This window comes from Phocoena sinus, chromosome 1 (genome assembly GCF_008692025.1).
Source record: "Phocoena sinus isolate mPhoSin1 chromosome 1, mPhoSin1.pri, whole genome shotgun sequence".
NCBI classification, from domain to species: Eukaryota; Metazoa; Chordata; class Mammalia; order Artiodactyla; family Phocoenidae; genus Phocoena; species Phocoena sinus.
Genome location: NC_045763.1, coordinates 127,702,386 through 127,774,474, shown reverse-complemented (window position 1 = coordinate 127,774,474; position 72,089 = coordinate 127,702,386).

Genomic DNA, 72,089 nt, shown 5'->3' with positions numbered 1-72,089 from the left:
TTTAGCAGACCTAAGTCTGAAAGCCATTTTTCTGTCACTCTTCAAACTTTAAATGAACAAGAGTTTTTATGAAGTGTAATTTTCAATAACAAGGAAATATTAGAAGCCCCTCTTGGAGTTCTTGTACCATTCCTGCCTGTGATTTTTCTGATTTTCTTTTTTTTTTTTTTTTTCTTGGTTCCCTACCAATGCTGTCTATGGTTGTCATAGCTTCTGATATATGGTAATAAGGATCCAGTGGAGGGTCAGAAAAATCTCCTCTTCCTTACTTACCCAATACCAAGAAATACAACATAGACAATGGCACAGCAGGCCATGAATATAAGTAATGAACTAGTGACTTAGCTTAATTTGGGGTTTTGAGAGATTTGAAGGTTCCACGAGGCATTAGACTAGTTTTCCAGGAAAAGATGGCAGTTTTCCTTTGATATTAGTCTCCTTTATACTTGAATCTAAAGTGAATAACTTCTAATCAATCTCCCCTAAGAGCAAAAGAACATGTACTTTCTAATCAATCAGGTTGGATTAAAATGATCATTCCTCCATTTGGGGCAGTGCGATTTGAAGGTCTTTATAGAGCTTCTAGAAAATGGGTACAATAAAAGTACCATAGAAAGAATATATGGTGAAGTATGCGAAAGGGGCTAACATAATTTATACAATAAATGCTCAGTAAGTGTTACCTCCCTTTCCTTCCCCCTCCTTGCCTTTTCTTTCCTTTCCTCCTCTCTCCTCCATTTCCATCACTCGTATTAGAACTAAATTAGTTTCTAGAACAAGAATTTTTTTGTAGTATCTGTGGCAGAGAAATTTTCTTGCCTTCCCAACTGCCGTCACCACCACCCATTTCCCTATGCACCCCCTTCTTTTGCTTGCTAAGGGAAACTGACCCCTATAACAGCCTCAGGCAGTGAATCATGATTGATCTAAGCCAATAATAGTAATTCCATGATCTTGGAAGGCGACTGGATTTAGGCGTAGACATGTGACTTAATACTAGTCAATAGTATATATGTGGAGAAACTTACTGGAGACATTGGCAGGGGGAGATTTTCTCACTAATAAAAAAGAGACTTATGGAGGACATCCCCCCCTCCTTTTTTTTTTTTTTTTTGCGGTACGCGGGCCTCTCACTGTTGTGGCCTCTCCCGTTGCAGAGCACAGGCTCCAGACGCGCAGGCTCAGCGGCCATGGCTCACGGGCCCAGCCGCTCTGCGGCATGTGGGATCTTCCCGGACTGGGGCACGAACCCGTGTCGCCTGCATCGGCAGGCGGACTCTCAACCACTGCACCACCAGGGGAGACCCCCCCCTCCTCTTTTTAAACAAATGTGGTCATGTCTTCATGGGATGCCTAAACTGCTACATACTGTTCATGCTCTTAGACATGAGATAGCACCAACACATACAGCAGAGTAGAAAGATAGAAACTTCAGTCCTTGAAGACATCACTGTACTGCTGAACAGTCTGCCCTCCAGATCCCCTGCTATGTTGAACAACATATGCCTTAGGATTTAAGGGGTCAGTATTTTTCATCTGCAACAGAAATCAGCTAAACTGCTGAAGTGTTCCACAGATCTAAGTTAAAGTCCCAGCTTTCTTTTTGCGTGAACTTGGGCACATTATCTAAACCCACTAGCTTCCACCTCCTCTTCTGTATAATGGAGACTAATTTTATTCACCCCATAGACTGATATGTGGATTTAATGAATGCACATAGAATAATGCTTGATGTGAAGTCCTCAGTAAATGATAGTTAAAATGATTTTAACAATTCCCCCAATTCACGTAGAGAAAAATCCTGATTATATCTCTTGTTGCAGACACAGCTTATGGTGAAGGATCTGTATAAAAACAGCACTGATCTGGGATTGACATGTACACACTGCTATATTTAAAATAAAATGTATTTTCATGAAAAAACAAACAAAAAAACCCCAGCACTGAACTCTAATGTTAAATTATGCTACTTTGAGCAGTTAGATAGTTATTCTCTTCCCTGTCCATTGTCTGTGTGTCTGTCCCTGAAGCTATGGGCTCAGAGAGAGGTTGGACGCCCCACCTTGCACACACATCAAAGAAAATACGAAAGGATTTAGTGTTCATGTGACCCAGTTAGGAATCTGATCTTGCTGGAAAATGTGAGGCCCAACAGCCTTTTAGTTTTGTGGAGGAGGGGGGAGGGGAACTGGAACTCTTAATTTCCTTTTAGAATAATGCTTTCTGACACAGTACCCCAAAAGTCTCTTCCTTTGGCCCCCTCTAAGCTCTTCCTGTAATTAGCCTGGTTGTTTCTATTTTGATCTGTAAATCAGGATCTCCCATATTATTAGATATTGATTCTCTGTTTCTTTTCTTATTCACAAACTATATAAAACTAGTCTTGTTTTCTTAATTCTCATTAGGATCTTTTCCTAGACTTAATATTTGTGTTTATGTTTCCTTGTTTTCCTCATTTTGCCTTATGCTTGAACTTTTCCTTGATTCTTTCATGGCAACTAGAATCCCAGCCCCCTTCTCCTCTTTGTGCTTGTTCTGTATCATCTCAGTTCCCAGAAGCCTACAAAGAAATACCCAACACTTGAAACCTGAATCTTTCCTTTCTGCACTTATGCCAGTAGGTTGGCTTGGAAACCAGGTGCAACCAAGCAGAACAGATAAAGCCAGCATCACCATTTCCTAGATTTAAAGTGTATTTATTGTTTTGGATAAAACCACAGCATTGTCAAGAAGAAGCAGGCACTGTTTAGATTCTGCTTTGGTGCCCCAGACTGAGGGCCATGGTAGCATACTAAACAGGCTGTGTTTCTGGACATTCAACTTCCCTTCTCAGACCTTGCCCTCCAGCCATCCCACTAATCTGAGAGCTACCAGATGACCTTCCAATCATTTCCTTTTGGCTTAAATAAGTCAATCTCCATTTCTGTTGTTTGTAACCCAAAACCCCAGAGTGACACATTTTCCTTCTCTTATTTCATTATGTTATGGAAATGACAGGGTCTTTATGGTGAGAGGAACATGGGATTAATTCTCCCATTTACTTGCTGTCAACCTTAAGTTAACATCTCTGAGCCTCAGCCTTCACATCTGAAACAAGAGAAAAATAATATTGGGACTTCCCTGGTGGCACAGTGGTTAAGAATCCACCTGCCAATGCAGGGGACACGGGTTCGAGCCCCAGTCCAGGAAGATCCCACATGCTGCAGAGCAACTAAGCCCGTGCGCCACGACAACTGAGCCTGTGCTCTAGAGCCCGCGAGCCACAACTACTGAGCCCATGTGCCACAACTACTGAAGCCCACACGCCTGGAGCCCACATTCCACAACAAGAGAAGCCACCGCAATGAGAAGCCTGTGCACTGCAATGAAGAGTAGCCCCCACTCACCACAACTAGAGAAAACCCGCACAGCAACGAAGACCCAACACAGCCAAAAATAAATAATATAAATAAAATAAATAAATTTTTAAAAATGTAACTAAAAAAAAGAAAAATAATATCAAACTCGGAATTATTGAAGGAATTAAATAAAATTTTATGTAGAATACTCTTAGCCTTTTTTGATAAAAACTTGGTTTCGCCTTCCAGGAACTTATAATTTAGCTTAGAAACTATGGCATGCACATATATTAGTAATAGGTAACATTTATTTTGGGTGCTTAGCAATAGTGATGCACTGTTCTAAAGAAATGAACGGTTGCATTTATGAGCTCGCTTAACCTTTGCAATAATAACCCTGTAAAGTAGGTATTATTACTCATATTTTATAGATGTTGAAACTGAAGTCTCTAAAGAGGATAATAAGTAGTGAAATATCACATAGTCAGAATTCAAACCCAGAGCAAACTTAGGGACTCTTATCCCAGAGCCTGTGATCCTAAGTGGATCACCCATATGAAAAGTTATTCTGCTTTCTGGTAGCATAGAAGTGCCAAAAATAGACGCAGGCAACACATTCTGCTGCATTCACAGGACAGAAGATCCTGTGTTTCAGAGAAGCAAGGGAAGGCTTCACAGGAGAATGAAGTCATGTTTCTGAGATGTCAGGTTACAATGGTACCAGAATCCTAGGACTGTTGGACCTAATGTTGTCACGTTTTTCTTCTGTCAATCCATTCCCATCATTCTTGGCCTATTTAACTCTTACTTATTCTGAAAACTCAGACAAGAGTCATTCCCTCCAGGAAACCATCTCTGACTTCCAGTGACTTGGTCAGGCACCTCTTCTATGTGCATCCATAACTTACATTTCCTTACACATAGGTCCTGCAAATACTGGCTCATTTGTCTGCTTACAGTCACTAGACTGTAGACCCCATGAACGCAGTGGCCATGTCTGTTTTATTCATCACTTTACTGACAACATCTAACATTGTACCTGGCACATGGTAAGTTGTCAATCAGTGTGTATTGAATGAATGTGGAATGGGCAACTCCAGCAGAGAAAACCACACAGAGACAAGTCTGGCTGAAGATAGAATGTTTGGAGTAAAAATATTTTACAACTTCACCAATGTCAAAATATTCTGGCCCCTTTCAGCACTTGATTGCAAAAACATAGCTGATCAAAATAATTAAATTACAAGAGAGGCCAAAGCAAACGTGCTGGAAGTTGTGTAAAAGAGATATGAAAATGAAATTTTATGAGTGTGTTCAATCTAAAAAAGAATTTAAAAACTATCACCCCACCTCGCTATGACCACAACCAGTCATTTTGAATGGATAATGATAATTGCATTCTTCATGTAGATGAGTGTGTGTGTGCACATGTATGCATGATTGGTTATGGTATGTATATTCTTCAATGAAATTTTGTAATTAATCATTTTGTAGACAATCAGAATTAGGTATTTTGTCCTAAGCTATCCTCCCAAAAGTCTCACACTCATAGGGTTAATATTGGCTCTTTTTTCAACATAACGTTTTGATTACTGTGGCTCCAGCAAGTCTGAGGTTTATCCTCTATCTCCATGCTTTTTGAAGAAAAAGACTTTTGGTTATGACAGATCAATATATGCACCTGAGACATTTTTTGAATAATACAAGTGTTAGAATATGTGCCAAGAAGAAGGATACAGAAAGAGTTATAGGAGTCAAGACATGACATGGCAGAGTGAGCCAGAATTATTAAGGAAGTCCATGTGGGCAGAGGAATAGGGATTTTGAGTGCCTTTAGGGAGCAGTTTTAGTGAGACAGAGAACAGTATGCTGAATATTATGGAGTAGGTAGAAGAAGTGGATATGGATCACTTTTTCCTGAGTGTATGTGCATTTTTATTTAGCTAGATATTGCCATATTTCAATACAGCAGTGTATAAGAGGACATATTTTCCCATACTCTCCCCAACCGAGTATTATCAAATTTTTTATAATTTTCTTTTTTTTTAGGCAATAATTTTTTTATTGAAGTATAGTTGATTTACAGTGTTGTGCCAATCTCTGCTGTACAGCAAAGTGACTCAGCTATACACATATAGACATGATTTTTTTAATATTCTTTTCCATTATGGTTTATCACAGGATATAGAATACAGGTCCCTTTGCGACACAGTAGGACCTTGTTGTTTATCCATTCTAAATGTAATAGTTTGCATCTACCAACCCCAAACTCCCAGGCCATCTCTCTCCCTCCTCCCCTCCCCCTCAGCAACCACAAGTCTGTTCTCTGTGTCTGTGAGTCAGTTTCTCTTTTGTGGATAGGTACATTTGTGCTATATTTTAGATTGGCGTAGATCACTTTTGAAAAGGATGGTAATGTGGCAACAGAATGCAAGAACAAGGACAGCATTTGGTGACACAGAGAGCTTGGGAAGGTGCTGCCCCTAATGATTCTTTTTCTTATTAACATATGGTAAAATTGACTTTTTAGGTACAGTTCTGTAAACTTTAACATGTGTAGAGATTCATTTAGCCACCACCACAGTCAGGATACAGAACTGTTCCCTCATCCTAAATAACTGCTGATGATGCCCCTCTGTAGCTACTCCACTTCCCATCCCTAGCTCCCGGCATCCACTGATCTGTTTGTCACTGTAAGTTTGTCTTTTCAAGAATACCGTATTCCTAGAATCATACAGTATATAACATTTTAAGACTGGCTTCTTTCAGTCAGCATAAAATCTTTGAGACATCCAATTAACATATCAATAGTTCACTCCTTTTCATTGCTGAGTAGTATGCCATTGTGTGGATGGATCTCAGTTTGTTTATCCATTCACCTGTTAAAGGACAGTTGGACTATTTCCAGTTTGGAGTGATTATGAATAGAGCTGCTATAAACAATCATGCTCAGTTTTTTTGTGTGAATATATGTTTTCATTTCACTAAAGTAAATACCTAAGAGTGGAATTGTTGGGTCATATGTTAAGTGTATATTTAACTTTATAACAACTGCTAAACTGTTTTCCAGAGTGGCTATACCATTTTGCATTACCAACAGCAATGAATGAGAGTTTCAGTTGTTCTGTTTCTTTGCCAGGTATCTAGTGTTATCTCATCATAGTTTTAATTTGCATTAGCCCAATGGCTAAAGATGTGAGTCTTTTTTTCATGTGTTTATTTGATATCACTGTGTCCTCTTTGATGAAGTATCTGCTCAAATCATTTGCCATTTCTGAACAAGGTTGTTTGTGTTTTGACGCTTGAGTTTTGAGACTTTTTCATATATTCTGGATACAAGTACTTTGTCAAATATGTGATTTGCAAGTATTTTCTTCCAGACTTTAGTTTGTCTTTTCATTCTCTTAACATTCTTTCACAGACAAATGTTTTGAATTTTGATGAAATCCATTAATTTTTTTTTCTCATAGGAATGATCAGTGGTTTTATTTTTACTTATTTATTTAATTCATTTTATTTTTGTCTGCATTGTGTCTTCATTGCTGCACGGGCTTTCTCTAGTTGTGGCAAACGGGGGCTACTCTTCATTGCAGTGCATGGGCTTCTCATTGCGGTGGTTTCTCTTGTTGTGGAGCACAGGCTCTAGGCATGCGGGCTTCAGTAGTTGTGGCACTCGGTCTGAGTAGTTGTGGCAAGCAGGTTCAGTAGTTGTGGCTCAGGGGCTTAGTTGCTCCATGGCATGTGGGATCCTCCCAGACCAGGGATCAAACCTGTGTCCCCTGCATTGGCAGGTGATTCTTTTTCTTTTTTGTATTCCACATAAAACTACTTATAATTTTTTTTTATACAGCAGGTTCTTATCAGTCATCAATTTTATACACATCAGTGTATACATGTCAATCCCAATTGCCCAATTCATCACACCACCACCAGCACCCCCTTGCGGCTTTCCCCCTTTGGTGTCCATATGTTTGTTCTCTACATCTGTGTCTCAGTTTCTGCCCTGCAAACTGGTTCATTTGTACCATTTTTCTAGGTTCCACATATATGCATTAATATACGATATTTGTTTTTCTCTTTCTGACTTACTTCACTCTGTATAACAGTCTCTAGATCCATTCACATCTCAACAAATGACTCAATTTCATTCCTTTTTATGGCTGAGTAATATTCCATTGTATATATATACCACATCTTCTTTATCCATTCGTCTGTTGATGGGCATTTAGGTTGCTTCCATGACCTGGCTACTGTAAATAGTGCTGCAGTGAATATTGGGGTGCATGTCTCTTTTTGAATTATGGTTTTCTCTGGGTATATGTCCAGTAGTGGGATTGCTGGATCATATGGTAATTCTATTTTTAGTTTTTTAAGGAACCTCCATACTGTTCTCCATAGTGGCTGTATCCATTTACATTACCCCCAAAACTGCAAGAGGGTTCCCTTTTCTCCACATCCTCTCCAGCACTTGTTGTTTGTAGATTTTCTGATTATAACTGGTGTGAGGTGATACCTCATTGTAGTTTTGATTTGCATTTCTCTAATAATTAGTGATGTTGAGCAGCTTTGCATGTGCCTCTTGGCCATCTGTACGTCTTCTTTGGAGAAATGTCTGTTTAGGTCTTCTGCCCATTTTTTGATTGTGTTGCTTGTTTTTTTTTTTAATATTGAGCTGTTTATATATTTTGGAGATTAATCCTTTGTCCATTGATTCATTTGCAAATATTTTCTCCCATTCTGAGGGTTGTCCTTTCATCTTGTTTATGGTCTCCTTTGCTGTGCAAAAGCTTTGAAGTTTCATTAGGTCCCATTTGTTTATTTTTGTTTTTATTTCCATTACTCTAGGATGTGGATCAAAAAAGATCTTGCTGTGATTTATTTCAAAGAGTGTTCTTCCTATGTTTTCCTCTAAGAGTTTTATAGTATTGGGCCTCACATTTAGGTCTCTAATCTATTTTGAGTTTATTTTTGTGTATGGTGTTAGGGAGTTTTCTAATTTTATTCTTTTACATGTACCTATCCAGTTTTCCCAGCACCACTTATTGAAGAGACTGCCTTTTCTCCATTGTATATCTTTGCCTCTTTTTTCATAGGTTAGTTGACCATAGGTGCCTGGGTTTATCTCTGGGCTTTCTATCTTGTTCCATTGATCTATGTTTCTGTTTTTGTGCCAGTACCATATTGTCCTAATTACTGTCGCTTTATAGTATAGTCTGAAGTCATGGAGTCTGATTCCTCAAGCTCCATTTTTTTCCCTCAAGGTGGCCTGGCTATTCGGGGTCTTTTCTGTCTCCATACAAATTTTAAGATTTTTTGTTCTAGTTACGTAAAATATGCCATTGGTAATTTCATAGGGATTGCATAAAAAATGTAGATTGCTTTGGGCAGTATAGTCATTTTCACAATATTGATTCTTCCAATCCAAGAACATGGTATATCTCTCCATCTGTTGGTATCATCTTTAATTTCTTTCATCAGTGTCTTATAGTTTTCTGCTTACAGGTCTTTTGTCTCTCTAGGTAGGTTTATTCCTAGGTATTTTATTCTTTTTGTTGCAATGGTAAATGGGAGTGTTTCCTTAATTTCTCTTTCATATTTTTCATCATTAGTGTATAGGAATGCAAGAGATTTCTGTGCATTAATTTTGTATCCTGCAACTTTACCAAATTCATTGATTAGCTCGAGTAGTCTCTGGTGGCATCTTTAGGATTCTCTATGTATAGTATCATGTCATCTGCAAACAGTGACAGGTTTACTTCTTCTTTTCCAATTTGTATTCCTATTATTTCTTTTTCTTCTCTGATTGCCAAGGCTAGAACTTCCAAAACTATGTTGAATACTAGTGGTGAGAGTGGACATCCTTGTCTTGTTCCTGATCTTAGAGGAAATGCTTTCAGTTTTTCACCATTGAGAATGATATTTACTGTGGGTTTGTTGTATATGACCTTATTATGTTGAGGTAGTTTCCCTCTATGCCCACTTTCTGGAGAGTTTTTATCATAAATCAGTGTTGAATTTTGTCAAAAGCTTTCTCTGCATCTATTGAGATGGTCATATGGATTTTATTCTTCAACTTGTTAATATGGTGTATCCCATTGATTGATTTGCATATATTGAAGAATCCTTGCATCCCTGGGATAAATCCCACTTGATCATGGTGCATGATCCTTTTAATGTGTTGCTGCATTCTGTTTGCTAGTATTTTGTGGAGGATTTTTGCATCGTATTCATCAGTGATATTGGTCTGTAATTTTCTTTTTTTGTAGTATCTTTGTCTGGTTTTGGTATCAGGGTGATGGTGGCCTCATAAAATGAGTTTGGGAGTGTTCCTTCTTCTGCAATTTTCTGGAAGAGTTTGAGAAGGATAGGTGTTAGCTCTTCTCTAAATGTTTGATAGAATTCACCTGTGAAGCCATCTGGTCCTAGACTTTTGTTTATTGGAAGATTTTTAATCACAGTTTCAATTTCATTACTTGTGATTGCTCTGTTCATATTTTCTATCTCTCCTGGTTTAGTCTTGGAAGGCTATACCTTCCTAAGAATTTGTCCATTTCTTCCAGGTTATCTATTTTATTGGCATAGAGTTGCTTTTAATAGTCTCTCAGGATGCTTTGTATTTCTGCGGTGTCTGTTGTAACTTCTCCTTTCTTGTTTCTAATATTATTGATTTGAGTCCTTTCCCTCTTTTCTTGATGAGTCTGGCTAATGGTTTATCAATATTATCTTCTCAAAGAACCAGCTTTTAGTTTTATTGATCTTTGCTATTGTTTTCTTTGTTTCTGTTTCATTTATTTCTGCTCTGATCTTTATGATTTCTTTCCTTCTGCTAATTTTGTGTTTTGTTTGTTCTTCTTTCTCTAGTTCCTTTAGGTGTAAGGTTAGATTGTTTATTTGAGGTTTTTCTTGTTTCTTGAGATAGTCTTCTATAGCTATAAACTTCCCTCTTAGAACTGCTTTTGCTGCATCCCATAGGTTTTGGATCATCATGTTTTCTTGTCATTTGTCTCTAGGTTTTTTTTGATTTCCTCTTTGATTTCTTCAGTGATCTCTTGGTTATTTAGTAATGTATTGTTTAGCCCCCATGTATTTGTGTTTTCTACGTTTTTTTCCCTGTAATTCATTTCTAATCTCATAGCCTGGTGGTCAGAAAGGATGCTTGATATGATTTCAATTTTCTTAAATTTACTGAGGTTTGATTTGTGACCCAAGATATGATCTATCCTGGAGAATGTTCCGTGCGCATCTGAGAAGAAAGTATAATCTGCTGTTTTTGGATGAATATCCTATAAATATCAATTAAATCTATCTGGTCTGTTGTGTCATTTAAAGCTTTTGTTTCCTTATTTTCATTTTGGATGATCTGCCCTTTGGTATAAGTGAGGTGTTAAAGTCCCACACTATTTTTGTTTTACTGTCAATTTCCTCTTTTAGAGCTGTTAGCAGTGGCTTTATGTATTGGGTGCTCCTATGTTGGGTGCCTATATATTTATAATTCTTATATCTTCTTCTTGGATTGATCCCTTGATCATTATGTAGTGTCCTTCCTTGTGTCTTGTAACATTCTTTAAAGTCTATTTTATCTGATATGAGTATTGCTACTCCAGCTTTCTTTTGATTTCCCTTTGCATGGAATATCTTTTTCCATCCCCTCACTTTCAGTCTGTATGTGTCCCTAGGTCTGAAATGGGTCTCTTGTAGACAGCATATATATAGTTCTTCTTTTTGTATCCATTCTGCAAGCCTGTGTCTTTTGGGTGGAGCATTGAATCCATTCACGTTTAAGGTTATTATCAATATATATGTTCCTATGACTATTTTCTTAATTGTTTTGGGTTTGTTTTTGTAGGTCCTTTTCTTCTCTTGTGTTTCCCACTTAGAGAAATTCCTTTAGCATTTGTTGTAGAGCTGGTTTGGTGGTGCTGAATTCTCTTAGCTTTTGCTTGTCTGTAAAGCTTTTGATTTCTCCATCAAATCTGAATCAGATCCTTGCTGGGTAGAGTAATCTTAGTTTTAGTTTCTTCCATTTCATCACTTTAAGTATATCATGCCACTCCGTTCTGGCTTGTAGAGTTTCTGCTGAGAAATCGGCTGTTAACCTTATGAGAGTTCCCTTGTATGTTATTGGTTGTTTTTCCCTGGCTGCTTTCAATAATTTTTCTTTGTGTTTAATTTTTGCCATTTTGATTACTGTGTGTCTTGGAGTGTTTCTCCTTGGATTTATCCTGTATGGGACTCTCTGCCCTTCCTGGACTTGCGTGGCTATATCCTTTTCCATGTTAGGGAAGTTTATGACTATAATCTCTTCAAATATTTTCTCGGGTCCTTTCTCTTTCTCTTCTCCTTCTGGTACACCTATAATGCAAATGTTGTTGCATGTAATGTTGTCCCAGAGGTCTCTTAGGCTGTCTTCATTTCTTTTCATTCTTTTTTCTTTATTCTGTTCCTCAACAGTGAATTCCACCATTCTGTCTTCTAGGTCATTTCTCTGTTCTTCTGCCTCAGTTATTCTGCTATTGATTCCTTCTAGTGTATTTTCCATTTCAGTTATTGTATTGTTCATCTCTGTTTGTTTGTTCTTTAATTCTTCTAGGTCTTTGTTAAACATTTCTTGCATCTTCTCAGTCTTTGCCTCCATTCTTTTTCCGAGGTCCTTGATCATCTTCACCATCATTATTCTGAATTCTTTTTCTGGAAGGTTGCCTAACTCTACTTCATTTAGTTGTTTTTCTAGGGTTTTGTCTCGTTCCTTCATCTGGTACAGAGCCCTCTGCCTTTTCATCTTGTCTATCTTTCTGTAAATGTGGTTTTTGTTCCACAGGCTGCAGGTTGTAGTTCTTCTTGCTTCTGCTGTCTGCCCTCTGGTGGATGACCATTAATCATTTTTTAAATGGATCATACATTTGGTATAATGTCTAAGAATTATTTGCCTATTTCCAGGTCATGAAGATTTTCTTCTACATTTTCTTTTGAAAGTTTTAAAGCTTTACCCTTTACATTTAGATCTATGAACCAATTTGAGTTCATTTTTGTAAGAGTTATGAGGCTGAAGTCGAAGTTTATTATTTTTTGCCTGTGGATGTCCAGTTGTACCATTTATTGAAAAGACTGCTCTTTCCTCCATTCAATTGCCATTGCACTTATGTCAAAAATCCTAAGAATCAGGAATGCCAATATCTGAGGGCAGGAGAAGATGGATATCTCAGCTCAACCAGACAGATGGCAAATTCACACATCCTCCACTTTTTTGCTGTATTTGGGTCCTCATGAGATTGTATGATGCCCACCTATATTGGGGCAGGCCATCTGCTCTATTCTGTTTACCAATTCAAATGCTAATCTCTTCTGGAGACACTCTCACAGATCCACCCAGAAATACTTTCACCAGTGATCTGGCATCCCTTAGCCCAACCAAGGTGACACATAAATTTCATTTACTTCTGGTGCCGCCAGTGCTGCCTATGCTTTTGACAAAATTTTCTAAAAGTTCCAAGTGTCCAAACTTTTGAGATGGTCTGTTGCAAAGTAAGAGAGATGTTTTTCCTATGTTTCCCTCTGTCAGAGGAATCCCAAAGCAATTTTTCTTGTTCTACATAGTGCTATAAATAATTTAGTAAACAGTTCTTTCCATTTTTATGCTCTACTTGGCTTTTGGTCTAAAGTTCAATGGAGACTATGTTGGGAGACAATTTTTACTGATGGACACCAAACTCTATTTAGAATTCTTCCTCCTTTACAGTATTAAGATTTTATAATTTGATAAAGTTTATCACTCCTGGATCCTTCTTCCCTAAGGATGAATTTTCTTCCTGAAGGCTCCTCATTTTCCTGTAAAAGGACGTATGTTGAGGTCATCCCACTGTTTCCCCAGACATGCCAGAAAATTCCCAAGTACCCTGAGAGTAGGTTTCTGGAAGGTAAATCCCTCCATCAGTTTGCCAATTATTTTGAATTTCCTGTTAAACGCAAGCTTAGATATTCCCATCCTCAATATAATTTCATGTAACATAATACCTGAAACATCTCTGGGGAAAAATATTAATAATATTAACTCTACAGGCAAGAAGGCTAAGGCTCAAGCTCATTAAGTAACTTGCCCAAGAGATTCCTAGATTTAGGATTTAAATGCAAGTTTTGTGACTCCAAATACTATTACTCTTTCCATCAAACCATAAACAAAGGCTTAGCAAGCATCCCCAGTGATCAGCTGCCAAACTGCCTACCAATGCCAGTGTACTCCATCAATTATTCAAGCTCCCCTTGCATGGTGATATGTAGTAAAGGCACAGCAGATTCTGAATACAATTTGGCTTGACCACAATATCAGTGAATTTTTACATAGCAAAGAAATTAAGGCCAGAGACATTGTAGCCATAAAGAACCCTATTTGAGTTCTACTTCATCCACTTAGTTACATTTCTTTCTCTGTATAAAATAGGGGTAATGAGAACTACCTCATAGAATTGTTACGACTAAGTCAGCACGTAAAGTTTTTAATCCTGTCCCTAGAATGTAACACTTCCTCAATAAATGCCGATTGTTATTGATTTATTATTATATTTTGAATATATTATGTAATACAGTAAATATATATTTGAGCATATTAGATAAATTGTAGTCAATATATCTTATTCTTTATGAGTAACAACAAATTATCATGGGTAATGTTTCCACAGTTCAAGCAATCTCCAACATTTGCAATTAGATCAATTTGCAAACAGCACTTGGGATAACATCAAACTGGAATGCAGAGTAGGGTTCAGGAAATGAGACATAAGGAAGAAAACTTCCTCAAAGAAATGAATTAAAACCTGGTTAGGATTTATGCTATTCAGAGGGTATTGAAAATAGTAGAGGATTAAATTTCAGCCATCTTTACTCCAAAGAAATATATAAAGCAAAAGTTAATTTGAGCTACATTTTCATTTCAAGGTATTATTTTTAAAATTTCATTATTAACATCCTCACTCTGTTGCTGGGAAGTAAAATAAAACCATCAGCCTTGTCCCTTGTATCAGTTGCTGATTCTATTTTGGTAAATGCTATAAGTGAAGGTTTATCCCAAGCACATTTTCTTTTTCTTTTCTATGTTTTGGAAAGAAAACAGATTAGGGAAAAAAATACTCCTTGTCCCAATAGTCATATTTAGAGGCACTAATCATCAGAAGAAGATAATGTTGAAACATCAACCTAAAAAGAAATTATTAAGTACACTTATGTTGAATGGTAATGTGAATGTAGATAAATATATAAATAACACAGAGCATTGATTGTCTAGTTAAGACAGAACTGATAGATAGCCTCAGCCACCAGAGGGAAGACAGCAGAAGCAAGGAGAGCTATAATCCTACAGCCTGTGGAATGAAAACCACATTCACAGAAAGACAAAATAAAAAGGCAAAGGAGACCTTCAGTATGGCAGAGGAGTAAGATGTGGAGATCACCTTCCTCCCCACAAATACATCAGAAATACATCTACATGTGGGACAACTCCTACAGAGCACCTACTGAACGCTGGCAGAAGACCTCAGACTTCCCAAAAGGCAAGAAACTCCCCAAGTACCTGGGTAGGGCAAAAGAAAAAAGGAAAAACAGAGACAGAAGAATAGGGACAGGCCTACACCTCAGTGAGGGAGCTGTGAAGGAGGAAAAGTTTCCACACACTAGAAGCCCCTTCAATGGCAGAGAGGGGTGGTGGTGGAGGGGAAGCTTCGGAGCCACGGAGGAGAGTGCAGCAACAGGGGTGCGGAGGGCAAAGCAGAGAGATTCCTGCACAGAGGATCAGTGCTGACCAGCACTAACCAGCCTGAGAGGCTTGTCTGCTCACCCACCAGGGCAGGTGGGGGTTGAGAGCTGAGGCTTCAGCTTTGACGTTCAGATCCCAGGGAGAGGACTGGGGTTGGCTGCGTGAACACAGCTTGAAGGGGGCTAGTGCACCACAGCTAGCTGGGAAGGAGTCCGGGAAAAAGTCTGGAACTGCCTAAGAGGCAAGAGACCATTGTTTCGGGGTGCGCGAGGAGAGGGGATTCAGAACACCTAAACAGATTAGGGAAAAAATAAATTAGGAAAAGCCTAAACAAGCTCCAGAGATGGGCGCGAGCCACGGCTATCAGCAGGGACACCAGAGACGGGCATGAAACATTAAGGCTGCTGCTGCAGCCACCAAGAAACCTGTGTGAAAGCGCAGGTTACTATCCACACCTCCCCTCTAGGGAGCCTGTGCAGCCCTCCACTGCTAGGGTCCCATGATCCAGGGACAACTTCTCCAGAAGAACACACAGCACGCCTCAGTCTGTTGCAACATCACACTGGCCTCTGCCGCTGCAGGTTCACCCCGTATTCTGTAACCCTCCTTCCCCCTGACCTGAGTGATCCAGAGCCCCCTAATCAGCTGCTCCTTTAACCCTGTCCTCTCTGGGCACGGAACAGATGTCTTCAGGGAACCTACATGAAAAGACAGGGCCAATTCCAAAGTTGAACCCCAGGAGCTGTGCAAAAAAAGAAAAAACAGGGGAATTTCTCCCAGCAGCCTCAGGAACAGCAAATTAAATCTCCACCTTCAAATTAATGTACACTGCATCTGTGGAATACCTGAATAGACAACGAATCATCCCAATATTGAGGCAGTGCACTTTCAGAGCAAATATAGACTTGGGGTTTGCTTTCTGCATTTAATCTGTTTCTGGTTTTATGTTTACCTTAGTTTAGTATTTAGACTTTATTATCATTGGTAGATTTGTTTATTGATTTGGTTGCTCTGTTTTTAGATAGATATTTTTTTCTTTTGCTCTTTTTGTGAGTGTGTATGTGTATGCTTCTTTGTGTGATATTGTCTGTATAGCTTTGCTTTCACCATGGGTCCTAGGGTTGTGTCAGTCTTTTATTTTTTGGTAGCATTCTAAGCACTTGTTATCATTGGTGGATTAGTTCTTTGGTTTGGTTGCTCTATTCCTTCTTTCTTTCTTTTGTTCTTCAATTCTTTTTATTTTATTTTTCATTTTTAATACTTTTTTATTTTAATAACTTTTTAATCTTATTTTTTGTTTTTTTATTTTATTTTTCCTTTTGTTCTTTCTTTTTTTCTCCCTTTTCTCCTGAAAGTGTGGCTAGGGGGTCTTGGTGCTCTGGCCAGGTGTCAGGCCTGTGCCTCTGAGGTGGGAGAGCCGAGTACAGGATATTGGTCCATTAGAGACCTCCCGGCTCCATGTAATATAAAACAGCAAAAGGTCTCCCAGAGATCTCCATCTCAATGCTAAGACACAGCTCCACTCAAGGACCAGCAAGCTACAGTGCTTGACAGCATATGCCAAACAAAAAGCAAGACAGGAATACAATCCCACCCATTAGCACAGAGGCAGCCTAAAATCATAATAAGGTCACAGACACACCAAAACACTCCACCAGATGTGGTCCTGCCCATCAGAAAGACAAGATCCAGCCTAATACACCAGAACACAGGCACCAGTCCCCTCCACCAGGAAGCCTACACAACACACTGAACCAAACTTAGCCACTGGGAGCAGACACCAAAAATAACGGGAACTGTGAACCCGCAGCCTGCAAAAAGGAGACCCAAAACACAGTAAGCTAAGCAAAATGAGAAAACAGGGAAACACACAGCAGATGAAGGAACAAGGTAAAAACCCACCAGACAAAACAAGTGAAGAGAAAATAGGCGATCTAACCGAAAAAGAATTCAGAGTAATGATAGTAAAGATGACCCCAAATTTTGGAGATACAATGGAGAAAATACAAGAAAATTTTAACAAGGACCTAGAAGGACTAAAGAGCAAACAAACAGTGATGAACAACACAATAAATGAAATTTAAAATTCTCTAGAAGGAATTAATAGCTGAATAACTGAGGCAGAAGAACAGATAAGTGACTGGGAAGATAAAATAGTGGAAATAAATGCCAAAGAGCAGAATAAAGAAAAAAGAATGAAAAGAATTCAGGACAGTCTCAGAGACATCTAGGACAATATTAAAGGCACGAACATTCGAATTACAGGGGTCCCAGAAAAGAGGAAAAAAAAGGGACTGAGAAAATATTTGAGGAGATTATAGTTGAAAACTTCCGAAATAGGAAAGGAAATAATCAAGCCCAGGAAGTGCAGAGAGTCCCATACGGGATAAATCCAAGGAGAAACACGTCAAGACACATATTAATCAAACTATGAAAAATTAAAAAAAAAGAAAAAATATTAAAAGCAGCACGGGAAAACCAACAAATAACATACAAGGGAATTCCCATAAGGTTAACAGCTGATCTTTCAGCAGAAACTCTGCAAGTCAGAAGGGACTGACAAAAGCAAAGTGATGAAAGGGAGAACCCCACAACCAAGATTACTCTACCCAGCAACGATCTTATTCAGATTTGACAGAGAAATTAAAACCTTCTCAGACAAACAAAAGCCGAGAATTCAGCACCACAAAATCAGCTTTACAACAGATGCTAAAGGAACTTCTCTAGGCAGGAAACACAAGAAAAGGGAAAGACCTACAAAAACAAACCCAAAACAACTAAGAAACTGGTAATAGGAACATACATATAGCTAAATACCTTAAATGTAAATGGATTAAATGCTCCAACCAAAAGACATAGACTGGATGAATGGATATAAAAATGAGACCCATATATATGCAGTCTACAAGAGACCCACTTCAGACCTAGGGACACATACAGACTGAAGGTGAGGGAATGGAAAAAGATATTCCATGCAAATGGAAATCAAAAGAAAGTTAGAGTAGCAATTCTCATATCAGACAAAACAGACTTTAACATAAAGACGCTTATAAGAGACAAAGAAGGACACTACATAATGATCAAGGGATCAATCCAAGAAGATATAACAATTGTAAATATTTATACAGCCAATATAGCAACTCAATACATAAGGCAAATGCTAACAACGATAAAAAGGGAAATCGACAGTAACACAATCATAGTAGGGAATTTTAGTACCCACTTTCACCAATGGACAGTTCATCCAAAATGAAAATAAATAAGGAAATAAAGCTTTAAATGATATATTAAGCAAGATGGCTTAATTGATATTTATAGGACATTCCATCCAAAAACAACAGAATGCACTTTCTTCTCCAGTGCTCATGGAATATTCTCCAGGATACATCATATCTTGGGTCACAAATCAAGCCTTTATAAATTTAAGAAAATTGAAATCATATCAAGTATCTTTTCCAAGCACAATGCTAAGAGACTAGATACCAATTACAGGAAAGAATCTGTAAAAAATACAAGCACATGGACGCTAAACAGTACACCACTAAATAACCAAGAGATCACTAAAGAAATTAAAGAGGGAATAAAAAAATACCTAGAAACAACTGACAATGAAAACATGATGATCCAAAACCTATGAGATGCAGCAAAAGCAGTTCAAAGAGGGAAGTTTATAGCAATGCAATCCTACCTCAATAAACAAGAAATATCTCAAATAAACAACCTAACTTTACACCTATAGCAATTAGAGAAAGAAGAACAAAAACCACCCCAAAGTTAACAGAAGGAAAGAAATCATAAACATCAGAACAGAAATAAATGAAAAAGAAATGAAGGAAACAATAGCAAAGATCAATGAAACTAAAAACTGGTTCTTTGAAAAGATAAACAAAATTGATAAATCATTAGCTGGACTCATCAAGAAATAAAGGGAGAAGACTCAATAGAATTAGAATTGAAAAATGAGAAGTAACAACTAACACTGGAGAAATACAAAGGATCATGAGCGATTACTACAAGCAACTATATGTCAATAAAAAGGACAACCTGGAAGAAATGGACAAATTCTTAGAAACACAACCTTCAGAGAATGAATCAGGAAGAAATAGAAAATATGAACAGACCAGTCACAAGCACTGTAATTGAGACTATGATTAAAAATCTTCCCAAAAAAAGCCCAGGACCACAAGGCTTCACAGGCAAAGTCTATTAAACATTTAGAGAAGAACTAACACCTGTCCTTCTCAAACTCTTCCAAAATATGACAGAGGGAGGAACACTCCCTAATTCATTCTATGAGGCCACCATCACCCAGATATCAAAACCAGACAAAGATGTCACAAAGAAAGAAAACTACAGGCCAGTATCACTGATGAACATATGTGCAAATATCCTCAACAAAATAGTAGCACATAGAATCCAACAACACATTAAAAGGATCATACACCATGATCAAGTGGGGTTTATCACAGGAATGCAAGGATTCTTCAGTATACGCAAATCAATCAATGTAATAAGCCATATTAACAAATTGAAGGAGAAAAAACATATGATCATCTCAATAGATGCAGAAAAAGCTTTCAAAAAATTTGAAACCTATTATGATAAAACCCCCCAGAAAATAGGCAGAGAGGGAACTTATCTCAACATAATAAAGGCCATATATGACAAAGCCAACATTGTTTTCAATGGTGAAAAACAGAACATTTCCTCTAAGATTAGGTACAAAACAAAGTTACGCACTCTCACCACTATTATTCAATATACTTTTAGAAGTTTTAGCCACAGCAATCAGAGAAGAAAAAAATCCAAATCGGAAAAGAAGAAGTAAAACTGTCACTGTTGCAGATGACATGATACTATAGATAGAGAATCCTAAAGATGCTACCCGAAAACTACTAGAGCTAATCAATGAATTTGGTAAAGTATAAATACACAAAATTAATGCATAGAAATCTCTTGCATTCCTTTACACTAATGGTAAAAATCTGAACGAGAAATGAAGGAAACAATCCCATTTACCAATGCAAAAAAAGAATAATATACCTAGGAATAAACCTACCTAGGGAGACAAAAGACCTGTATGCAGAAAACTATAAGGCACTGATGAAAGAGATTAAAGATGATACAAACAGCTGGAGAAATATACCATGTTCTTGGATTGGAAGAATCAACATTGTGAAAATGACTGTACTACCCACAGCAATCTACAGATGCAATGCAAACCCTATCAAACTACCAATGGCATTTTTCACAGAACTAGAACAAAAAATTCCACAATTTGGGGAATTCCCTGGTGCACAGTGGTTAACGACCCGCCTGCCAATGCAGGGGACATGGATTCGAACCCTGATCCGGGAAGATCCAACATGCGGAAGAGCAACTAAGCCCATGCACCACAACTACTGAACCTGTGCTCTACAGCCCACAAGCCACAAATACTGAAGCCTACATGCCTAGAGCCCATGCTGTGCAACAAGAGAAGCCACTGCAATGAGAAGTCCGCACACTGAAACGAAGAGTAGCCCCCGCTCACCGCAACCTGTGAAATCCCATGCACAGCAACAAAGACAAAGCACAGAAGCAAAAATAAATAAATTTTATTTTCACAATTTTTATGGAAACACAAAAGACCCGGAATAGCCAAAGCAAACCTGAGAAAAAGAAATGGAGCTGGAGGAATCAGGCTCCCTGACTTCAGACTATACTACAATGCTACACTAATCAAGACAATATGGTTTTGGCACAAAAATAGAAATATAGATCAATGGAACATGATAGAAACCCCAGAGATAAACCCACACACGTATGGTCACCTTATTTTTGATAAAGGAGATAAGAATATACAATGGAGAAAAGACAGCCTCTTCAATAAGTGGTACTGGGAAAACTGGACAGCTACATGTAAAAGAATGAAATTAGAACACTCCCTAACACCATACACAAAAATGAACTCAAAATGGATTAAACATCTAAATGTAAGGCCAGACCATATAAAATTCTTAGGAAAAAACATAGGCAGACACTCTATGACATAAATCACAGCAAGATCCTTTTTGACTCACCTCCTAGAGAAATGGAAATAATAACAAAAATAAACAAATGAGACCTAATGAAACTTAAAAGCTTCTGCACAGCAAAAGAAGCCATACACTAGATGGAAAGATAACCCTCAGAATGGGAGAAACTATTTGCAAATGAAGGAACTGACAAAGGGTTAATCTCCACAATTAACAAGCAGCTCATGCAGCTCAATATCAAAAACATAAACAACCCCATCCAAAAATGGGCAGAAACCTAAATAGACATTTCTCCAAAGAAGATATACAGAGAGCCAACAAACACATGAAAGAATGCTCAACATCACTAATCATTAGAAAAATGCAAATCAAAACTACAGTGAGGTATCACCTCACACTGGTCAGAATGGCCATCATCACAAAATCTGCAAACAATAAATTCTGGAGTGGGTGTGGAGAAAAGGGAACCCTCTTACACTGTCAGTGGGAATGTAAATTGATACAGCCCCTCTGGTGAACAGTACGGAGTCCCTTAAAAAACTAAAAATAAAACCACAATACGATGCAGCAATCCCACTACTGGGCATATTCTCTGAGGAAACCATAATTCAAAAAAGTCATGTACCACAATGTTCACTGCAGCTCTATTTACAATAGCCAGGACATGGAATCAACTTAAGTGTCCATCGACAGATGTATTGAAAAAGAAAATGTGGCACATATATAAATGGAATATTACTCAGCCATATAAAGAAATGAAATTGAATTATTTTTAATGAGGTTGGATGGACCTAGAGTCTGTCATACAGAGTGAAGTAAGTCAGAAAGAGAAAAACAAATACCGTATGCTAACACATATATATGGAATCTAAAAAAACAGAAACAAAAAAAACCCTGTTCTGAAGAACCTAGGGGCAGGACAGGAATAAAAATGCAGATGTAGAGAACTAACTTGAGGTCATGGGGAGGGGGAAGGATAAGCTCAGATGAAGTGAGAGAGTGACAGGTACATATATACACTACCAAAAATAGCTAGTGGGAAGCAGCCGCATAGCACAGGGAGATTAGCTTGGTGTTTCGTTACCACCTAGAGGGGTTGGATAGGAAGGATTGGAAGGAAATGCAAAAGGCAGGAGATACAGGGATATATGTATATGTATAGCTGATTCACTTTGTTATAAAGCAGAAAATAACACACCATTGTAAACAATTATACTCCAATAAAGATGTTAAAAAGAAAAGAAAAGGCAGAGGACTATGTACCAGATGAAGGAACAAGATAAAACCCCAGGAAAACAACTAAATGAAATGAAGATAATCAACTTTCCAGAAAAAGAACTCAGAATAATGATAGTTAAGATGAAGCAGGACCTTGGAAAAGAATGGAGGCAAAGATGCAAGAAATGTTTAACAAAGTCCTAGAAGAATTAAAGAACAATCACCTAGAAGAATTAAAGAACAAACAAACAGAGATGAACAATACAATAACTGAAATGAAAAATACACTAGAAGGAATCAATAGCAGAGTAATGGAGGGAAGAACGGATAAGTGACCTGGAAGATAGAATGGTGGAATTCACTGCTGCAGAACAAAATAAAGAAAAAAGAATGAAAAGAAATGAAGACAGCTTAAGAGACTTCTGGGAAAACATTAAGCACACCAACATTTGCATTATACGGGTCCGAGAAGGAGAAGAGAGAGAGAAGACACCTGAGAAAATATTTCAAGAGATTATAGTCAAAAACTTCCCTAACATGGGAAAGGAAATAGCCACCCAAATCCAGGAAGCACAGAGAGTCCCAGGCAGGATAAATCCAAGGAGAAACATGATGAGACACATAGTAATCAAATTGACAAAAATTAAAGAGAAAAATTATTAGAAGCAACAAGGGGAAAACAACCAATAACATACAACCAATAACATCCGATAAGGTTAACAGCTAATTTCTCAGAAGAAATTCTATAAGTAAGAAGGGAGTGATGAAAGTGAAGAACCTACAACCAAGATTACTCTACCCAGCAAGGATCTCATTCAGATTCATTGGAGAAATCAGAAGCTTTACAGACAAGCAAAAGCTAAGAGAATTCAGCACTACCATATCAGCTCTACAGCAAATGGTAAAGGAACTTCTCTAATTGGGAAACACTAGAGAAGAAAAGGACCTACAAATACAAACCCAAAACAATATAAAAAATTGTAATAGGAACATACATATGGATAATTACCTTAAAGGTGACTGGATTAAATGCTCCAACCAAAAGACACAGGCTCATTGAATGGATACAAAAACAAGACCCATATATATGCTGTCTACAAGAGACCCACTTCAGACCTAGGGACACATACAGACTGAAAGTGAGGGAATAGAAAAAGATATTCCATGCAAATGGAAATCTAAAGAAAGCTGGAGTAACAATACTCATATCAGATAAAATAGACTTTAAAATGAAGAATGTTACAAGAGACAAAGACGGACACTATATAATGATCAAGGGATCAATCCAAGAAGAAGATATAACAATTATAAATATATAGGCACTGAACATAGGAGCACCTCAATACATAAGGCAAGTGTTAACAGCTATAAAAGAGGAAATCAACAGTAACACAATAATACTGGGGGACATTAACACCTCACTTACACCAATGGACAGATCATCCTGACAGAAAATTAATAAGGAAACAGTAGCTTTTAATGACACAATAGACCTCATAGAATTAATTGATATTTATAGGACATTCCACCCAAAAACAGCACATTACACTTTTTTTTCAAGTGCACACACAGAACATTCTCCAGGATGGCTCACATCTTGGGTCACAAATCAAGCCTTGATAAATATAAGAAAAATGAAATCATATCAAGCATCTTTTCTGACCACAACGCTAATAGATTAGAAATCAATTACAGGAAAAAATATATAAAAAACAAAAGCATATGGATGTTAAACAACAAGTTACTAAATAACCAAGATATCACTGAAGAAATAAAAGAGGAAATCAAAAAATACCTAGAGACAAATGACAACAAAAACATGATGATCCAAAACCTATGGGATACAACAAAAGCAGTTCTAAGAGAGAAGTTTCCAGCAATACAATCCTACCTCAAGAAACAAGAAAAATCTCAAATAAATAATCTAACCTTACACCTAAAGGAACTAGAGAAAGAACCAAAAAAAAACCCCAAATTTAGTAGAAGGAAAGAAATTATAAAGATCAGAGCAGAAATAAATGAAATAGAAACAAAGAAAAAAATAGCAAAGATCAATAAAACTAAAAGCTGGTTCTTTGAGAAGATAAACAAAATTGATAAACCTTTAGCCAGACTCATCAAGAGAAAGAGGGTGAGCACTCAAATCAATAGAATTAGAAATGAAAAAGGAGAAGTTACAACAGACACCGCAAGAATACCAAGCATCCTAAGAGGCTACTACAAGCAACTCTATGCCAATAAAATGGCAACCTGGAAGAAATGGACAAATTCCTAGAAAGGTATAATCTTCTAAGACTGAAACAGGAAGAAATAAAAAATAAGAACGGACAAATCACAATGAAATTGAAACTGTGATTTAAAATGTTTCAACAAACAAAAGTTCAGGACCAGAGGGCTTCACAGGTGAATTCTATCAAATATTTAGAGAAGAGCTAACACCCATCCTTCTCAAACTCTTCCAAAAAACTGCAGAGGAAGGAACACTCCTAAACTCATTCTATGAGGCCACCATCACCCTGATACCAAAACCAGACAAAGATACTACAGAAAAAGGAAATTACATACCAGTATCACTGATGAATACGATGCAAAAATCCTCAACAAAATACTAGCAAAAAGAATCCAACAGCACATTAAAAGTATCATACATAATAGTGGGAGTTATCCCAGGCATGCAAGGATGTTTCAGTATACGCAAATCAATGTGATACACCATATTAACAAATTAAAGAATAAAACCCACATGATCATCTCAATAGATGCAGAAAAAGCTTTCAACAAAATTCAACATCCATTTGATAAAAACTCTCCAGAAAATTGGCATAGAGTGAAGCTACCTCAACATAATAAAGGCCATATATTACAAACCCACAGCAAACATCATTTTAAATGGTGAAAAACTGAAAGCATTTTCTCTAAGATCAGGAACCAGACAGGGATGTCCACTCTCACCACTTTTATTCAACATAGATTTGGAAGTCCTAGCCACAGCAATCAGAGAAGAAAAAGAAATAAAAAGAATACAAATTGGAAAAGAAGAAGCAAGTTGTCACTGTTTGCAGATGACATGATACTAAACATAGAAAATCCTAAATATGTCACCAGAAAACTACTAGACCTAATCAATAAATTTGTCAAGGTTGCAGGATATAAAATTAATGCACAGAAATCTCTTACATTCCTATACACTAACAACAAAAGATTAGAAAGAGAAGTTAAGGGAACAATCCCACTTACCATCACAAGAAAAAGAATAAGATACCTAGGAATGAACCAACCTAAGGAGGTAAAAACCTGTACTCAGAAAATTATAAGACACTGATGAAAGAAAACAAATATGACACAAACAGGGGGCAGAGTCAAGATGGCAGTGTGGGAAGACACCGAGTTAGCATCTCCCCACAGCTAGGGCACCTGGCGGATGCTGGGGTGGGACCCTGATGCCCAAGGAGAAGGTAGGAACACCCAAGTGAACTGGTAGGATGTGGGGAGACGGAGAAGGAGAAGTGGAGGCCAGAAAAGATTGGTGTCCCTCAGGCTGGGGAGATTAGGAGAGGCAGGCAGGAGGGACCATCCAGGAGGAGAGGGAGAGAATCGGAGGGCATTTGCCCTGCCTGCTAAGGCCCAGGGAGCCTGCTGAACTCCCAGGCCAGTCCCCTGCCCTCCAAGGGCCCCCCTCTCTCCCCACCACATTGGTCCTGGGGGCATAAGAGGCAGACCAGGGAGATCAGTAGAGGCAGGTGGGAGGGGCCCTCCAAGACCAGAGGAGCAGGAGAGGAGAGGAGGTTGTTTGCCCTGGCCATTAGAGCCCAGTAAGCCTGCTGGGCTCCCAGATGAGGTTCCCCACCCTCTGAGACCAGGGGTGGGGGACATGCCTGGGCCCCTTCTGTTCCTTGAGCCTAAGCTGCCCCCCACAGCCCCCAGGGCCTTTTCCAGCCCTCTGGGTCCTAAGCATAGGCCCAGCCCACTGCCCAAACCTCACCTTTGCTTATGCAGTGCCCTCCACAGCCAAGACCTTTCCCACCCTTTATTTCTTTTGTTTTTTTTTTGGCTTTCTTTCTTTTTTTTTTTTGGCCCTCCTCCTCTTTTTTACTCTTGTGGTACTCTTGTACCTTCTGATTGTTGATTCATCTATATTTTTATTTTTATATTCTTTCTAACATATCTGTTAGTTTCCTAGTCTAATTTTATTTTTGATTTTCTTATTCTCTCTTTTTTGTTTGTTTTATGCCACTCCATGTGGCTTGCAGGATCTTGGTTTGCAAGCTGGGATTGGGTCAAAGCTCCTGCAGTAGGAGCTCCATGTCACAAACACTTGACTAACAGAGAAGCTCAGACCCCAGGGAATATTCATCAGAGTGAGGTCTCATGGAGGTCCTCATCTCCACACCAAAACCCAGCTCTACCCAATAGCCTACAAATTCCAGTGTTGGAAGCCTCAGGCCAAACAACCAGTAAGACATGTACAGAATCCCACTCATTAAAATATATATATATAAAATAAAATGAGACAGCAAAAAAAAAAGTGTCACAGATGAAGGAGCAAGGTAAAAATCTACAAGACCAAATAAATGAAGAGGAAATAGGCAATCTACCTAAAAAAATAATTCAGGGTAATGATAGTAAAGATGATCCAGAGTCTCAGAAATAGAATGGAGGCACGAAAAAATACAAGAACTGTTTTAAAAAGATCTAGAAGAACTAAAGAACAAACACAGGTGCACAACACCATAACTGAAGTGAAAAATACACTAGAAGGAATCAATGACAGAATAACTGAGGCAGAAAAATGAATAAGTGAGCTGAAAGACAAAATGGTGGAAATAACTGCCAGGGAGAAGAAGAAAGCCTGAAAGAATTGAAGACAATCTCAGAGACCTCTGGGACAACACTAAATGCACCAATATTCTAATTATTGGGGTCCCAGAAGAAGAAGAGAAAAAGAAAGGGACTGAAAAAATATTAGACGAGATTATAGTTGAAAACTTCCCTAACATGGGGAAGGAAATAGTCACCCATGTCCAGCAAGCACAAAGAGTCCCATACAGGATAACCCTAGGAAAAACGCACCAAGACACACATTAATCAAACTAACAAAAATTAAATTCAAAGAAAAAAAATTAAAAGCAACAAGGGAAAAACAAAAAATAGCATACAAAGGAATCCCCATAAGGTTATCAGCTGATTTTTCAGCAGAAACTCTGCAAGCCAGGAGAGAGTGTCATGATATACTTAAAGTGATGAAAGAGAAAAACCTACAGCCAAGATTACTCTACCCAGCAAGGATCTTATTCAGATTCAACGGAGAAAAGCTTTTCAGACAAGCAAAAGCTAAGAGAATTCAGCACCACTAAACCAGCTTTACAAAAATGCTAAAGAAACTTCACTAGGCAGGAAACACAAGAGAAGAAAAAGACCCACAAAAACAAAAACAATTAAGAAAATGGTAATAGGATCATACATATTGATAATAACCTTGAATGTAAATGGATTAAATGTCCCAACCAAAAGACACAGATTGGCTGAATGGATACAAAAACAAGACCCATATATATGCAGTCTACAAGAGACCCACTTCAGATCGAGGGACACGTACAGACTGAAAGGGAGGGGATGGATAAAAGATATTCCATGCAAACGGAAATCAAAAGAAAGCTGGAGTAACAATACTCATATTAGGGAAAAAAATAGACTTTAAAATAAAGACTGTTACAAGAGATAAGGAGGGACACTACATAATGATCAAAGAATTAATCCAAGAAGAAGATATAACAATTATAAATGTTTATGCACCCAACATAGGAGCACCTCAATAAATCAGATAAATGCTAACAACCATGAAAGGAGAAATCAACAGTAACACAATAATTTTAGGGATCTTTAACATACCACTTATACCAATTGACAGATCATCCAAACAGAAAATAAATAAGAAAACACAAGCTTAAATTATACAATAGACCATATAGATCTAATTGATATTTATAGAACATTCCACCCAAAAGTTGCAGAATAAACTTTCTTCTCAAGTGCACAGGGAACATTCTTCAGAATAGATCACATCTTGGGTCACAAAATCAAGCCTCAGAAAATTTAAGAAAATTGAAATTGTATCAAGCATCTTTTCTGACAAAAATTCTATGAGGTTGGAAACCAATTACTACTGAAGCCCGTGTGCCTTGAGCCCATGCTCCACAACTAGAGAAGCCACCACAATGAGAAGCCCGCGCACCACAACGAAGAGTAGCCCCCACTCGCTGCAACTAGAGAAAGCCTGTGCATAGCAATGAAGATCGAATGCAGCCCCCCCTCCAAAAAAAAATCTAGAAACAATAAATTCTGGAATGGATGTGGTGAAAAGGGAACACTCCTGCACTGTTGATGGGAATGTAAATTGATACAACCACTATGGAAAACAGTATGGAGGTTCCTTAAGAAACAAAAATAGAACTAGCATATGACCAAGCAATCTCATTGCTGGGCACATACCCTGAGAAAACCATAATTCAAAAAGAGACATGTACCACAATGTTCATTGCAGCACTATTTACAATAGCCAGGACATGAAACAAACCTAAATGTCCATTGAAACATGAATGGATAAAGAAGATGTGGTACATATATACAATGGAATATTATTCAACCATAAAAAGAAATGAAATTGAGTTATTTGTAGTGAGGTGGATGGACCTAGAGTCTGTCATACAGAGTGAAGTAAGTCAGAAAGAGAAAAACAAATACCGTATTCTAAAGCATATATAAGGAATCTAAAAAAGTAAATAAAAAGGTACTGATGAACCTACTTGCAGGGCAGGAATGAAGATGTAGGCATAGAGAATGGACTTGAGGACACAGGATGGGAGGGAGAAGCTGGGACGAAATGAGAGTAGCATCAACATATATACACTACCGAATGTAAAGCAGTTAGCTAGTGGGAAGAAGCCACATAGCACAGGGAGATAAGCTGGGTGCTTTGCAATGACCTAGAGGGGTGGGATAGGGAGGATGGGAAGGAGGCTCAAGAGGGAGGGGATATGGGGATATGTGTATGCATATGGCTGATTGACTTTGGTTTACAACAGAAAGTAACACAGTATTGTGAAGCAATTATAATTCAATAAAAATCTATTTTAAAAAAAAGACACAGGGCTTCCCTGGTGGCGCAGTGGTTGAGGGTCCGCCTGCCGATGCGGGGGACGCGGGTTCGTGCCCCGGTGTGGGAGGATCCCGCGTGCCGCGGAGCGGCTGGGTCCGTGGGCCATGGCCGCTGGGCCTGCGCATCCGGAGCCTGTTGCTCCGCGGCGGGAGAGGCCACGGCGGTGAGGGGCCTGCGTACCGCAAAAAAAAAAAAAAAAAAAAAAAAAACACAGATGGAGAGATATACGATGTTCTTGGATTGGAAGAATTAATATTGTGAAAATGACTCTACTATCCAAAATGATCTACAGATTCAGTGCAATCCCTATCAAACTACCAACGGCATTTTTTACAGAACTGGAACAAATAGTCTTAAAACTTATGTGGAGACACAAAAGACTCCGAATAGCCAAAGCAATCTTCAGGGAAATAAATGGAGCTGGAGGAATTAGACTCCCTGATTTCAGAGCTACAGTAATCAAGACAATATGGTACCGGCACAAAAACAGAAATATAGATCAATAGAACAGGATAGGAAGCCCAGAGATAAACCCACGCACCTATGGAAAGGAGGCAAGAATATACAATGGAGAAAAGACAGTCTCTTCAATAAGTGGTGCTGGGAAAACTGGACAGCTATATGGAAAATAATGCAATTAGAACACTCCCTAACACCATACACAAAAACAAACTTAAAATGGATTTGGGACCTAAATGTAAGGCCAGACACTATAAAACTCTTAGAGGAAAACGTAGAAAGAAAACTTTTTGACATAAATCATAGCAAGATCTTTTTTGACCCACCTACTAGAGTAATGGGAATGAAAACAATAATTAAAAAATGAGACCTAATGAAACTTAAAAGCTTTCGCACAGCAAAGGAAAGTATAAACAAGACGAAAAGACAATCCACAGAATGGGAGAAAATATTTGCAAATGAATCAACGGACAAAGGGTTAATCTCCAAAATATATAAACTGCTCATGCAGCTCAATATTAAAAAACAAGCAACCCAATCAAAAATGGACAGAAGACCTAAATAGACATTTCTCCAAAGAATACATACAGGTGGCCAAGAGGCACATTAAAAGCTGCTCAACATCACTAAGTATTAGAGAAATGCAAACCAAAACTACCATGAGGTATCACCTCACACTAGTTAGAATGGGCATCATCAGAAAATCCACAAACAACAAATGCTGGAGAGGGTGTGGAGAAAAGGGAACCCTCTTACAGTGTTGGGGGTAATGTAAGTGGATACAGCCACTATGGAGAACAGTATGGAGGTTCCTTTAAAAACTAAAAATAGAGTTACCGTATGACCCAGCAATCCCACTCCTGGGCATATACCCAGAGGAAACCATTTCAAAAAGATACATGTACCCCCAATTTCATTGTAGCACTATTTACAGTAAGCAGGTCATGGAAGCAACCTAAATGCCCATCAACAGACGAATGGTTAAAGAAAATGTGGTACATATATGCAATTAATTATTACTCAGCCATAAAAAGGAACAAAATTGGGTCATTTGTTGAGACGTGGATGTACCTAGAGGCTGTCATGCAGAGTGAAGTAAGTCAGAAAGAGAAGAACACATATCATATATTAATGCATATATGTGGATTCTAGAAACTTGGTACAAATGAACCGGTTGCAAGGCAGAAATAGAGACACAGATGTAGAGAACAAACATATGGACACCAAGGGGGGAAAGTAGGGGTGGCTGTGGTGTGATGATTTGGGAGATTGGGATTGACATATATACAGTAATATGTATAAAATAGATAACTAATAAGAACCTACTGGATAAAAATAAAACTGAAACACATAAAGCAATAATAAGAAATCAGTTTCGTAATTAAGCACTGAAGGTGATACATAGAAATAGCACAGAATGATGGCATCAGATCTCCATGAAACTGACTAGAAGAGACAGAAATATTCCCTGACAAAGTATAACAAAATGCATGTGCAATGTTATGTTTCTAAAGGGAGAAGTTATAAATCCAAAGGGATAGTCTGTTGGATCATAGCAGTCTGAGAGGGAACAATTAGTTGAATTGCTGTGGATCAGGCAACAATGCCAAATGAATAACAGATACATTTCCAATGATGGCATTTTATCATATTCATTTCTGTGTCCCCAGTGCAAAGTACTATGCTTGGCTCTGTATAGCCGTTTCTTCCAGATACTTTAGAAGGGTCTAAGGATATAGTGCTGAACATGAGAGATAAATCCCAAACTCTAACGAAGCTTATATGAGTAAAGAATATACAAGATAGTGATGAAAGCTATGAGAGGCCATGTTTTAAAGGAAAACTGAGGAGAGGAGGATGATCAGGGTGCTTTCCCTGAGCAGGTGACAAGATATTTTGGCTGAGACCTGAATGACAGAAGAAGCCAGTCAGCCAACTAAGGATCTGGACAAGCACAACAGGCAGAGGAAATGGCTAATACAAAAGCCCTATTGGGGATCGAGTTTGGTATGGTGGTGGAACACAAAGAAAGTGTGGATTTAATGTAGAAAACAAGGAGTAATATAAAATGGAGTTGGAAATGGAGCAGGGACTATATCATCAAGGCCCTTACGAGTTGAAGTAAATTATTATGTGTAATAGGCATTGGACAATGCCCTGATATTAATATTTTTAAAAGATTACTTTGGCTGATGTGTGGAGAGTGAATTATAGATGGACAGAAGAGAAGGTAATTGCAGTGGTCAAAGGGAAAGATGATGGTAACTTGGACAAGGATACAGTTTGTTCGATAAATGACTAATTAGTATGTATTGGTATCCAGACACAAAAAGGAGAGAAAGAGTCAAAGATAATGACAGGCACTGGGTGACAGACACTTGAAAGATTCTGTGAGGGATAGAGTCATGAAAGTTGGAAGAGTGAGTACCATCAGGGAAGAAGGCATATCCTGTTTGGGATACATTAAGACAGAAGTGGTGATGAAATATATATTTCCAGGAATCTGTGGATAATATGAGACTGAAACTAATAAAAGCTAAGAATAAAACGGAGAAATGCAATCAAAACTACAATGAGATATCACCTCACACCAGTCGGAATGGCCATCACCAAAAGTCTACAAACAATAAATGTTGGAGAGTGTGGAGAAAAGGAAACCCTGCTACACTGTTGGTGGGAATGTAAATTGGTACATCCACTATGGAGAACAGTATAGAGGTTCCTTAAGAAACTGAAAATAGAGCTACCATGTGACCCAGCAATCCCACTCCTGGGCATATATCTGGAGAAAAACATGGTTCAAAAGGGTACGTGCACCCCAATATTCATTGCAGCACTGTTTACAGTAGCCAAGACATGGAAGCAACCTAAATGTCCATCAACAGATGAATGGATAAAGAAGATGTGGTACATATATACAATCATTTGAATATTACTCAGCCATTAAAAAGAATGAAATAATGCCATTTACAGCAACATGGGTGGACCTGGAGATTATCATACTAAGTGAAGTAAGTCAGACAAAGACAAATATATGATATCACGTATATGTGGAATCTAAAAAAAATGATACAAATGAACTTATTTACAAAACAGAAACAGACTCACAGACTTAGAGAATGAACTTATGGTTACCGGAGGGGGGTGGGATTGATTGGAAGTTTGGGATTCACATGTACATACCGCTATATTTAAAATAGATAACCAACAAGGACCAACTGTATAGCAGACAGAAGTCATTGTAATAAATATGATGGTAAAATCAGAAGAGTGAAAAAGTATAAAGGGACAAGAGGAAAAAGTGAGATCTTAAGAATAATTTTACACCATTTAATAAAGAATCTTACTTTTCACTTAAAGCTACAGTTTCATTTCTCTAGTAGATGAGGGCTGCAGCTGTGTAAGTCAGGGGTGCCAAACTGATCATGAAAAGTAACCTGTCATTTGTTGCCTTGTCACTCCCTTGTCCTAGTCTAAGAGGCAATAGGATCACATCATTCCCCAGTTTACATCAAAGATGTCATGTATCCAATCCCCTTCCAAGAGACATTTAGTTCCTTAATGTCTAGGTTTGTATTCTACTCATCTTTACATGCTCTGAATTTTCTTTTCCAGAGCCTTGCATATATTAGCAAACAAGAAACATTGGTTGACTTAAACGGACACAGTCTATTTAAAACGTGTTGACTTCTCTTTACATTACGAGTATACCTCTTTCTCCATACCACAGGACAAGAAGACTACATATCTCCTATTTCCCTACTTCCCCAATTTCCCTACTTCCCACTCTTGGTATGGATAGTTCTCACTCTGGGTATTATTGCAAACCTAGGCTATTTTTGACCTGATTTTCATGGCTGGCTAAAGGGAACCTTATGAGGAAACATATGAGATTGTTACGGGGATTCTGAATAGTTGGGCCGGGACAATACAGAAAAAGAATTAAAGGTTTGTCCTCCTAAAGAAGATCCCAAGAGAAGGTAAGAAAAATATCATGCTAAACCAAGCAATACTGGCAACCTAAGATTCTTACACAAAAGAAATCAAGAAAAAGTCAAAGAAGCTACAAATATAACAGTGAATGCAGTCTGAGTGACTCTAAAGACTTGGGTTTACACTTGTGGCTTGGGTTTGTAACTACCACTAGGGACAAATAAATCCAAGAAATATTCATAAACCTGTCCACTGCTACTTGGGAGTGCCATCTGATAAGCATATCTAAAAATAAGGCACTAACAAGAGACATCCAATATCCCGATGAAATTTAGAGATGCAGGGGCCAAATGGAAGTGGCCAGCAAAATGTCACCCCAAAGCACAAGAATTCAAAAGCCTTAGGCTCCAAGAAAGCTATTTTTATCTTATGGATTCCTTCTACATTCACACACATTTATTCCTAGCTTATGCCTCCCTTGGGAACCTTCCCATGATGAAGCAGAGATGAACCTACTTCTTCCTCTTTACAGACGTGGCCTCAGTTAGAGAGAAAGTTGTACAGTTACCTTACTTCCTCCTAAACCCAATAACACCCAGGAATTCAAGTGAATATCAGCCCAACAGTAAATGTGGGCTTCATAGTCACACGCCTGCCATTAGATCATGTGTTAGACACTACACTCCTTATAAAATGTGTTTCACTTAGCTGGTGTTTGTCTTAACCTTCCCCGTTTCCTCACTCTAGGAGCAGTTTATCTCCCAGATAAAACAAATAATACTGTCAGAAAGTTTATCCTAATAATTAGCTTGAATTTATGACTCTAAAAGCACTAAATCTTTCCCCTCATAGTCACTTGGAACTTTGAAACTTTCGTGCATCATTACCCACATCCCTCCTGAATTATGGTTTAACCAGGCAGAGTTGAATCTCTCATTCCCTCAACCTTAGTCCCAATCCTTCAAAGTACTCTTGTTTTTCTATACATTCTCCATCAGTCACCAGCATCTCTGTTGCATTGAGGGCCTCAGTGTTTAAAGCTCTCAGATGTAGTGCTTTATTGGAAGGCCCTTATTTCTTTCCTAAAACTCAGAAGTGCCCTTATTGATATATGTTAATTTTCTGTCTAACGTCATCCTTGTCTGGGTCCCATAACTCAAATTTCTTGCTGGATAAAGGGAAATCTGCTATACTTTAATGCCTGGGAGAATGAACTTCTTCTGATATGCTTATTTACCTCTTTTTCAACTTTTCTTTTTTCATTTATTCAGTGAGTTCACATCTATTTGCGTTTGTAGCTTTGAAATGTTCCTAATACACTTCCCTGAGAAATGTAATTAATGTACTTTGTTCACATCTTTAATCCAACTTCAGGCTGTGTCAATTGTCTTCAAGACTAAGCCATGCTACAAAAATGCTGAAGGGAGCCATGGGATAACAGGCTGAGCTCTAACAGCATCTGATATAGAGCTCTAAAGCCTCATGATTAAAACTGGGAAAACAGATCCAAAATGGATCAAGCGAGCAGGATTGCAGAGTGAGACATGAGATGCTCTGTGGCTTTGTCTGGGCCGCTCTGGACGTCTGTGGGAGGCAACCAATCTGAACACTTCCCTGAGGTGCTACAACATGGACCTGAGAGAGAGACCCTTTGCCCTCAGTAGTGGAGTTGTGATTAAGCCCTGTGGCTGACAGGGTCTTGGTGTTCTGGCCAGGTGTCAGGCCTGAGCCTCTGAGGTGGGAGAGCCAAGTTCAGGATGTTGGTCCACAAGAGACCTCCCGGCCCCACATAACAGCAAATGACGAAAGCTCTCCCATATATCTCCATCTCAACACAAAGACCCAGCTCCACTCAAAGACCAGCAAGCAACAGTGCTAGAAACACTATGCCAAACAACTAGCAAGACAGGAACACAACCTATTAACAGAGAGGCTGCCTAAAATCATAATAAGGTCACAGACACCCCAAAACACACCACTGGATGCAGTCCTGCTCACCAGAAAGACAAGATCCAGCCCCACCCACCAGAACACAGGCACCAGTCCCCTCCACTAGGAAGCCTACACAACCCACTGAATGAACCATACCCACTGCGAGCAGACACCAAAAACAATGGGAACTACGAACATGCAGGCTGTGAAATGGAGCCCCCAAACAAAGTAAGTTAAGCAAAATGAGAAGACAGAGGAATAAACACCAGATGAAGGAGCAAGGTAAAAACCCCCTAGACAATACAAATGAAGAGGAAATAGGCACTTTACCTGAAAAAGAATTCAAAGTAATGATAGTAAAGATGATCCAAAATCTTGGATATAGAATGGAGAAAATACAAGAAACGTTTAACAAGGACCTAGAAGAACTAACGAGCAAACAAACAATGATGAACAACACAATAAATGAAATTTAAAATTCTCTAGATGGAATCAGTAGCAGAATAACTGAGGCAGAAGAACACATAAGTGACCTGGAAGATAAAATAGGGGAAATAACTACCGCAGAGCAAAATAAAGAATGAAAAGAATTGAGGACAGTCTCAGAGACCTCTGGGACAACATTAAATGCACCAACATTAGAATTATAGAGGTCCCAGAAGAAGAAGAGAAAGGGAGTGAGAAAATATTTGAATGGATTATAGATGAAAACTTCCCTAATATGGGAAAGGAAATAGTCAATCAAGTCCAGAAAGAGCAGAGAGTCCCATACAGGATAAATCCAAGGAGAAACACACCAAGACACATATTAATCAAACTATCAAAAATTAAATACAAGGAAAAAATATTAAAAGCAGCAAGGGAAAAGCAACAAATAATATACAAGGGAATCCCCATAAGGTTAAAGCTGATATTTCAGCAGAAACTCTGCAAGCCAGAAGGGACTGGCAGGACATATTTAAAGTGATGAGAGGGAAACACCTATGACCAAGATTACTCTACCCAACAAGGATATCATTCAGATTCGATGGAGAAATTAAAACCTTTACAGATAAGAGAACTCAGCACCACAAAACCGGCTCTACAACAAATGCTAAAGGAACTTCTCTAGGCAGGGAACACAAGAGAAGTAAAAAAAGACTTACAACAAACCCAAAACAATTAAGAAAGTGGTAATAGGAATATACTTATCGATAACTACCTTAAATGTAAATGGATTAAATGATCAAACCAAAAGGCATAGACTGGCTGAATAGATTCAAAACCACAACCCGTACATTTGCTGTCTAAAAAAGACCCACTTCAGACCTAGGGACACATAGAGACTGAAAGTAAGGGGATGGAAAAAGGTATTCCATGCGAATGGAAATCAAAAGAAAGCTGGAGCAGCAATTCTCATATCACACAAAATAGAATTTAACATAAAGTCTATTGCAAGAGACAAAGAAGGACACTACATAATGATCAAGGGATCTATCCAAGAAGATATAACAATTGTAAATACTTATGCACACAAAATAGGAACACCTCACTACATAAAACAAATGCGAATAGCTATAAAAGGGGAAATTGACAGTAACACAGTAATAGTAGGGGACTTCAACACCCCACTTTCACCAATGGACAGATCATCCAAAATGAAAATAAATAAGGAAATACAAGTTTTAAATGATACATATAAAAAAGATGGCTTAATTGATATTTATAGGAAATTCAGTCTAAAACCAGCACATTACACTTTCTTCTCAAGTGCTCATGGAACGTTCTCCAGGATAGATCATATCTTGGATCACAAATCAAGCCTTAGTAAATTTAAGAAAATTGAAATTGTATCAAGTATCTTTTCTGACCACAATGCTATGAGACTAGATGTCAGTTACATGAAAAAAAAATTAAAAAAACAAACACATTGAGGTTAAACAATACACTGAAAAAAAATCGAAGAGGAATTTTTTTAAAAACCTAGAAAAACATGACAATGAAAACACGACAAGTCAAAAACTATGGGATGCAGCAAAAGCAGTTCTGAGAGGGAAGTCTATAGCAATAAAATCCTACCTCCAGAAACAAGAAACATCTCATATAAACAATCTAACCTTACACCTAAAGCCATCAGAGAAAGAAGAACATAAAATCCCCAAAGTTAGCAGAAGGAAAGAAATCAAAAAGATCAGATCAGAATTAAATGAAAAAGAAATGAAGGAAACAATAGCAAAGATCAATAAAACTACAAGGTGGTTCTTTGAGAAGATAAACAAAATTGATATACCATTAACCAGACTCATCAATAAAAAAAGGGAAAAGACTCAAATCAATAGAATTAGAAATGAAAAAGTAGAAGTAACAACTGACACTGCAGAAATACAAAGGATTATGAGAGATATTACAGGCAGCTATATGACAACAAAATGGACAACCTGGAAGAAATGGACAAATTCTTAGAAAAGCACAACCTTCTGAGACTGAACCAGGAAGAAATAGAAAATATAAACAGACCAATCACAAACACTGAAATTGAAACTCTGATTAAAAATCTTCCAACAAACAAAAGCCCAGGACCAGATGGCTTCACTGGTGAATTCTATCAAACATTTAGAGAAGAGCTAACACGTATCCTTCTCCAACTCTGGCAAAATATAGCAGAGAGAGGAACAATCCCAAACTCATTCTACAAGGGCACTATCACCCTTATACCAAAACCAGACAAAGATGTCACAAAGAAAGAAAATTACAGGCCAATATCACTGATGAAAATAGATGCAAAAATCCTCAACAAAATACTAGCAAACAGAATCCAACAGCAGATTAAAAGGATCATACGCCATGATCAAATGGGGTTTATCCCAGGAATGCAAGAATTCTTCAATATATGCAAATCAATCAATGTGATACACCATATTAACAAATTGAAGAATAAAAACCATAGGATGATCTAAAAAAGATGTAGAAAAAGCTTTCAACAAAATTCAACACCCATTTATGATAAAAATCCTCCAGAAAGTAGGCATAGAGTGAACTTACCTCAACATAATAAAGGCCATATATGACAAACCCACAGCCAACATCATTCTCAATGGTAAAAAACTACAACCATTTTCACTAAGATCAGGAGCAAAACAAGGTTGCCCACTCTCACCACTATTATTCCGCATAGTTTTGGATGTTTTAGCCACAGCAATCAGAGAAGAAAAAGAAATAAAAGGAATCCAAATCAGTAAAGGAGTACAAATGTCACTGTTTGCAAATGACATGATACTACAGATAAAGAATCCTAAAGATGCTACCAGAAGACTGCTAGGGCTGATCAATTAATTTGGTAAAGTAGCAGGATACAAAATTAATGCACAGAAATCTCTTGCATTCCTATACATTAATGATGAAAAATCTGAATGAGAAATTAAAGAAAGACTCTCATTTACCATTTCAACAAAAAGAATAAAGTACCTAGGAGTAAAGCTACCTAAGGAGACAAAAGACCTGTATGCAGAAAACTATAAGACACTGATGAAAGAAATTAAAGATACAAACAGATGGAGAGGTATACAATGTTCTTGGATTGGCAGAATCAACATTGTGAAAGTGACTGTACTACCCAAAGCATTCTACAGATTGAAAGCAATCCCTATCAAACTACCAATGGCACTTTTCACAGAACTAGAACAAAAAATTTCACAATTTTTATGGAAACAGAAAAGACCCTGAATAGCTAAAGCAATCTTGAGAAGGAAAAACAGAGCTGGAGGAATCAGACTCCCTGGCTTTGTAGTATAGCTCCCAGGCTATACTACAAAGCTACAGTATCAAGAAAGTGTGGTACTGGCACAAAAGCAGAAAAATAGATCAATGGAACAGAATAGAAAGCCCAGAGATAAACCCATGCACATGTGGTTACCTTATCTTTGATAAAGGAGGCAAGAATATACAATGGAGAAAAGACTGCCTCTTCAATAAGTGGTGCTGGGAAAACTGGACAGCTACATGTAAAAGAATGAAATTAGAACACTCCGTAACACCATACACAAATATAAACTCAAAATGGATTAAACCTAAATGTGAGGCCCAACTCTATAAGACTCTTAGAGGAAAACATAGGCAGAACACTCCATGACATAAATCACAGCAAGATCCTTTTGACCCACCTCCTAGAGAAAGGGAAATAAAAACAAAAATAAACAAATGGGACCTAATGAAACTTACAAGCTTTGCACAGCAAAGGAAACCATAAAGAAGATGAAAAGACAACCCTCAGAATGGGAGAAAATATTTGCATACAAAGCAACTGGCAAAGGATTAATCTCCAAAATTTACAAGCAGCTCATGCAGCTCAATATCAAAAAAAAAAAAAATCCAATCCAAAAAAGCACAGAAGACCAAAATAGACATTTCTCCAAGGAAGATATACAGATTGCCAACAAACACATGAAACAATCATTAGAGAAATGCAAATCAAAACCTCACACCACTCAGAATGGCCATCATCAAGAAATGTACAAACAATAAATGCTGGAAAGGGTTTGGAGAAAAGGGCACCCTCTTAAACTGTTGGTGGGTATGTAAATTGTTACAGCCACTATGCAGAACACTATGGAGGTCTGAAAAAAACTAAAAATAGAACTACCATACGACCCAGCAATCCCACTACTGGGCATAAATCCTGTGAAAACCATAATTCAAAAAGAGTCATGTACCACAATGTTCATTGCAGCTCTATTTACAGTAGCCAGGACATGGAAGCAACCTATGTGTCCGTCGACAGATGAATGGATAATGAAGATGTGGCACATATATACAGTGGAATATTACTCAGCCATAAAAATAAAATGAAATTGAGTTATTTGTAGCAAGGTGGATGGACCTAGAGTCTGTCATACAGAGTGAAGTAAGTCAGAAAGAGGAAAACAAACACCATATGCTAATACGTATATACGGAATCTAAAAAAAATGGTTCTGAATAATCTAGGGACAGGACAGGAATAGAGATGCAGACATAGAAAATGGACTGGAAGACATGGGGAGGGGTAAGGGTAAGCTGGGATGAAGTGAGAGAGTAGCATGGACTTATATACACCCCCAAATGTAAAATAGATAGCTAGTAGGAAGCAGCCACATAGCTCAGGGAGATCAGCTCAGTGCTTTGTGTCCACCTAGAGTGGTGGGATAGGGAGGGTGCGAGGGAGACGCAAGAGGGAGGAGATATGGGGATGTATGTGTATGTATAGCTGATTCACTTTGTTATACAGCAGAAGCTAACACACCATTGTAAAGCAATTATACTCCAATAAAGATGTTAAAAAGAAAAAAGACTAAGCCATACTGATAGAGACTGACACTTAACAGTTCATCAATACACCAATATTCTCTGTATTCTACCAACTGTGACTTTACCCACTTTACATGTATCCCTTTTTGCTCAGAACTCATTCAATTGACTGGCAACACTCCCCACTGTGACATTATCCCTTAGTTTTGTTTTGCTTGGCTGAAGCTCTCACATTAGTTGACATTATATAGTCACTAATTTAAAAATTACAGTCAGAGATGACACACAAGGATATGAATTCTGTAGCAGCAATTATAGTCGTTAGCTTAGATCTTTGTTTTTCTTGGAATTCATCTAGTTCTAAATATTCTGACCAAAGACTGAAAAGCAAGGAAAAAATATTCTCTGTGGTCTTCTTTGCTTACCAATAGATAAATGTTCATTTAAAAAGTGCAAGTTGAATAATAGCTTCCAAGCCAACAGTGGAATACAATCTAAACAATCAAAGAAAATAAAAACCGAGTATGACCAGCTTGTTATTTGAGACTGTGAGAACCTAGATTGTGCCAAATGTAAGATTCTTACTAACCCTTACCACATAACCTGACATCAGACTTATTCACTCAGAAGGAGTGTAGCCAATACCATGACTTTCTCTAAACATTTCCTCTAAGCATCCTTTAGTGGAAGTTTAAATTTCACATCTTCAAGCTAAAATGAAATTCCTTAAATCTTTCCTTGCATGACTTGATTTGAAACACAATAAGCTCTCTCCTGATTGACCAAAATAATTATGCCTGTGTGCTGTGTCCAAGATTTAATTTGGGAATAAATCTTGGCAGAATAAAATGTCTGGCACTGATCTTTGTTGGGTATAAAGAAGTGGGGGTGGGAATGTTCTCTTAGGAGATTTTACAGGGAATTTAATGTTTTGGATGCTGGGTATCTCACCACCTCCTAAATACCTCCACCATCACTAACTTAAAATCACTAAAATTTGTACAGTGCCTGAGCCGTCCTGGCCCCAGCTAACAGGAAAATTTCATTGCCTTAGCCTTTTTCTGTTCCCAGATATTTCCCATATTTTCTTCAAAGTTTTGTTTTCTCATGGTTCTTTCTTTTTAAAACAAAACAAAGCTTTTCAATGTATCTGGCTTTTGTTTTGCTCTCTGATTTAAGGTGAGAATCTAATTTGTTTTTTTAATAGCCAATTTGAACACCATTCTATCTCTAATTGAGTAGTATTTTTACTTTATAGGTACAGAGGTTAAAAAAATCAGTATTTCCTAAGTGACCTACTTAACTTGTGTCAGTCAAAGCCTTTACTAATAAAATAATCTAAACAATTACCTATTGGCACAAGAATGGTTGAGGAAATAGTCATTTAAGCCCCTTATAAAGTGTTACGTTACTGTGAAATAGTTTTAAAAATAGGAAAGCTCTATTCCTCCTCCTCTCTCCATTAAATAAATATAATTCTCATCCCCTGCTCTTATATCTACAATCCTAAACTTTCCACCCTCTGCTTTCCATAGCCTAAAACTCTCCTCTGATCTCCTTTTTCATGTCCCAAAGCTTTGTTTCCTGTTAAAATTCTCCAAGGAGGACATTTATTTCATGTTGTTCTAAGCCTTTTGTGATGGAAAGAAAAGAGATGGTTTTAGAGTTGGACAAACCTGGATTCAGACCTTGGCTTGATTACTTAAGTCATTCATTGGTGGCTTTGAATAAATTACATGGTCACTCTGGATCTCACATTCCATATCTGTCCATTGGGGACATCTGAGACATAAGAAGATTAGCACTAATGTAAATGCACTGCTCTATAACCAAAGACCACAATTATTCTTTGTTGTGTGATTTTGCTTGACCCATACACTACAGACTTAGATTGATAACAAAGTTAGAGAACAAAAACACATATTATTCAGAGATCCTGGACTTGGAGGTGGATGCATTTTGGGGTTATTCATCTTTGGAAAGAAGATGAATGTATTTTCATTGTGGAATATTTGCATTATGTTATGTTCAATAATAACAAAGCATTATTGAAAGTTTATGTATAGAAATAAAACTATTTGAGTAGCCAAAGCGTGGAGTACATACAAATTTGTAGTTTTCTCCAGGTAGCAACTACCCTCCATCCTTTTCCCAACAACACTCTTCCACAATTTGATGGAACCATGGATAAAGATGCTCTGTACTCTAGCTGGAAGATAAGCAAAGAATCTAAATTAGGCTATCTGGAACTAAACTTTCCAAAATTTGAATCATGAGGACGATGAAAAAGGCTGAAAACTGAATATAATGCATCGAGGGTACAGGATGCTAGAAGAAATATCCATTCTTTCCTCTTACATGCATATTTGAAGCTACCCCAGTTTCTGTTCTTCTAAGCCTGATTTTGCAGCTTTCCCTTTGATTCACGGACTCTCCATATTCTCCCAATGAGTTCAAGTTAGCCAGAGTCAGGTTCTATGCCTTGTAACAAAGAACCTAAGTAAATAGTATCCTTATTTGATAGGAGTTGTAACTGAAGCTTCAGAAGCTAAGTCATTTGCTCAAAGTTTTCACAACTGGTATGTGGCAATGTCAAGATATGAACCCAGACAGTTTAATTTTAAGGCTAGCCTCCTTCTGCTGCTGGCTCTTGCCACACATGGCCATTTTTGATCTCCTGAAATCACTGGGATGTAAGAAGATCCCCTACCCTTCAAGAGTGTACTGGTGCCAGGTTTAACAAAGCAACAGGAAGAAACAAGCAAGCAAATGACACTACTTAGAGAATTCTCTCTTTGTGTCTGGTTACAGTACATATTTTTCATATCTAAATACTGTTCTCCATGCCCTTTGAGTTTGAGAAGTTTATGTTTGGTTTTTAGCCACAGTGGGCTCTTTCCTCCTGCTTTAAGGTCTGTTTCTGAAGCCTGAAGTAAAAACTCATAACCCAGGCAAACATTGGTAGCTGCATCTGTTAACTTCACTTTCACATCTGTCAATGAAAAAAGACCTACCTCCTTTGTGAGCCAATTTCTGTACATTCCATCTAAGCTAATTCCTTCTCTTTTACTAGTTAATCCATTCATTCAATAATTACAGAACACCTGCTCTATGCTATCCCTCTTGCTTATTATCCAATTGCCATTTACTTTCTTAAGGATACTCCTCTTTTTTATACCTCCCTCTTTACTGAATGCTTTTCTGAAGTTCAAGTTTCTCCTATCTTTAAAACTAAAAAAAAAAAAATCCCTCAACCTAATGTTCTTCTACAGCTAGTGACTTTTCTTTCTTCCCCTTCACAAAAAATTTTCAACATTTCGGTTCTTACTCTATTTGAGATTGATTCTTGTGTATGGTTTGACATACGGCTACAATTTCATTTTTCTCTTAAAACAACTTATATCTGTTCCAGCTCCATTTATTAAATTGTCTCTCCTTTCTCATGTAATTTGTCATGCCACTTCTATCATATATTAAAATTCCATATTTGTATACCCTAATCTGTGAACTAATTTGTTCAGTCAGTCAAATAGTCCCTACACCATATTTTTTAAAAATTTTATTGAAATATAGTTGATTTACAGTATTGTGTAAGTTTCAGCTGTACAGCACATCGATTCAGTTTTGTATACTTTTTCAGATATTTTTCACTTATAGGTTATTACATAATATGGAGTATAGTGTCCTGTGCTATACAGTAGGTCCTGTTGGATATCTATTTTATATATAGTCTTACATGTATGTTAATCCCAGCCTCTTAATTTATCTCTCCCTCCTCCCCCTGTCTGCTTTGGTAACCGTAAGTTTGTTTCTGTGTCTGTGAATCTCTTTCTGTTTTGGAAATAAGTTCATTTGTGTCTTTTTTTTTTTTTAAGATTCCACATATAAGCGACATCATATGATATTTGTCTGTCGCTCTCTGGCTTACTTCACTTAGTGTGATCTCCATGTCCATCCATGTTGTTGCAAATGGCATGATTTCATTCTTTTTTATGGCAGAGTAATATTCCATTGTACATATGTACCACATCTTCTTAATCCATTTCTCTGTTGATGGACATTTAGGTTGCTTCCATGTTTTGGCTATTGTATAAATAATGTTGCAATGAACATTGGGGTGCATGTATCTTTTTGAATTGCAGTTTTCTCTGCATATATATATACCCAGAGTGGGATTGCAGGATCATATGATAGCAATCTACATAGGATTTAGTGCAATCTCTATCAACTTACAGATGGCATTTTTCACAGAACTAGAACAAAAAATTTCACAGTTTGTATGGAAACACAAAAGATACTGAATAGCCAAAGCAACCTTGAGAAAGAAAAATGGAGCTGGAGGAATCAGGCTCCCTGACTTCAGACTATCCTACAAAGCTACAGTCATCAAAACAGAATGGTACTGGCACAAAAACAGAAATATAGATCAATGGAACAGGATAGAAAGCCCAGAAATAAACCCATGCACTTATGGTCAATTAATCTATGACAAAGTAGGTAAGAATATATAACAGAGAAAAGATAGTATCTTTGATGAGTGATGCTGGGAAAACTTGACAGCCACATGTAAAAGAATGAAATTAGGACATTCTCCAGTACCATATACAAAAATAAACTCAAAGTGGATTAAAGACCTAAATATAAGACCAGATACTATAAAAGTCCTACAGGAAAACATATGCAGAAAACTCTTTGACATAAGTTGCAGCAATATTTTTCTGGACCTGTCTCCTAAGACAAAGGAAACAAAAGCAAAAGTAAACAAATGGGACTTTATTAAACTTAAAAGCTTTTGCACAACAAAGGAAACTATAAACTAAGTGAAAAGACAACCTACAGGATGGGAGAAAATATTTGCAATTATGAGACAACAAGGGTTAATTTCCAAAATATATAAACAGCTCATACAGCTCACTATCAAGAAAAAAAAACAATTAAAAAACGGGAAGACCTAAATAGACATTTCTCCAAAGAAGACATACAAATGGCCAACAGGCACATGAAAATATGCTCAACATCACTAATTATCAGAGAAATGCAAGGCAAAACTACAATGAGGTATCACAGAATGACCATCATCAAAAAGTCTACAAGTAAAACATGCTGGAGAGGGTGTGGAGAAAAAAGAACCCTCCTATACTATTGGTGGGAAAGTAAATTGGTGCAGCCACTATGGAAAACAGTATGAAGTTTCCTTAAAAAACTACACCATATCTTTTTAACTTTCAAATAGCTTTCTAATCTTTTTATTCAGAACCACAAGAATTTTCTCCCTTTCTAGAAACAAATTGACTATTCTTTGCCCTTTGCTGCTCTACATAAATTTTAGAATCAATCTGCCAAAAAAAATCCTGTTGAGTTTAATTTTTTCTTTGAGAATACAGACCTTATTTATCTAGATTTATAATTCTTATACACTTACATTATTTCAACAAGAACATTCTGATGAAACTTTTGTCACTATTCATCACTAATTCCTTAGGACAATTTTCTAGACAGTAAATTGTTCAGTAGAATATGTTCTTTCCTTCACAATATTTTATGTTATAAAAAATTTTAATGTATAGAAAAAGTTGAAAGAATGATAAAATACATTTCATGTATCAAAAATCTAGATGGAACAACTGTGAATATTTTGTCATTTCAGAGTAAGATGCAGAGATTGTGACACTCTTAAACAATGGTATCCCCATGTCTCTTAAAAATAAAGAAATTTTCCTTCATTATTATAAAACTATTAATGCCCAGGATAAAATTAACCATAACTCCCTAATGTAACATAAAATCACTCATGCTTAAATATTCACCAATTGTCCACAAAATACCTCAATTAACTGTTTTTTAATAAAAAAAATTCCAACTGAAATCTACCCATAATATTTGGTTGTATATCTTTTTAGTCTTTCTTAATTGAGAACAGTCCCAATACCGTTTTTCTTTTTAATAACATTGAATTTTGAAGAGACTGGGCCAGTTGTCTTGTAAAACTTCTACAATCTGAATTTGCTTCACTGATTACTTCCATCTGGATGTCAATTATCTTGCTTCTTTTATCTCCTATATTTCTATAAACTGGAAGTTCGGTTTAAAGGAATTAGCTTCAAGTTAAACACGTTCAATAAGAATGCTTTATAGGGAATGCTGTGTACTTCATATTATATTACATCAAGTGACACATAAAATCAAATTGCTTTACTATTGGCGATGCCAAGTTTGAGCACTTAAGTTGATAGAAGTCAAATCTTTCCATGGTAAAGTTGTGTATTTTTATCCTTATGATTAGAAAGCTAAATGTAGGGAGATAGTTTGGCTCCTTGTGAATATATCTTTTTTTTCAGCTTTATTGAGGTATAATTGTCAAATAAAATTGTAAAATATTTAAAGTGTGTGATTTGATATAATCACATTGTGAAAGTATTCCCAGCATCAAGTCACTTATATCTACCAACTCACATATTTTCTTTCCTTCTTTCTTTTTTTTTTTTTTGGTGAAAACACAAGTCTATTCTCTTAGCAAATTTGAATTAAACCCACAGTATTATCAACTATAGTCATCACGTTATACATTAGATCCTCATACCTTATTCATCTTATAACTGAAAATTTGTATTCTTTCCCAGCTTCTTCCCATTTCCCCCACCTCCTAGTCCCTAGCAACAACCATTCTACTCTTTTTTCTTTTCTTTTTTTTAATTAATTTTTATTGGAGTATAGTTGCTTTACAATGTTGTGTTAGTTTCCGCTGTACAGCAAAGTTAATCAGCTATACGTACACATATATCCCCTCTTTCTTGGATTTCCTTCCCATTTAGGTCACCACAGAGCATTGAGTTCCCTGTGCTATACGGTATGTTCTCATTAGTTATCTATTTTATACATAGTATCTATTGTGTGTATATGTCAATCACAGGCTCCCAATTCATCCCACCCGCACCTTTCCCCCTTGGTATCCATACATTTGTTCTCTACGTCTGTATCTCTATTTCTGCTTTGCAAATAAGATCATCTATGCCATTTTTCTAGATTCCACATATATGTGTTAATATATAATATTTGTTTTGCACTTTCTGACTTCCTTCACTGTGTATGACAGTCTCTAGGCCCATGCACGTCTCTACAAATGAACCAATTTCATTCCCTTTTATAGCCGAGTAATAGTCCATTGTATATACGTACCACATCTTCTTTATCCATTCCTCTGTTAACGGATATTTAGGTTGCTTCCATGTCTTGGCTATTGTAAATAGTGCTGCAATGAACACTGGGGTGCATGTGTCTTTTTGAATTATTGTTTTCTCTGGGTATATGCCCAGGATTGGGATTGCCAGGTCATATGATAGTTCTCTTTTTAGTTTTTTGGTTTGTTTTTTGTTTGTTTTTGGTTTTATTGCGGTACGTGGGCCTCTCACTGTTTTGGCCTCTCCCGTTGCGGGAGCACAGGCTACGGACACGCAGGCTCAGCGGCCATGGCTTACAGGCCCAGCCGCTCCACGGCATGTGGGATCTTTCCGGACTGGGGCACGAAGCCATGTCCCCTTCATCGGCAGGCGGACTCTCAACCACTGCGCCACCAGAGAAGCCCTGTTTTTAGTTTTTTAAGGAACTTCCATAATGTTCTCCATAGTGGCTGTACCAATTTACATTCCCACCAACAATGTAGGAGGGTTCCCTTTTCTCCACAGCCTCTCCAGCATTTATTGTTTGTAGACTTGATGATGGCCTTTCTGACTGGTGTTAGGTGATATCTCATTGTAATTTTGATTTGCATGTTTCTCTAATAATTAGCAATGTTGAACATCTTTTCATGTGCCTCGTGGCCATCTGTATGTCTTCTTTGGAGAAATGTCTAATTCTTCTGCCCATTTTTTGATCGGGTTGTTTGTTTTGATGATATTAAGCCTCATGAGCTGTTTGTAAATTTTGGATACTAATCCCTTGTCAGTCACACCATTTGTAAATATTTTCTCCCAATCTGTGGGTTGTCTTTTCATTTTATTTTTGGTTTCCTTTGCTGTGGAAGAGCTTTTGAGTTTAATTAGGTACCATTTGTTTACTTTCGTTTTTATTCTGGGAGACAGATCGAAAAAGTTATTGCTGTGATTTATGTCAGAGAGTGTTCTGCCTATGTTTTCCTCTAGAAGTTTTACAGTGTCCAGTCTCACATTTAGGTCTTTAATCCATTTTGAGCTTATTTTTGTGTATGGTGTTAAAGAATGATCTGATTTCATTTTTTTACATGTATCTGTCCAGTTTTCCCAGCACCATTTGTTGAAGAGACTGTCTTTCCACCATTGTGTAGTCTTGCCTCCTTTGTTGTAGATTAATTGGCCATAGGTGTGTGGGTTTACTTCTGGGTTTTCAATCCTGTTCCATTGATCTATATTTCTATTTTTGTGCCTGTATCATACTGCTTTGATGACTATAGCTTTGTAGTATAATCTGAAGTCAGGGAACTTGTTTCCTCCAGCTCTGTTTTTCTTTCTCAAGATTGCTTTGGCTATTCGGGGTCTTTTACGTCTCCACACAATTTTTAAGATTTTTTGTCTTGCTCTGTGAAAAATGCCATTGATAATTTGATAGGGATTGCATTGAATCTGTAGATTGCCTTGGGTAGTATAGTCATTTTGACAATATTGATTCTTCTAATCCAAACCATCGTATATCTTTCCATCTGTTAGTGTCTTCTTCAATTTCTTTCATCGGTGTCTTATAGTTTTCAGAGTACAGGTCTTTTGTTTCCTTAGGTAGGTTTATTCCTAAGTATTTTATTCTTTTTGATGCAATGGTAAATGGGATTGTTTCTTGAATTTCTCTTTCTGATCTTTTGTTGTTAGTGTGCAGAAATGCAACAGATTTCTGTGCATTAATTTTGTGACCTGTGATTTTACCAAATTCATTGATGAGCTCTAGTAGTTTTCTGGTGACATCTTTAGGACCTTCTATGTATAGTATCATGTCGTCTGCAAACAGTGACTGTTTAACTTATTCTTTTTCAATTTGGATTCCTTTTATATCTTTTTCTTCTCTGATTGCTGTAGCTAAGACTTCCAAAACTATGTTGAATAAAAGTGGTGGGAGTGGACATCCTTGTCTTGTTCCTGATCTTAGAAGAAATGCTTTCAGCTTTTCCCCACTGAATATGATGTTGACTGTAGGTTTGTCATATATGGCCTTTATTATGTTGTGGTATGTTCCCTCTATGCCCACTTTCTGGAGTGTTTTTATCATAAGTGGGTGCTGAATTCTGTGAAATTTTTTTTTGCCTCTATTTAGATGATCATATGGCTTTTATTCTTCAATTTGTTGATGTGGTGTATCACACTGATTTATTTGTAGACATTGAAAAATCCTTGCATCCCTGGGATAAATCCCACTTGATCATGGTGTATGATCTTTTTAATGTATGGTTGGATTCAGATTGCTAGTATTTTGTTGAGGATTTTTGCATCTATGTTCATCAGTGATATTGGCCTGTAATTTTCTTTTCTGTGTGATATCTTTGTCTGGTTTTGGTATCAGGGTGATGGTGGCCTCATAGAATGAGATTGGCAGTTTTCCTTCCTCAACAATTGTTTGGAACAATTTCAGAAGGATAGGTGTTAGCTCTTCTCTAAATGTTTGATAGAATTCGCCTGTGAAGCTGTCAGGTCTTGGACTTTTGTTTGTTGGGAGTTTTTAAATCACAGTTTCAATTTTACTACTTGTGACTGTTCTGTTCATATTTTCTATTTCTTCCTGGTTCAGTATTGGGAGACTGTACCTCTCTAAGAATTTGTCCATTTCTTCCATGTTGTCCATTTTCTTGGTATACAGTTGCTTGTAGTAGTCTCTTATGATCCTTTGTATTTCTCTGGTGTCAGTTGTAACATCTTTTTCATTTCTAATTTTATTGAGTCATCTCCCTTTTTTTCTTGATTAGTCTGGCTAAAGGCTTATTGATTTTGTTTATCTTCTCAAAGAACCAGTTTTAGTTTTATTGATATTTACTATTGTTTTCTTTGTCTCTATTTCATTTATTTCTGCTCTGATCTTTATGATTTCTTTCCTTCTACTAACTTTAGATTTTGTTTGTTCTTCTTTCTCTAGTTGCTTTAGGTGTCAAGTTAGGTTGTTTATTTGAGATTTTTCCTTCCTGAGGTAAGATTGTATTGCTATAAACTTTCCTCTTACTACAGCTTTTGCTGCATCCCATAGGTTTTGGATTGTTGTGCTTTCATTTTCATTCTTCTCTAGGAGTTTTTTGTTTTCCTCTTTAATTTCGTCAGTGATCCATTGGTTGTTTAGTAGTATATTGTTTAACCTCCATGTTTTTGTGTTTTTATAGGTTTTTTATGTAGTTTATTTCTAATCTCATAACGTTGTGATCAGAAAAGATGCTTGATATGTATTCAATTATCTTAAATTTCCTGAAGGTCACCTTGTGACCCAGAATGTGATCAGTCCTGGAGAATGTATGGTGTGCACTTGAGAAGAATGTGTATTCTGCTGCTTTCAGATGGAATGCTCTATAAATATCAATTAAGTCCACCTAGTCTAACGTGTCATTTAAGTACTATTTTTCTTATTGATTTTCTGTCCGGATGATCTGTCCATTGACGAAAGCTGGGTGTTAAAGTCCCCCATTATTATTTTTCTTTTTACATCTTTATTGGAGTACAATTTGTTTACAATGCTGTGGTTAGTTTCTGCTTTATAACAAAGTGAATCAGTTATACATATACATATGTTCCCATATCTCTTCCCTCCTCCATCTTCCTCCCTCCCACTCTCCCTATCCCACCCCTCTAGGTGGTCACAAAGCACCTAGCTGATCTCCCTGTGCTATGCAGCTGCTTCCCACTAGCTATCTACTTTACACTTGGTAGTGTATATATATGTCCATCCCACTCTCTCACTTTGTCACAGCTTATGCTTCCCCCTCCCCATATCCTCAAGTCCATTTGCTAGTAGGTCTGTGTCTTTATTCCTGTCTTACCTCTAGGTTCTTCATGACATTTTTTCCCCTTAAATTCCATATATATGTGTTAGCATATGGTATTTGCCTTATTCTTTCTGACTTACTTCACTCTGTATGACAGACTCTAGGTCCATCCACCTCAATACAAATAACTCAATTTCATTTCTTTTTATGGCTGAGTAATATTCCATTGTATATATGTGCCACATCTTCTTTATCCATTCATCCGATGATGGACACTTAGGTTGTTTCCATCTCCGGGCTATTTTAAATAGAGCTGCAATGAACATTTTGGTACATGACTCTTTTTGAATTATGGTTTTCTCAGGGTACATGCCCAGTAGTGGCATTGCTGGGTCATATGGTAGTTCTATTTGTAGTTTTTTAAGGAACCTCCATACTGTTCTCCATAGTGGCCGTACCAATTCACATTCCCACCAGCAGTGCAAGAGTGTTCCCCTTTCTCCACACCATCTCCAGGATTTATTGTTTCTAGATTTTTTAATGATGGCCATTCTGACTGGTGTGAGATGATATCTCATTGTAGTTTTGATGTGCATTTCTCTAATGATTAATGATGTTGAGCATTCTTTCATGTGTTTGTTGGCAGTCTGTATATCTTCTTCGGAGAAATGTCTATTTAGGTCTTCTGCCCATTTTTGGATTGGGTTGTTTGTTTTTTTGTTATTGAGCTGCATGAGCTGCTTGTAAATTTTGGAGATTAATCCTTTGTCAGTTGCTTCATTTGCAAATATTTTCTCCCATTCTGAAGGTTGTCTTTTGGTCTTGTTTATGGTTTCCTTTGCTGTGCAAAAGCTTTTAAGTTTCATTAGGTCCCATTTGTTTATTTTTGTTTTTATTTCCATTTCTCTAGGAGGTGGGTCAAAAAGGATCTTGCTGTGATTTATGTCATAGAGTGTTCTGCCTATGTTTTCCTCTAAGAGTTTGATAGTTTCTGGCCTTACATTTAGGTCTTTAATACATTTTGAGTTTATTTTCGTGTATGGTATTAGGGAGTGATCTAATCTCATACTTTTACATGTACCTGTCCAGTTTTCCCAGCACCACTTATTGAAGAGGCTGTCCTTTCTCCACTGTACATTCCTGCCTCCTTTATCAAAGATAAGGTGACCATATGTGCGTGGGTTTATCTCTGGGCTTTCTATCCTGTTCCATTGATGTATCTTTCTGTTTTTGTGCCAGTACCATTTTGTCTTGATTACTGTAGCTTTGTAGTATATTCTGAAGTCAGGGAGCCTGATTCCTCCAGCTCCGTTTTTCCTTCTCAAGATTGCTTTGGCTATTCGGGTTCTTTTGTGTTTCCATACAAATTGTGAAATTTTATGTTCTAGTTCTGTGAAAAATGCCAGTGGTAGTTTGATAGGGATTGCATTGAATCTGTAGATTGCTTTGGGTAGTAGAGTCATTTTCACAATGTTGATTCTTCCAATCTAAGAACATGGTATATCTCTCCATGTATTTGCATCATCCTTAATTTCTTTCATCAGTGTCTTATAATTTTCTGCATACAGGTCTTTTGTCTCCTTAGGTAGGTTTATTCCTAGATATTTTATTCTTTTTGTTGCAATGGTAAATGGGAGTGTTTTCTTGATTTCACTTTCAGATTTTTCATCATTAGTGTATAGGAATGCCAGAGATTTCTGTGCATTAATTTTGTATCCTGCTACTTTACCAAATTCATTGATTAGCTCTAGTAGTTTTCTGGTAGCATCTTTAGGATTCTCTATGTATAGTATCATGTCATCTGCAAACAGTGACAGCTTCTTCTTTTCCAATTTGGATTCCTTTTATTTCTTTTTCTTATCTGATTGCTCTGGCTAAAACTTCCAAAACTATGTTGAATAACAATGGTGAGAGTTGGCAACCTTTTCTTGTTCCTGATCTTAGAGGAAATGCTTTCAGGTTTTCACCATTGAGGACGATGTTGGCTGTGGGTTTGTCATATATGGTCTTTATCATGTTGAGGTAAGTTCCCTCTATGCCTACTTTCTGCAGGGTTTTTATCATAAATGGGTGTTGAATTTTGTTGAAAGCTTTCTCTGCAACTATTTTGATGATCATATGGTTTTTCTCCTTCAGTTTGTTAATATGGTGTATCACGTTGATTGATTTGCGTATATTGAAGAATCCTTGCATTCCTGGAATAAACCCCACTTGATCATGGTGTATGATCCTTTTAATGTGCTGTTAGATTCTGTTTGCTAGTATTTTGTTGAGGATTTTTGCATCTATGTTCATCAGTGATATTGGCCTGTAGTTCTCTTTCTTTGTGACATCCTTGTCTGGTTTTGGTATCAGGGTGATGGTGGCCTTGTAGAATGAGTCCCCACTATTATTGTGTCACTCTCAATTTCTCCCTTTATGGCTGTTTGTACTTGCCTTCTATATTGAGGTGGTCCTATGTTGGGTGCATAAATATTTATAATTGTTATATCTTCTTCTTGGATTGATCTGTTGACCATTATGTAGTATCCTTTATTTCTTATAACAGTATTTTAAAGTCTATTTTTTCTGATATGAGTATTGCTACTCCAGCTTTCTTTTGATTTCCATTTACAAGGAGTACCTTCTTCCATCCCCTCACTTTCAGTCTGTACATGTCCCTATGTCTGAGGTGGGTCTTTGTCGACAGCATATATACAGGTCTTGTTTTTGTATCCACTCTCCAGTCTGTGTCTTTTGGTTCATGCATTTAATCCATTTATATTTAAGGTAATTATTGATATGTATGTTACTATTACCATTTTCTTAATTGTTTTCAGTTTGCTCTTGTAGGTCTTTTTCTTCTCTTGTGTTTCCCGCCAGAGAAGTTCCTTTAGTATTTGTTGGAAAGCTGGTCTGGTGATGCTGAATTGTTTTAGCTTTTGCTTGTCTGTAAAGCTTTTGATTTCTACATCAAGTCTGAATGAGACCCTTTCTGGGTATAGAATTCTTGGCTGTAAGTTCTTCCCTTTCATCACCTTAAATATATTGTGCCACACCCTTCTTGCTTGCAGAGTTTCTGCTGAGAAATCAGCCATTAACCTTATGGGTTACAAATATTTTGCTTTTAATATTTTTTCTTTGTCTTTAATTTTTGTCTATTTGATTACTATTGTCTCCATGTGTTCCTCCTTGGTTTTATCCTGCCTGGGACTCTCTGCACTTCCTGTACTTGATTGACTGTTTTCATTCCCATGTTAGGGAAATTTTCAGCTATTATCTCTTCAAATATTTTCTCAGGTCCTTTCTCTCTCTCTTCTTCTGGGACCCCTATAATGCAAATGTTGGTGCATTTAATCTTGTCTCAGATGTTTCTTAAACTGTCTTCATTTCTTTTCATTCTTTTTTTTTGTTTATCCTGTTCCACAGTAGTAATTTCCACCATTCTGTCTTCCAGGTCACTTATCCGTTCTTCTGCCTCAGTTATTCTGCTATTGATTCCTTCTAGTGTATTTTTTAATTTCAATTATTGTATTGCTCATCTCCGTTTGTTTGTTCTTTAATTAAACCTTTCTTGTATCTTCTCAATCTTTGCCTCAGTTCTTTTTGCTGAGATCCTAGGTCATCTTCACTATCATTATTCTGAATTATTTTTCTGGACGGTTGCCTGTTTCCTCTTCATTTAGCTGTTTTTCTAGGGTTTTATCTTGTTCCTTCATCTGGGACATAATCCTTTGTCTTTTCTTTTTGTCTAGCTTTCTGTGATTGTGGTTTTCATTCTGCAGGTTGCAGGATTGTAGTTCTTCTTGCTTCTGCTGTCTGCCCTCTGGTGGATGAGACTATCCAAGAGGATCATGCAAGCTTCCTGGTGGGAGGGACTGGTGGTCAGTAGAACTGGGTCTTGCTGTGGTTGGCAGGGCTGTGCTCAGGAAAACTTTAATCTGCTTATCTGCTGATGGGTGGGGTTGTTTTCCCTCCCTGTTAGTTGTTTTGTCTGAGGCTACCCAGCATTGGAGCCTACAGACTATATGGTAGGGCCAGTGTTGGCCTCTGGGAGGGCTCACACAAATAGGTACTTCCCAGAACTGCTGCTGCCAGTGCCCTTGTCGCCATGGAGAGCCACAGCTGGCCCCCACCTCTGTAGGAGACCCTCCAACACTAGCAGGTTGGTTTGGTTCAGTCTCCTATCTGGTCACTGCTCCTTTGCTCGGGTCCTGGTGTGCACAAGACTTTGTGTCCTCTAAGAGTGGAGTCTCTGTTTCCCCCAGTCCTGTGAAAGTCCTGCAGTCAAATCCCACTGGCCTTCAAAGTCAGATTCCCTGGGGATTCTTAGTCCCATTGCTGGACCCTCAAGCTGGGAAGCCTGACATGGGGCTCAGAACCTGCACTCCAGTGGGAGGAGTTCTGTGGTATAATTTTTCTCATTTGTGGGCTGCCCACCCGGCAGGTATGGCATTTGATTTTATCATGATCGCGTCCCTCCAACCATCTCATTGCAGCTTCTCCTTTGTTTTTGGATGTGGGGTATCTTTTTTAGTGGGTTCCAGCATCTTCCTGTTGGTGGTTGTTCAGCTGTTACTTGTGATTTTGGTGCTCTCACAAGAGGTGCTGAGCACAAGTCCCTTCTACTCCACCATCTTGAACAATCTCTGGATCAGTGTTTCTTATTGATTTTCTGCATGGATGATGTTCACTGATGTAAGTGAGGTGTTAAAGTCTACTACTATTAATGTCAGTTTCTTCCTTTTTCAATATTTTCTCCCATGTGGGTGCATATATATTTACAATCGTTATGTCTTCTGGTTGTATTGATCTCTTTATCATTATATAATGCCCTTCTTTGTCTCTTGTTACAGTCTTTGTTTTAAAGTCTATTTTGTCTAATATAAGTATTGCTATCTCAGCTTGCTCTTCCATTTTCATAAAATACTTTTTTCATCCTCTCACTTTCAGTGTGGATGTGTGTCTTTAGATCTGAAGTGAGTCTTTTGAAGGCAGAATATATATGGATCTTATTTTTGTATCCATTCAGGTACTCTAATTCTTTTGATTGGAACACTTAGCCCACCTTCTAATCTGAATGATAACCTTTCCGGGTAGAGTATTCTTGGTTTCAGGGGTTTTTCTTTTATCACTGAGTATATTGTTTCCTTCTGTTCTGCCTGAAAAGTTTCTGCTGAAAAGTTATCTTATAGTTTTATGGGAGTTCCTTGTGTGTAACTAGTTGCTTTTCTCTTACTGCTTTTAAGATTTTCTCTTCCTTTTGAAATTTTGCCTTTTAATTATAATGTTTCTTGGTGTGGACCTCTTTGGGTTGATCTTGTAAGGGACTCTCTGTAATTCCTAGACCTAGGTGCGTGTTTCCTTCCCCAGTTAAGAAAAGTTTTCAGCTATTTTTCTTTAAATAAGTTCTCTGTCACTTTCTCTCTCTCTTCTCTTTATGGAACCCCTATAATGCAAACATTAGTATACTTGATGTTGTCCCAGAGGTCTCTTAAACTATTCTAATTTTTTAAAATTATTTTTTCTGTTCAGCTTGGATGATTTTCACTACTCTCTCTTCCACTTTGCCGATCCATTTGTCTATATCATCTAAGCTACTGTTGATTCCTTCTAGTGTACTTTTTATTTCAGTTATTGTATTCTTCATCTCTGTTTGGTTTGTCTTTATATTTTCTAACTCTCTGTTGAAATTATCACCATGTTCATTCATTCTTCTCCCAGTTCAGTGAGCATCTTTATGTTTATTACCTTGAACGCTTTATCAGGTAGATTGCTTATCTACAGTTCATTTAGCTGTATTCCCACTAGGCTGACTAGAAAATCTCATGATTAAGGGACATTGCATAAGGCATTTGGAAGGGACCAGTCTCAGTACTGATGGATAATTAGCCTTGGATTGAGTACTTCTCTAGTCCAATCTAACAAATATGAAAAGCAATACCCCAAATGATCAAAAAAAGTTATGTAACTTAACTGCATTCCAGAATAGGCTTCAAGACTAGTTATAGGAAAACAAGTTTTTCCAGCCCCCAACAAGTTAAAAACCACAATATCCGGAATCTCATCATAATAATAAAACTCTCAGGCATGTAGAGAAGCAAGAAGTAAGTTTAAAGAGAAATTTAAATCTTCCAAAAGTGACATAGAACAGACACAGATATTGAAATTTCAAAAAAGTCATTAAAACAGTTATTATAGATGCATTTCATATATCTAAAATGTTAAGTAGATATATAGAATATATAATATTTAAAAAAGTCAAACTTCTGAAATGAAAACTATACTACCTGAGATGAAAAATACACTGAATGGGAATAATGGCAGATTAGGCATCACAGAAGAAAAATTAGTCAGTTTGATTACAAAATAATAGAAACTCTCCAAAATGAAACACAAACAGGAAAAAAAAAGACCATCAGCACATTGTGGCACAACTTTTATGTGGCCTTTTATATGTATAATTGGAGCCCTAAGAAAAGAAAGGGTCACAGGAAAAGTACTTAAAGATATAATGGCCAAAGTGTTGCCAAATTTGATAAATACCATAAATCCACAGATCTTAGAAGCTCAAAAAAACTCTAGCACAATAGTCTTGATTAAAAGTACACCAATGCACGTTATTATCCATTTGCTCATAATTGGTGATCAAAAGGAAAACCTAAAAGCACCTGAAAAACAAAGACACATTACAAATATAGAAACAAAGTTAAGGATGGCTACAGATTTATTGTCAGAAACAGTGCAAGTGGGAAGGCTTTGGAGCAATTTCTCTAAAGTACTAAGAGAAAAAATATTGTCAATATAGAATTGTATACCTAGTTAAATCATCCTTCAAAAACAAAGAGCATTTCTTTAAAAAAAAGAAAGAGATGGAATACTACTCAGCCATAAAAAAGAATAAAATAATGCCATTTGCAGCAACATGGATACAGCTAGAGATTATCATACTAAGTGAAGTAAGTCAGAAAGAGAAAGACAAATACCATATGATATCACTTACATGTGGAATCTAAAATATGACAGAAATGAGCCTATCTATGAAACAGAAACAGAATCAGGGACATAGAGAATAGACTGGTGGTTGCCAAGGGGAAGGGTGTGAGAGAGGGATGGATTGGGAGTTTGGGAATAGCAGATGCAAACTGGTATATATAGAATGGATAAACAACAAGGTCATACTATATAGCACAGGGAACTATATTCAATATCCTCTGATAAACTATAATGGAAAACAATATGAAAAAGAATATATATATGTATAACAATCACTTTGCTGTACAGCAGTAATTAACACAACATTATAAATCAACTATACTTCAATAAAATATTTTAAAAAGAAAGATATTCTCAGACATATAAAACCTGAGAGAATGCATCACCAGAAGACCCACACTACAAGAAATGTTAGAGGAGTTCCATCAGGCAGAAAGGAAATGGTTGACTGTGATAAGTTAAAGGTGTATACTCTAAACCTTAAAGCAACTACTAAAATAAGAAAGCAAAGAGTTATAGCTAACAAGTCAACAAAAGCGATGAAATGGAATCTATAAAAAGTCCAAACGAAGAGAAAAAAATAGAACAAAGAACAGAATAGACAAATAGAAAATAAATAGTAAGATAATTCAGTAAAACACTTAGCTTTAAATTCTTTGTGTTTTACCTCTACCACCGAGCTTTCAAAGGAATCTGCAGCTCCCAAAATATCTCCCTCCCTTCCAAATCCTGTTTCTGCACATTTTCCAAGTTTGTTCCTTTTGATTCCCAATAATCCAGTGCTTTGACTCATGGAATCTTCTGATCTGCCTTCAGTATTTCCAAAGTGGGTCCCTTTCCTTGGGTGGATCTTAGTTGATGTAAACTGTGTTCCATCACTGCAAAGACCCTACTACATTGTATTCTCTTCTGTTCAGTCCCTAACTGACTCTCAGCGCTATTGTGAGTTCTGGAACCAACTTTACTAATCTTGAGTATTCATTTCTCCACTTACATGTTAATTGGACTTTGCATTTTCTCTGTTTCCTTATTATGTGGTTGGCATAGGCCATGGGTGATTTTATTTTCTATCTTTAAAATTTCCATTATTCTCAGTAGAATGTATGAATAGATTCCACTGTAAGCAGCCACCAATATCTACAGGAATTCTTCCTGTCTTCTTCCTCACTTTATATTCATTCTTCAGTGATATAAGGTGGCTTTCAACTTCACTGCAGCTTTCTTTCCAAGATCAGCAGGGAGCGCCCTTGTGTAGATGTTAGTGGATATGTCTCAATCTTTACCTTACTTGATATGTTTGTACATTTTTGGTTACTCTCCACTTCTTAAAATACTTTGTTTTGTTTATTACATTCTTTGATACAACACTCTCCTGGTTTTTATTCTGTCATCTTGTCTGCTTCTTGGTGTTGTAAATTCTTTTTCTTCTATCTGCCTGTGTTTGACCCAGGGTTCTTTCCTAAATCCTAATCTCGTCTCACTCTAAACATGTTCCCTTCCTTGCATAGCTTCACTTTTCATCTCTATGCTAATGATTTTCAAATAGTTGCCTAAGCCAAAATCTCTTACCCAAATCTCAAACTACATGTTTAACCACCTGTTGAACATTTCTATTTTATGTTTCGAGGGCACCTCAAACTCATCCTGTCCCAAATTAAATGAATTACTATCTAAGCCTTCACCCTTCCCAATCCTACTCATCCTCTTAAGCACTGCTGTCAATGATTTATCACCAACCATAAAATTCCCCAAGCTCAAAACTTTGTGATCACTCCTGCCTCTTCCCCTCTGTCTTCTGTAATGTCTTAATGATTCTATCTCTTTGTTATCTGTTGACTGTGTCCATTTATTACAACTACTATTGCCATTACCTTAGTTCAAGTCTTTATCATCTCTCACCTGGATTATATCACAGCCTTCTATCTACCTGCCAACAGTAATTTTCCCCTTCCAATCTATTACTTATACAATAGTCAGTAGATTTTCTAAACTGTAACTTGTCCCTCAACTGCTTAAAATTTTAATGGCTCAACATGCCTCAGGATAAGGTCTAAACTTAACAAGGCTTACAAAGTTAGTAGTTTAGCCCATCTCTAATTCAGCCTCTTATCTCACTACTCTTCTACCTTACACTCTACATTCTAGTCATACTAAACCTTGTGTAATTTTTATGAACAATTCTAGGACTTTGCTTATGCTTCTCCTCATCTTTCACATAGTTAACTCCCCATGATCTTTTAGGTCTCATCTTAGATATTCTTTCCTATTTGAAGCCCTTCCTGACCCCCTACTGCCTCAAGAATGAATTAGGGACACTTCTCTTTGATTCCATTATACCTGTTACTTATCCCTCTTGTAGATCTTTTCATACTCTAGTTGTAATTTTTTGAATGCAGGTCTGTATCTTCTGTTAGATGATGAACATTTTCATCAACTTATCAGTGGTATCTGACCCAGAACCTAGCATGTAAAAAACACTCAATGATTAACTGTTAAATACACACATGCATACATACATACATACATATACAAATGAATGACTCACACTTAAATGTTTATTCCCAGTTATTAAGCTAGCTATTGATACTTCCCTTTGTACATTAAAAAGTATGAACATTATTCTCAGGTGAGTATGACTTATAAATCTCACAGTGTCAATAAATTTAAAGTTATTTTTATTATTTTTCAATGAAAGATTTTCAAATCCCTTGAAGTAGCAGGTACATATTATTTCCAAATGAAAGTGAAACTTGGCTAAGTTTACTGTGGAGATAATAATAAGTAATACTTTTGAGAACTCACTCTGTGTCAATCAGTGTTCTTAGCACTTTACATGTAATAAGTTATTGACTCCCCACAATAACCCAACGAGATTGCAACTATCCCATTTCATTGATGGTAATCTGATTTAGCAAGTTCCCCAAAGTTGCACAGCTGGTAAGCAGAGCTGGGATTTGAACCCAGGCACTCTAGCTAAAAATACTTTTGGTTTGAGAGCTTTTGTATATGAATGTTCTTGCCACCCTTTGGTTTATCTTCTAATCTTCGCTATGTTTATATATGTAAATATGGAATCTATTCCACTTAGACTCTACAAAACCAACTCAGAATTAACTTTATCTTTTGAAACCAAGCACATAAATGCTAATGTCTCTTCTTACTTTGAGGTAGAGTAATTCCTCCACATGTGTTCATTCTTTTTCATAAATTTGAACAAGCATGCATATAGCATTGAATTTCCTTCCTAAGTCTCAGGACTTACTATGTAATTTGCAGGGACCAGTGCAAAATGAGAATGTGGGGCCCCTGTTAAAAAATTATTAAGAATTTCAGGGTGTCGACAGCAGAGCATTAAACCAAGCATGAGCCCCTTCTAAGCACAGGGCCCTTTGTAACTGCGCAGGAAGAACACCCATGAAGTCAGCCTTGCTAATTCTCCTTCCTCAGAGGCAATAGACAACCAATACCTTGTCTACAGTTGACAATCACTTGACAGGCAGGCTACTTCACTTTTCTGTATATAAGACTAAAAATTCTATTCTTAACTTTAAAACAACACATTTAAGTTGTTTAAAATAGCAATCCTCGCTACCATTATCATAGCACAGAACTTGGGGATCTAGCACATATAAAGTATCTATGTGTTTTACTCAACAAAATACCTACTTCACAACTCTCTGTGATAGAAATGTGTTCCTATTTTACAGATGAATAAACAGACCAAGAGAGATTAAGTAACTTGTTTAAGGTCACCTAGGTAGTAAATTTGAGGAGCTACTATTTAAGCCCAGAGCCACCTGCCTCCAAAACCCACAGGTTTTTCATTATACCATGTTACTTCTTTTGTGACAATGAAATAAAAACACAACTAATCATGGACTAAGAAGTTGAATTGTGAGGTACTTAGCTTTTGCCCTAAGCAAATAAAACCTTAATCTTGTTTTCTCTGTGTGTCTCCACTGTTGATCCCAGATTCTTCAATCATGGGCATGTGTGCACAAGACAATATATGATTTTTTAAAAGAACAAGGCTGTCTTCTGAGGCTTGGTGAGATCCCTACTGAGAGTGCTGTCATGGTCACTCTCAAATATCAGAGGTAGATACAGTCTATTAGAAATTACAAGGTCAGCTGTTGTTTTATATCATTAGACTTTTGAAACCAACTGGGAAAAATCTACTTCTGCCAAGAGGGAAGTCTCCAGGCTCTGCAGCAAATATCAATTCCAATTTAGTTGAAATTGTGCAGCGTTATTTTTTTCTGTGTTTCTCAAGGTTCCAGAAGTGATTCTCTGCACATTGGCTGGAGCTTAACCTGAAATATGTCATATTTTCCATCTAGATTGAAGAAGATGTGCATGTACTCATGCCTGCCCTCTTAAGTAGAGGTAGGGCACACAGTTCCATCTAGATCGAAGAAGATGTGCATTTATGCATGCCGTCTAAACCAGAACTGAGACATAAAGCTTGGGACTTTGAGCTGAGAACAGTGCATAACTTGCAGAGTCAGTCATCTTGCCTGAGATAATGGGGGAAAAAAAAGAATTATAATTTGTTATTCTCTCTTGTGAACAGTTATATTGTTCACTAAAGGTTACTAGCCACCTAGAAATTCATAAGTGGCTCTCCTTGGCAAAACTTGATTTTGAGTTTGACAGCAATCTGATGATTTCATAGCATTTTAGCATAATGAAGTGTTAACATTGGAAAGGACCTAGGAGGTCACATAATCTAAATACCTCATTTTCAGATGAGGACATTGATGTTCAGAGATGTTTTAAGGTGGCTGAAGTCATGAAGCTAGCATATGAGCTGGTATTGGAAATCAGAGCTTCTGATCCCAGTTTAGTTCTCTTTCCATTACTGCACAGCTGCCTTGTCTTACTTAGTTGACATGTCAAACTCCATTTAGTCTTACTCTGTCAGCAGTTTCCAGTTCAGCAGGGAAGTTCTTTGAAATTGGAACACTTAAATGAATCAAGTTTTATTGAGCATATACTTATTTTTCCTTTTTTAAATATTCAACACAGCATTCGGCATGGTCCTTTGTAAGTAGGAGACTTTCAATCATTCTAACATTCATATATTCAGTCAACAAATATTTATCGAGCATAAAAAAACATAATAGGTGCTTATGAGTACGGAATTCATTGCTCATTTCTACTGAGATAAATAAGGTATGAGCCCTGCCCTAAAGGAGCTTACAGGACAGTGGGACAGATACATAAGCAATTAATAATTGTTTGATTAATAATTACATGAATATACATATATTCAATAATAAAGATACAAAAAGGAAAGAAAGATTAACTTTGGTAAAAGGCTTTATTTGAGTAGGTGGCATATGGGATCAAAGAGAATCAGATGTGAGGAATAGCATGAAGCGTGAAGAGTCATGTGGTATTCTGAAATCCTGGAGGAGATTAGACTGCAAAGCAGATGAGCAGGCTACAGAGGCAGAAAGGCAAACTTAACATCAGATCTTGGAGGCTATTGAATACCAGGCAAAGGAATGTAGATGTTATCATGTAAACAGTGAGAGTATTAAGGTGATATTAAAAAACTGAGATGATCCAATCTGTATGTTCAGGGATAGTATAAAATGTTTACAAGAAAAGGATAAGAAGAGAGATAATTAGTAAATATAAATTTATCCCTATTCAGTGTAAAAGAGATAATCCTACCAGTTGTGTTTGACTATGTTTCTTCCTACTTAGGATCCTAAAATAGCTCTCTATTATTAATCCTTTAAAATCTAAAATCTTCAGCGCTTCACCAAATTTCTGCCCCATACCATGTAGTCATGAACAAAAACAAATGTAACAAAGTTTTCATGATTGTGCATTGGTGCATTATTTACAAAGCACTTCCTGATATATTGTCCCATTTGACCCTCACAATTGTCCTCTAAAGTAGGCAGGAAGAGGTTAAAATCTTCATTTTATAGATGATGAAATAAAAGCTCAGAAAGATTAAGATCAATTTATTGGGGGCCTCTTAAGCATGTTATTCTACTCCTCAACTTCTCTAAGCTCACACATCTAGTAAATGACAATGACCTCTCAGGTCCTTGACTTCTCTTTTCCAATAATTTTATCCTCCATGACCTCAGCCACACCCTCCCATGATCATTCCCTGGACTTTGTCACTACCAATAACTGCAATATCTCCAATTTTTTTCATTCTTATTCTGTTTTTCCCACTCACTCCCTTTGTCAATCTAATCCCAAGGATCAATCTTTCAACCTCACCACAATTAATAACCGTACCACTTTCTCATTGGATCTCCCTCCTTTGATGTTCTTTTTTCCCTTTCCTTACACAGTTAAATTTATAGCCAATCATTCAAATCACACCATGATTTATACTCTAAATAACCTTGCCCTTTCTCACTTTGTCAGAACTACGGCCTATAAACCCAACTATCCCATCTATTCCATGCCTCCCTCTATTCCATGCCTGTACTCATGTAGCTGAACATAGCTGCAAAAAATCTTAACTCTATAACCACAGACCTCACATTGGGCTTAATGGTGTCAGTAAATCAAGGTATCCACACCTAGTTTATTTACTTTCCTACTGTCCTAGATGAATATTTAACACCTTTTCTTTTCTCCTCAAATATTCAACATCTCCTCCCTCATCCCAACTTTCAGCTGATGACGTTGCTCCCTGCTTTACTGAGAAAACTGAAGCAACAGAAGAGAATTTTTAGATTCCCATCATCACATCAACTTTCCTATAAGCATATGCAGACATATACTCAGCCTTAATGCTTATTATTAAATATTAATATTAAACCTGTCTTCGCCTCCTACATAAGGCCATGTTATCTACTTACACAGACAGCATCCCTTCTCATCTGTTAAGGACATTGCTCCAGTTCTCCCTTTACCTCCTACAACATCAATTTTTCCCTTTGTACTGGAAAATTCCAATCAGCATCCAAATATCTTCTTATTTTGTCCATCTTAAGGCCAAAAACAAAAATATTCCTTCACCTATCAACACTAGCCCCATTCCTTTGCTTCCCTCTGCAGCAAGGAGTTGTCTATAATTGTTGTTTCTGATTCCTCTTGTTTCTTAAAGTCATTTCAGTCAAGCTATTACCTCCACCCGGATCAAAACTATGCTTGACATGGTCACTAATAGCTTCCCCATTGCTAAACCCAAACGGTCAATTCTCAGACTTTATCTTACTTGAACCATTAACAATATTTGAGACTATTGATAACTTCTCCTTGACATATCTTCTTTTGGCTTTCACAACATCAACTTTCTCATGTGTTCTCCTGTTATTGCTCTTTCTCAGATGCCTTTTGTTGGTTTCTCCTGGTTTCCTTACCTCTCAGTGTTGTAGTGTTCCCTGTCCCAAACTAAACTCTTGATTTTCTTTGCTGCTCTCCCTAAACCTGTTTCTCCTATAGCCTTACATATCTCTGTTAATGGCAATTCCATCCTTCCATTTGTGCAGGCCAAAATTTTGAGTCATTCTCAAAAATGCCTCTTCTCTTTTTTGACTCTTCTCTTCTTCTCACATCATACATCCAACCTATCAGTAATTCTATTTGTCTTTATCTTCAAAATCTATCCAGTATCTAACCACTACTTATCACGTCTTCTGCTACCATCCTGCTCGGAGCTACCATGATCTCTAGGCTGGATTATTATAGTAGCCCCATGAAAGATTTTCCTATTTCTATTTTTACCCCTCATTAATCTATTCAAGTGGCTTGCACCTGAAGGCAATTTTGTACCACCACAAGGGACATTTGGTAATATCTGAAGACCATTTCTGATGGTCACAACTGAGGAGGTGGTGTCACTGGCATCTAGTGGATAGAAGTCAAAGATGCTCTAAATACTGTAAATGCACAGGACAGCACCCACAACAAATAAATCATCTGACTTGAAATGTTAGTAGTACTGAGGTTGAGAAATCCTTGTTTATCTTTATCACAACTGCTAGAGTAATCCTTTTTAAAAACAAAGTTAAATCTGGGCAATCCTCTGTTAAAAACCCTACAAAGATTCTCTGTGTCACTTATACTAAAACCAAACTTTCTACAATGACCTATGGGGCTTGTATGATCTGGCTCCCCACTAGCTCCCTGATATCATCTTCTAACAGCCTATATAATGCTTATTCTGTTCCAGAGGCAAGCACCACATTAGCAGTACAACCTGCTTCCTCCCCTGGCATTTCTGACACTCCTTACTCTGTTTTCTCTTTCTATTTCCTGTAGCAATTATTACCTTTTAATATATTATGAAATTTATTTTATTATATACACTGTTTACTCTCTGTCTCTGGAACATGAGCTCCATCAAGGAACCAAGCATCAGAAGCAAGAAGAACTACAATCCTGCAACCTGTGGAACAAAAACCACATTCACAGAAAGATGGACAAGATGAAAAGGCAGAGGACTCTGTACCAGATGAAGGAACAAGATAAAACCACAGAAAAACAACTAAATGAAGTGGAGATAGGCAACCTTCCAGAAAAAGAATTCAGAATAATGATAGTGAAGATGACCCAGGAACTCAGAAATAGGATGGAGGAAAAGATTAAGAAGATGCAAGAAATGTTTCAAAAAGACCTAGAAGAATTAAAGAACAAACAAACAGAGATGAACAATACAATAACTGAAATGAAAAATACACTAGAAGAAATAAATAGCAGAATAACTGAGGCAGAACAGAGAAGTGACCTAGAAGACAGAATGGTGGAATTCAATGCTGCAGAACAGAATAAAGAAAAAAGAATGAAAACAAATGAAGACAGCCTAAGAGACCTCTGAGACAACATTTAACACAACAACATTCCCATTATAGGGGTCCCAGAAGGAGAAGAGAGAGAGAAAGGACCAGAGAAAATATTTGAAGAGATTATAGTCGAAAACTTCCCTAACATGTGAAAGGAAATAGCCACCCAAGTCCAGGAAGCCAGAGAGTCCCATACAGGTTAAACCCAAGGATAAACATGCCAAGATACATAGTAATCAAATTGGCAAATATTAGAGACAAAGAAAAATTATTGAAATCAACAAGGGAGAAACAACAAATAACATACAAGGGAACTCCCATCATAAGGTTAACAGCTGATTTCTCAGCAGAAACTCTACAAGCCAGAAGGGAGTGGCATGACATATTTAAAGTGATGAAAGGGAAGAACCTACAACCATGATTACTCTATCTGGCAAGGATCTCATTCGGATTCAATGGAGAAATCAAAATCCTTTCAGACAAGCAAAAGTTAAGAGAATTTATCTCCACCAAACCAGCTCTACAGCAAATGCTAAAGGAACTTCTCTAAGTGGGAAACACAAAAGAAGGAAAGGACCTACAAAAACAAACCCAAAACAAGTAAGAATATGATAATAGGAACATACATATCGATAATTACCTTAAACGTGAAAGGATAAAATGCTCCAACCAAAAGACACAGGCTTGCTGAATGGATACAAAAACAAGACCCATATATATGCTGTCTACAAGAGACCCACTTCAGACCTAGGGACACATACAGACTGAAAGTGAGGGGATGGAAAAAGATATTCCATGCAAAGGGAAATCGAAAGAAAGCTGGAGTAGCAATACTCATATCAGATAAAATAGACTTTAAAATAAAGAATATACAAGAGACAAGGAAGGACACTACATAATGATCAAGGGATCAATCCAAGAAGAAGAAATAACAATTACAAATATATATGCACCCAACATAAGAGCACGTCAATACATAAAACAACTGCTAACAGCTATAAAAGAGGAAATCGACAGTAACACAATAATAGTGGGGGATTTTAATACCTCACTTACACCAATGGACCAATCATCCAAACAGAAACTTAATAAGGAAACACAAGTTTTAAATGAAACAATAGACCAGATAGATTTGATATTTATAGGATATTCATCCAAAAACAGCAGATTATACTTTCTTCTCAAGTGTGCACAGAATATTCTCCAGGATAGATCACATCTTGGGTCACAAATCAAGCCTCGGTAAATTTAAGAAAACTGAAATCATATCAAGCATCTTTTCTGACAACAATGCTATGAGATCAGAAATAATTACAGGGAAAAAAACTTAAAAAAAAACACAAATAAAGGCTAAACAATACGTTACTAAATAACCAAGAGATCACTGAAGAAATCAAAGAGGAAATCAAAAAATACCTAGAGACAAATGACAATGAAAACACGATGATCCAAAACCTGTGGGATGCAGCAAAAGCAGTTCTAAGAGGGAAGTTTATAGCAATACAAGCCTACCTCAAGATATAAGAAACATCTGAAATAAACAATCTAACCTTACACCTATAGGGACTAGAGAAAGAACAACAAACAAAACCCACAGTTAGCAGAAGGAAAGAAATCATGAAGATCAGAACAGAAATAAATGAAATAGAAACAAAAAAAGCAATAGCAAAGATCAATAAAGCTAAAAGCTGGTTATTTGAGAAGATAAACAAGATTGATAAACGATTAGCCAGACTCCTCAAGAGGGAGAGGACTCAAATCAATAAAATTAGAAATGAAAAAGAAGTTACAACAGACACTGCAGAAATACAAAGCACCCTAAGAGACTACTACAAGCAACTGTATGTCAATAAAATAGACCACCTGGAAGAAATGGTCAAGTTGTTAGAAAGGTATAACCTTCCAAGACTGAACCAGGAAGAAATAGAAAATATGAACAGACCAATGACAAGTAATGAAATTGAAACTGTGATTAAAATCTTCCAAAAAACAAAACTCCAGAACCAGATGGCTTCACAGATGAATTCTATCAAACATTTAGAGAAAAGTTAACACCCATCCTTCTCAAACTCTTCCAAAAAATTGCAGAAGGACCACTCCCAAACTCATTCTATGAGGCCACCATCACCCTGAATGCAAAACCAGACAATGAAACTACAAAAAAAAAGAAAATTACAGACCAATATCACTGATGAATATAGATGCAAAAATCCTCAACAAAATACTAGCAAACAGAATCCAACAACACATTAAAAGGATCATACACCATGATCAAGTGGGATTTATCCCAGGGATGCAAGGATTCTTCAATATATGCAAATCAATCAATGTGATACACCGTATTAACAAATTGAAGAATAAAAACCATATGTTCATCTCAGTAGATGCAGAAAAAGCTTTTGACAAAATTCAACACACATTTAGGATAAACACTCTCCAGAAAGTGGGCATAGAGGGAAACTGCCTCAACAAAATAAAGGCCATATACGACAAACCCACAGCAAACATCATTCTCAATGGTGAAAAATTGAAAGCATTTGCTCTAAGATCAGGAAAAAGACAAGGATGTCCACTCTCACCACTATTATTCAACATAGTTTTGGAAATCCTAGCCAGAGCAATCAGAGAAGAAAAAGAAATAAAAGGAATACAATTTGCAAAAGAAGAAGTAAAACTGTGACTGTTTTCAGATGACATAATACTGTACATAGAGAATCCTAAAGATGCCACCAGAAAACTACTAGAGCTAATCCATGAATTTGGTCAAGTTGCAGGATACAAAATTAATGAACAGAAATCTCTTGCATTCCTATACACTAATGATGAAAAATCTGAAAGAGAAGTTAAGGAAACAGTCTCATTTACCATTGCAACAAAAAGAATAAAATACCTAGGAATAAACCTACCTAGGGAGACAAAAGACCTATATGCAGAAAACTATAAGACACTGATGAAAGAAATTAAGGATGATACAAAGAAATGGAGAGATATACCATGTTCTTCGATTGGAAGAATTAATATTGTGAAAATGACTATACTACCCAAAGCAATCTACAGATTCAATGCAATCCCTATTAATTACCAATGGCATTTTTTACAGAACTAGAACAAAAAATCTTAAAATTTGTATGGAGACACAAAAGACCCTGAATTGTCAAAGCAGTCTTGAGGGAAAAAAACGGAGCTTGAGGAATCAGACACCCTGACTTCAGACTATACTACAAAGCTACAGTAATCAAGACAATATGGTACTGGCATAAAAACAGAAATATAGATCAATGGAACAGGATAGAAAGCCCAGAGATAAACTCTCGCACCTATGGTCCACTAATCTATGACAAAGGGGGCAAGGATATACAATGGAGAAAAGACAGTCTCTTCAATAAGTGGTGCTGGGAAAACTGGACAGCTACATGTAAAAGAATGAAATTAGAACACTCCCTAACACCATACACAAAAATAAACTCAAAATGGATTAGAGACCTAAATGTAAGACTGGACACTATAAAACTCTTTGAGGAAAACATAGGAACAGCACTCTGACATAAATCACAGCAAGATCTCTTTTGATCTACCTCCTAGAGTAATGGAAATAAGAGCAAAAATAAACAAATGGGACCTAATGAAACTTAAAAAGGTTTTGCACAGCAAAGGAAACCATAAACAAGACGAAAAGACAACCCTCAGAATGGGAGAAAATATTTGCAAACGAATCAAAGGACAAAGAATTAATCTCCAAAATATATAAACAGCTCATGCATCTCAATATTAGAAAAAAACAATCCAATCCAAAAAATGGGCAGAAGACCTAAACAGACTTTTCTCCAAAGAAGACATACAGATGGCCAATAAGCACATGAAAAACTGCTCAACATCACTAATTGTTAGAGAAATGCCAAACAAAACTACAATGAGGTAACACCTCACACCAGTTAGAATGGGCTTCATCAGAAAATCTACAAACAACAAATGCTGGAGAGGGTGTGGAGAAAAGGGAACCCTCTTGCACTGTTGGTGGGAATGTAAATTGATACAGCCACTATGGAGAACAGTATGGAGGTTCCTTAAAAAACTAAAAATAGAATTACCATACATATGACCCAGCAATCCCACTACTTGGCATATACCCAGAGAAAAAACATAATTCAAAAAGACACATACACCGCAATGTTCATTGTAGCACTGTTTACAATAGCCAGGTCATGGAAGCAACCTAAATGCCCATCAACAGACGAATGGATAAAGATGTGGTACATATATACAATGGAATATTACTCAGCCATAAAAAGGAGCGAAATTGGGTCATTTGTAGAGACGTGGATGAATCTAGAGACTGTCATACAGAGTGAAGTAATTCAGAAAGTGAAAAACA